Genomic DNA, 72,089 nt, shown 5'->3' on the forward strand with positions numbered 1-72,089 from the left:
AGCTTTCTCATTAGATAGAGTTTATTACTTAAATTTATTCTCTCATGTACTTTCTGCAACTGCTCCCACATTTCCTTTGCAGATTCACACTTACACACATGCAGAATCTGATCATCCTCTATACTGAGTGATATGGTGCTCTGTGCTTTCTGATCCATTTCTAGCCATTCCTGTGGTACTGGGTCAGGCTTAGGCTTCTTTCACACTAGCGTCGGAATCTCCCCGTCACAATGCGTCGGGAAGAGATTCCGACGCTAGCGTTTGCTGCATTGCACAATGGGTGCAGCGGATGCATTTTTCCGGCGCATCCGCTGCCCCATTGTAAGGTGCGGGGAGGTGGGGGCGGAGTTCCGGCCGCGCATGCGCGGTCGGAAAAAGCGGTCCGTCGGGAGAAAAAAACGTTACATGTAGGGTTTTTTTCTCCCGACGGTCCGCCAAAGCACGACGCATCCGTCGCAAGACGGATGCGAAGTGTGCCAATCCGTCGCAAATGCGTCGTCAATAGAAGTCTATGGGGAAAAATGCATCCTGCAAGCACTTTTGCAGGATGCGTTTTTTCTGCAAAACGACGCATTGTGACGGATATAAAAAAACGCTAGTGTGAAAGTACCCTTAGGGTCCTGAGTGTATTTCCACGTACCTTCTCTTATCAGCAGCATCTTCAACTTGAATTTCCAGGATTGGTAGTTCTGGTTATTCAGGCTTGGCACTGTAAACTTAGTTGAGTTGCTGCTGGTGGCCATTTTACTTCTTCTCAGTTTGCTGCTGGTGGCCATTTTACTTCTTCTCAGTTTGCTGCTGTCTTTCTATCTGTGTGCTCTGGAGGTTTGGGATTGCTTTGACTCCTGGGCCCATAACCTGTTAGCAGCGGGTTAATCAGCGTGATGTCCACAACGAGCAACAGAGAATGTTCATTTATTAAGAACTAAGAATATCCAGCTTAAAACATGAGAACAGGATCAATCTGGTTTCTGAGAGAGAGAGAGATCTGCTGTGAGTCCTTCTGCTTCAGCTCCACACAAGAAATGTGCTCACAGGGAAGGGGAGGAGGAACATCCTGTCTGTAAATGAGGACTTTTTTTTTTTTTAACTTTGTTGACATGTGAACAATATGCATGCAGATATATAAATCAGATCATATTAAACAAACAATAGTTGTTGCAATACATACAGATCAATATGCATTAGGCCAACACTGACGTACTAAATGTACAATCCAAGGATAGTTATGGAAACTCAAAAAGCGTAACTATAATAGGGGTCATCTGGTTTCAATTAAGGTGTCCAGCATTTAGCAGATACAGTAATGGAAAACAAACAGATCCCCATTATAGATAAAGGGGTGTGTTTGATTTTTTTTTTGTCTGTCATGGAGAAATACAGCTTGCACAAAACTGGTGGTAGTTCTGGTGACGTGTTCCGCTTCTGGTGACATATTCATGTAGCGATGGTGCTTGTAGTGCTAGTGAACATATAATCCCATTAAAAACAGCTTTTAACAATGATTTTTTTTTTTAAATACACCTACCGAGTGAAAGAATGGATAAATACCATCAATAAATATTGACCAAAATCCTACAAGAACCCTACAATCGACCTATCTTATGCCTGCCTTACTGTGGAGGTTGGCATCCTAAAAGACGATTTTTTGGCGCCCCCACTAACCGAGGACTATCCCTCACCCCCTGTTAATTCCCTATCAATATAGGTGGGAAAACAATATTATGATAGAACAGAGATGAAAGAAAAGCCCATCATAAAAAATAATAATGTAAACCCAATAGATGCTTTTCTGCAGGTTAATTGTAGACAGATAAATAACAAAAAGTTAATCAAAATAATTTTTTTTTCATATCCAATATCATGACAAGAACTCACAAAACTGCAGAGTAATGCACAATAAACCCGCCCCAATAATTAGAACAGGACAAAATGAAGTATTTATAATCATTCATAAGCGAAATATGGAAAATAAAGTAGGAGTGACTTATCATGAGCCAGAATAACCTCAACGCATTTCCCCGCTGTCGCGGTTCATCAGGAGGTCTAAGAGATAATGTAGATGTTCAAAATACCGGATGCCATGATGATGGATGACCATGCTGCATTCATGTGATAAGGATTTTGGTGATATATTCATCACCAGTGCCATCATCAGTACATGAGTACATCAGTAGACCCACCCTCAGTACTTGACTAAGTCACCAGAACCACCATAAGTACATGAATTCATCACCAGATCCACCATAAGTATATGAATAGATGACCAGAACCTAAAGTACTTGAATACAAGAATCAAGCTTAGTACAACAATCAATTGTAATATCAACAATTGTAACAATTGTATTGCATGAACCTTCAACACTACAACTCCCAGTATGTTAACAATGGTATGGAGATACTGGGAGTTATAAATAGCCATCATCAGACTGCAGGCCATACAGGAACCACAGTACTGATGAGAATTGTCAGTATCTATATATATAATTGTCTAAGGGTTTTTCCGTCTGTCTGTCTGTCTGTCTGTCTTTCTGTCTGTCTGTCTGTCTGTCCTGGAAATCCCGGCTCTCTGATTGGTCGAGGCCGCCAGGCCTCGACCAATCAGAGACCGGCACAGCATCGACGTAGAAATCCGGCGTCTCTGATTGGTCGAGGCCGCCAGGCCTCGACCAATCAGCAACGGGCACAGCGACGATGATGTCATAAAGGACGTAGACATCTCACGTTTCTGATTCAGCGACGGGCACAGTATCGACGTAGATGTCATAATGGTTGCCATGGCGACGATGGTGTCATAAAGGTTGCCTCGACCAATCAGCGACGGGCACAGTCTGCCGCGAATTCTGGAATCATCATTGTCCATATACTACGGGGACATGAATATTCTAGAATACCCAATGCGTTAGAATCGGGCCACAATCTAGTCACAAATAAACATTTACATCCAGGTATCTTATTGATTACATCTTCCCTGCAGCGTCTCTTTCTTTTTATCTCCATATTGCATAGATGCCATGATGACTTTTCACATCCACAACTAGTATCTGCAGACCTCTGCCTTCTCTGGTGTTTGGCTGTACATCCCCACATGTAGCCCTTAAAAATAAGAGTGTCATTAACCCCTTTCTGACATTAGATGTAATAATCCATCCATGTGCCCTGGGCCTATTTGACCTGGGATGGATTATTATGTCATTGCACACCCCTGGTGTGCGCGGGCGATCGCCACCAGGTGTCAGCTGATTCTAACAGCTGACACCCGGCAGTTCTCAGCACTTTAACCCCCAAAATGCTGTGATTGAACACGATCGCAGCATTCCGGAAGCTGGCATAGGGCTGACAACCCCTCTGCCTTTGGATTGGAGACCCCGCAGCGTGACGCGGGATCCCAATCGTTGCCATGGTGACCCGATATCATCACGACATCCGGGTTACCAGAGCTACAAAACTTGCTGATAAATAATGTCTAATGTAAATAATGTCTAACACAGCCCCAATGTATACTTTGATGGCCCCTACAGCACCACATACAGTATTATGGCCCCTCAAAAAGCACCTCAAACAGTATGATATTCACAACAGCTCCCCCAGTATGGTTATCTCAGTCCCCAGTATAATGTCCTCAACAGCCCTATGCACAGTATGGTCACCACAGCTCCTCATATATTTTGCTGTCTACCCGCAAAGCCCCTCAAGTCATGGCCCAAACACATAGCCCATCATTTTATGCCCCCCTGCACAGCCTCCCATTTTATTCCACCCCTTCACAGCTTCACATTTTATTCCACCCCTTCACAGACCCCCATTTTATGCCCCAAATGCCGCTTTGCAGCATTGGTCACTGATGTCAGTCCATCGTTCCACTGAACATCCTCTGCGTGCACCCTGTCCAACAAGGCGCAGGCTGGAAGTGACCGGTGTCTTGGCGGAGATCCCTGCAGAGCAGGGGAGGTTAAAGCTTCTCTGCTTCTGTCCCAGGCGGCGCTGACATCAATTGTATTCGAATCTGACAGGCTCAAATACAATTGAGTGTAGTCAGAGAGAGGGGTGAACGGTGTCAGTGACTAACGCTGCTCCCCGATGTGCTCAGGCCGTCACTGTGCTGAATGTGTGAGGCTGGAGGATGGCGCTGGGCAATTCAGCAATTTGTTTTTCAAAGTGTGCCCCCCTCAGGTAGTCAAGTGGTAACGCATTAGGCAGATACCTACCCTGCCGACCCTTTGTCCCGGCCCTGGGCAGTGCTCCCCTTCCCTTCTGTCTTACCGTGCGCCATCTTGCTTCTGACAGAAGTGTGACAGTAAAGTGACACTTGCAAAATTTTGTAATCATATTCAGACTTGTAATTATTTAGATACTAGATTGTGGCCCAATTCTAACGCATCGGGTATTCTAGAATATGCATGTCCCCGTAGTATATGGACAATGATGATTCCAGAATTCGCAGCAGACTGTGCCCGTCGCTGATTGGTCAAGGCAACCTTTATGACATCATCGTCGCCATGGCAACCATTATGACATCTACGTCAATACTGTGCCCGTCGCTGATTGGTCGAGGCAACCTTTATGACATTATCGTCGCCATGCTGTGCTCGTCGCTGATTGGCCGAGGCCTGGCGGCCTCGACCAATCAGAGACGCGGGATTTCCAGGACAGACAGACAGACAGAAAAACCCTTAGACAATTATATATAGACTAGATTGTGGCCCGATTCTAACGCATCGGGTATTCTAGAATATGCATGTCCCCGTAGTATATGGACAATGATGATTCCAGAATTCGCGGCAGACTATGCCCGTCGCTGATTGGTCGAGGCAACCTTTATGACATCATCATCGCTATGGCAACCATTATGACATCTACGTCGATACTGTGTCCGTCGCTGAATCAGAAACGTGGGATTTCTATGTCCTTTATGACATCATTGTCGCTGTGCCCGTTGCTGATTGGTCGAGGCAATCAGAGACGCGGGATGTCTACGTCCTTTATGACATCATCGTCGCTGTGCCCGTCGCTGATTGGGCGAGGCCTGGCGGCCTTGACCAATCAGAGACGCGGGATTTCTACGTCGATGCTGTGCCCGTCGCTGATTGGTCGAGGCCTGGCCTGATTGTGGCCCGATTCTAACGCATCGGGTATTCTAGAATATGCATGTCCCCATAGTATATGGACAATGATGATTCCAGAATTCGCGGCAGACTGTGCCCGTCGCTGATTGGTCGAGGCAACCTTTATGACATCATCGTCACCATGGCAACCATTATGACATCATCGTCGCTGTGCCCGTCGCTGATTGGTCGAGGCCTGGCGGCCTCGACCAATCAGAGACTCGGGATGTCTACGTCCTTTATGACATCATCGTCGCTGTGCCCGTCGCTGATTGGTCGAGGCCTGGCGGCCTCGACCAATCAGAGACGCGGGATTTCCAGGACAGACAGACAGACAGAAAAACCCTTAGGCAATTATATATATAGACTAGATTGTGGCCTGATTCTAACGCATCGGGTATTCTAGAATATGCATGTCCCAGTAGTATATGGACAATGATGATTCCAGAATTCGCGCCAGACTGTGCCCGTCGCTGATTGCTCGAGGCAACCTTTATGAAATCATCGTCGCCATGGCAACCATTATGACATCTATGTCGATACTGTGCCCGTTGCTGATTGGTCGAGGCCGGGCGGCCTCGACCAATCAGACGCGGGATGTCTACGTCCTTTATGACATCATCGTCGCTGTGCCTGTCTGTCTGTCTGTCCTGGAAATCCTGTGGCGGCCTCGACCAATCAGAGACGCGGGATTTCCAGGACAGACAGACAGACAGACGGAAAAACCCTTAGACAATTATATATATAGATAAAATGATGACTCTGCACATGTTAAATTTTATCTTAAACCTGTCACCCCCCCCCAGGCGTTTGCAACTAAAAGAGCCACTTCTTGCAGCACTAATGCTGAATTCTGACAAGGTGGCTCTTTTAGTTCTTGTTCCTGGCACTGCTGAAATAATCGCTTTTGAAATTTGTCCCTGATATCTTGAAATCGTCCCGGGGCAGGTCTTTCCTCCTAACACAGACGCACCACAGCTGTCACTCTTGGCCTCGCGCGCCGCCTCCTCTTCCTTCATTAGCATCCCCGGCACCTGCGCTGTAAGTTCGAAGGGCAACGCAACTGCGCATGCTCCCCCCAAAAATAACAGCGCAGGCATCGGGAACGCTAATGAAGAGGAGGCGGCGCCCAGAGGCCATGAGTGACTGCTGTGGTGCGTCTGTGTTAGGGGGGAAAGACCTGCCCCGGGACGATTTCAAGGTATGAGGGACAAATTTCAAAAGCGATTATTTCAGCAGTGCCAGGAACAAGAACTAAAAGAGCCACCTTGTCAGAATGCAGCATTAGTGCAGCACAAGGTGGCTCTTTTAGTTACAAACGCCTGGGGGGCGTGACAGGTTCCCTTTAAGGGGATATCTAAATGCAGCATCTAATTTGTTTCTGTCATAATTTTAGCCTGAAATATTATTTTTTCTGTATTTTATTATTTTTTTTATATACAAAAAAATGTACTTTAACCCCTTAACGACCGCCGATACGCCTTTTAATGGCGGCAGTTAAGGGTACTTAAACCACAACGCCGTTAATTAACCGTTTACCGGCAGTTGCAAAAAAAAAATGCAATTTCCCATTTAATTTCTCTGTCCTCCGATGTGATCGCACATCAGAGGACAGAGAAATCGGGTCCCCGATAGCCCCTTGATACTCACCTGTATCCCCCAATGCTCCTCGTGGCTTACGATGGACGCCGCCATCTTTTTCCGGCAAAAAAATGGCGGGCGCATGCGCAGTGCGCCCGCTGGCCACAAAAAAAAAAAAAGCGATCGGTCATTCTCTGTCCTCTGATGTGATCGCACATCAGAGGACAGAGAAATAGGGGGATTTGGGGACCCTGTTATACTTACCGGTGTCCCTGGATCCTCCTGCGTCCCCTCCTTCCCGCCGGCTTCTTCATCGGGAAAGAAAATGGCGGGCGCATGCGTGGTGCGCCCGCCATGATCTGCCGGCCGGCAGTTAGAGGAGTTGGGGCTAAAATTAGGGTTAGGGTTGGGGCTAAATTTAGGGTAAGGGTTAAAGCTAGGGTTAGGCTTCTTTCACACTTGCGTCGGTACGGGGCTGTCGCAATGCGTCGGCCCGATGTACCGACGCACGTTGTGAAAATTGTGCACAACGTGGGCAGCGGATGCAGTTTTTCAACGCATCCGCTGCCCAGTTTATGTCCTGGGGAGGGGGCAGAGTTACAGCCACGCATGCGCAGTCGGAAATGGCGGACGCGACGTACAATAGAAAGGTTACACAACGGATCCAGTGCACGACGGATGCGACATGTGGCCATCCGTCGGCAATACAAGTCTATGGGCAATAAAGGCATCCTGCGGGCACATTTGCAGGATCCGTCTTTTGTCCAAAACGATGGATTGCGACGGATGCCACACGACGCAAGTGTGAAAGTAGCCTTAGGGCTAGGGTTAGGGTTGGGGCTAAATTTAGGGTTAGGGTTGGGGCTAAATTTAGGGTTAGAGTTAGGGTTAAAGTTAGGGTTAGGGTTGGGGCTAAAGTTAGGGTTAGGGCTAGGGTTAGGGTTGGGGCTAAAAATAGGGTTAGGGCTAGGGTTGGGGCTAAAGTTAGGGCTAAGGTTGGGGCTAAAGTTAGGGTTAGAGCTGGGATTAGGGTTAGGGTTTTGATTAGGGTTAGTATTAGGGTTAGGGTTGGCATTAGGGTTACGTTTGGGGTTAGGGTTAGGTTTGGGATTAGGGTTAAGTTTAGGGTTGGGATTAGGGTTAGGTTTGAGGTTAGGGTTGAGATTAGGATTAGGGGTGTGTTGGATTTAGGATTTTGATTAGGGTTATGGTTAGGTTTAAGATTAGGATTGTTTTGGGGTTAAGGTTGTAAATATCATTAGGGTTGTGATTAGGATTATGGATCAGGTTGGGATTAGGGTTAGGGGTGTGTTGGGGTTAGGGTTGGAGTTAGAATTGGGGGGTTTACACTGTTTAGGTACATCAGGGGGTCTCCAAACATGACAGGCAATTTTGCGCTCAAAAAGTCAAATGGTGCTCCCTCCTTTCTGAGCTCTGCCGTGCGCCCAAACAGTGGTTTACCCCCACATATGGGGCATCAGTGTACTCAGGATAAATTGGACAACAACTTTTTGAGTCCGAATTCTCCTGTTACCCTTGTGAAATTAAAAACTTGGGGGCTAAAAAATGTTTTTTGTGGAAAAAAAAAATATTTTTTATTTTCAAGACTCTGCATTATAAACTTCTGTGAAGCACTTGGGCATTCAAAGTTCTCACCACACATCTAGATAAGTTCCTTGCGGGGTCTAGTTTCGAAAATGGGGTCACTTGTGGGGGTTTCTACTGTTTAGGTACATCAGGGGCTCTTCAAACGCAACATAACGCCCGCAGACCATTCTGCATTCCAAAACGGCGCTCCTTCCCTTCCGAGCTCTGCCGTGCGCCCAAACAGTGGTTTACCCCCACATATTGGGTATCAGCATACTCAGGACAAATTGTACAACAACTTTCGGGGTCCAATTTCTTGTGTTACCCTTGTGAAAATAAAAACTTGGGGGCTAAAAAATCTTTTTTTGCGAAAAATTTTTTATTTTTATTTTCACGACTCTGCATTATAAACTTCTGTAAAGCACTTGGGCATTCAAAGTTCTCAACACACATCTAGATAAGTTCCTTGGGTGGTCTAGTTTCCAAAATGGGGTCATTTGTGGAGGGTTTCTACTGTTTAGGCACATCAGGGGCTCTCCAAACACGACATGGTGTCCGATCTCAATTCCAGCCAATTCTACATTGAAAAAGTAAAACGGCACTCCTTCTCTTCCGAGCTCTGCGGTGCGCCCAAACAGTGGTTTACCCCCACATATGGGGTATCGACGTACTCAGGAGAAATTGCACAACAACTTTTGTGGTCTAATTTCTCCTGTTACCCTTGTGAAAATAAAAATTTGGGGGCAAAAATATCATTTTTGTGTAAACAAATGCGATTTTTTATTTTCACGGCTCTACGTTATAAACTTCTGTGAAGCACTTGGGGGTTCAAAGTGCTCACCACACATCTAGATAAGTTCCTTAAGGGGTCTAGTTTCCAAAATGCTGTCACTTGTGGGGGGTTTCCACTGTTTAGGCACATCAGGGGCTCTCTAAACGTGACATGGCATCCAATCTCAATTCCAGCCAATTTTGCATTGAAACAGTCAAATGGCACTCCTTCACTTCCAAGCTCTGCGGTGCGCCCAAACAGTGGTTTACCCCCACATATGGGATATCGGCATATTCAGGAGAAATTGCACAACAAAATTTATGGTTATATTTCTGTTTTTACCCTTGTGAAAATAAAAAAAAATGGCTCTGAAGTAAAATGTTTGCAAAAAATGTTAAATGTTCATTTTTTCCTTCCACATTGTTTCAGTTCCTGTGAAGCACGTAAAGGGTTAATAAACTTCTTGAATGTGGTTTTGAGCACCTTGAGGGGTGCAGTTTTTAGAATGGTGTCACACTTGGTTATTTTCTGTCACATAGACCCCTCAAAATGACTTCAAATGTGATGTGGTCCCTAAAAAAAAAATGGTGTTGTAAAAATGAAAAATTGCTGGTCAACTTTTAACCCTTATAACTCCCTAATAAAAACATTTTTGCTTCCAAAATTATGCTGATGTAAAGTAGACATATGGGAAATGTTATTTATTTATTAACACTTGTGTGACATTTCTCTCTGATTTAAGGGTATAAAAATACAAAGTTTGAAAATTGCAAAATTTTAAAAATTTTCACCATATTTCCATTTTTTTCATAAATAATTGCAAGTAATATCGAAGAAATGCTACCACTAACATGAAGTACAATATGTCCCGAAAAAACAATCTCTGAATCAGGGGGATCTGTTAAAGCATTCCAGAGTTATAACCTCATAAAGTGACAGTGGTTAGAATTGTAAAAATTGGCCCGGTCATTAAGTACCAAATTGGCTCTGTCACTAAGGGGTTAATACAAAATTTCATAATGTTGCCTGCATGTAGATATTGCCGTGTGGCATTTTGACAATGTCACAGGACTTGCAGAAAACATAGGTTTTGGGGTTACTATCAATTTATTGCTTTGTAATTTCGGATTTATTTTACAAGAATTGCATGAATTGTTCTGGATACCAGAGCTCTAAGAACAGAAAGACGTTGCGAGACGGATACAGAACATCCAGTTGTGGGTATCACGATACAACAAACTGTGGAGCAAACAAGTGCTGCCTCGTCCAGGAAGATTTCATTTGCACTAATAAAATGACAGCGAATGTTTCCTAGTTACTCTCTAAACACTGACAACTGCCCGGGCTTTCCACATGGTAAACACAGTCATGTGAAGCCGCTCTAAAAGTAGACTTCAGCAGTCCCATGACTATTACACCCATTCGGTGCTGTTACAAAACAAGACTTCCTTACTGCAAACAGAAATAGTACAATGCAGAACACAAAAATAAAAAATATTTACCGTATATATATATATGTATATTTGCATATATTGATATAAAAAAAATTACAGCCCTAAGGAATGTAGCATGTTTTTCATGAAGAAACAAATTGGTAACTAGCTGCCTTTAACCCCTTAGTGACAGAGCCAATTTGGTACTTAATGACCGGGCCAATTTTTGCAATTCTGACCACTGTCAATTTATGAGGTTATAACTCTGGAACGCTTCAACGGATCCCGCTGATTCTGAGATTGTTTTTTCGTGACATATTGTACTTCATGTTAGTGGTAACATTTCTTCGATATTACTTGCGATTATTTATGAAAAAAACGGAAATATGGCGAAAATTTTTAAAATTTTGCAATTTTCAAACTTTGTATTTTTATGCCCTTAAATCAGAGAGATATGTCACAAAAAATAGTTAATAAATAACATTTCCCACATGTCTACTTTACATCAGCACAATTTTGGAAACAATTTTTTTTTGTTAGGGAGTTATAAGGGTTAAAAGTTGACCAGCAATTTCTCATTTTTACAACACCTTTTTTTTAGGGACCACATCACATTTGAAGTCATTTTGAGGGGTCTATATGATAGAAAATAACCAAGTGTAACACCATTCTAAAAACTGCACCCCTCAAGGTTCTCAAAACCACATTCAAGAAGTTTATTAACCCTTTACGTGCTTCACAGGAACTGAAATAATGTGGAAGGAAAAAATGAACATTTAACTTTTTTTTTGCAAACATTTTAATTCAGAACCATTTTTTTTATTTTCACAAGTGTAAAAACAGAAATGTAACCATAAATTTTGTTATGCAATTTCTCCTGAATACGCCAATACCCCATATGTGAGGGTAAACCACTGTTTGGGCGCACCGCAGAGCTTGGAAGTGAAGGAGCGCCGTTTGACTTTTTCAATGCAGAATTGGCTGGAATTGAGATCGGACGCCATGTCACGTTTAGAGAGCCCCTGATGTGCCTAAACAGTGGAAACCCCCCACAAGTGACACCATTTTATAAACCGGACCCATTAAGGAACTTATCTAGATGTGTGGTGAGCACTTTGAACCCCCAAGAGCTTCACAGAAGTTAATAACGTAGAGCCGTGAAAATAAAAAATCGCATTTGTTTACACAAAAATGATCTTTTTGCCCCCAAATTTTTATTTTCACAAGGGTAACAGGAGAAATTAGACCACAAAAGTTGTAGTGCAATTTCTCCTGAGTACGTCGATACCCAATATGTGGGGGTAAACCACTGTTTGGGCGCACCGCAGAGCTTGGAAGAGAAGGAGTGCCGTTTTACTTTTTCAGTGTAGAATTGTCTGGAATTGAGATCGGACGCCATGTCACGTTTGGAGAGCCCCTGATGTGCCTAAACAGTGGAAACCCCCCACAAGTGACACCATTTTGGAAACTAGACCCCTTAAGGAACTTATCTAGATGTGTGGTGAGCACTTTGAACCCCCCATGTGCTTCACAGAAGTTTATAACGTTGAGCCATGAAAATAAAAAAATCGCATTTTTTCTACAAAAATGATATTTTGCCCCCAAATTTTTATTTTCACAAGGGTAACAGGAGAAATTAGACCACAAAAGTTGTAGTGCAATTTCTCCTGAGTACGTCGATACCCAATATGTGGGGGTAAACCACTGTTTGGGCGCACCGCAGAGCTTGGAAGAGAAGGAGTGCCGTTTTACTTTTTCAATGTAGAATTGTCTGGAATTGAGATTGGACGCCATGTCGCGTTTGGAGAGCCCCTGATGTGCCTAAACAGTGGAAACCCCCCACAAGTGACCCCATTTTGGAAACTAGACCCCCCATGGAACTTATCTAGATGTGTGGTGAGAACTTTGAATGCCCAAGTGCTTCACAAGTTTAGAATTCAGACTCGTGAAAATAAAAAATATTTCTTTTTCCACAAAAAAGATTTTTTAGCCCCCAAGTTTTTATTTTCACAAGGGTAACAAAAGAAATCGGACCCCAATAGTTGTTGTCCAATTTGTCCTGAGTATGCTGGTACCCCATATGTGGGGGTAAACCACTGTTTGGGCGCACGGCAGAGCTCGGAAGGGAAGGAGCGCCGTTTTGGAATGCAGACTTAGATAGAATGGTCTGTGGGCTTTATGTTGCGTTTGCAGAGCCCCTGATGTACCTAAACAGTAGAAACCCTCCACAAGTGACCCCATTTTGGAAACTAAGACCCCCCAAGGAACTTATCTAGATATGTGGTGAGAACTTTGAATGCCCAAGTGCTTCACAGAAGTTTAGAATGCAGAGTCGTGAAAATATATATTTTTTTTTTTCACAAAAAAGATTTTTTAGCCCTCAAGTTTTTATTTTCACAAGGGTAACAGGAGAAATTGGACTCAAAAAGTTGTTGTCCAATTTATCCCGAGTACACTGATGCCCCATATGTGGGGGTAACCCACTGTTTGAGCGCACGGCAGAACTCAGAAGGGAGGGAGCACCATTTGACTTTTTGAGCGCAAAATTGGCTGTCGTGTTTGGAGACCCCCTGATGCAACTAAACAGTGGAAACCCCCCAATTCTAGCTCCAACTCTAACCCCAACACACCCTTAATCCCAACCCGATCCATAATCCTAATCACTAACCCTAACGATAATCACAACCCTTACCCCAAAACAACCCTAATGTCAACCCTAACCATAACCCTAATCAAAACCCTAAATCCAACACACCCCTAATCCTAATCTCAACCCTAACCTCAAACCTAATCCCAAACCTAACCCTAATCCCAAGCGTAACCCTAATACCAACCCTAACCCTAATACCAACTCTAATCCAAACCCTAACCCTAATCCCAAATCTAACCCTAACTCTAGCCCCAACCCTAACCCTAGCCCTAAGGCTACTTTCACACTTGCGTCGTTTGGCATCCGTCGCAATCCGTCGTTTTGGACAAAAAACGGATCCTCCAAATGTGCCCGCAGGATGCGTTTTTTTGCCCATAGTCTTGTATTGCCGACGGATCGTGACGGATGGCCACACGTCGCGTCCGTCGTGCACTGGATCAGTTGTGTTTTGGCGGACCGCCGGCACAAAAAACGTTCAATGTAACGTTTTTTTGTACGTCGCGTCCGCCATTTCTGACAGCACATGCGTGGCCGTAACTCCGCCCCCTCCTCCCCAGGACATAGCTTGGGCAGCGGATGCGTTGAAAAACTAAATCCGCTGCCCACGTTGTGCACAATTTTCACAACGTGCGTCGGTATGTCGGGCCGACGCATTGCGACGGCCCCGTACCGACGTAAGTGTGTAGAACCCTAACCCTGAATTTAGCTCCAACCCTAACCTTAGCCCTAACCCTAATCCTAGCCCTAATTTTAGCCCCAACTGCTCTTCTCCTGCCGGCCGGCAGATGGCGACAGATGGCGGGCGCACTGCGCATGCGCCCGCCATTTTCTTTTGCCGGCGGCCAGGAGGAGCAGCAGGAGGACCCAGGGACACAGGTATGATAGGGTCCCCGAATCCCCCTATTTCTCTGTCCTCTGATGTGCGATCACATCAGAGGACAGAGAATTACACTTTGATTTTTTTTTTTTTTTGCGGTCGCCGGTAAAGTTAATTACCGGCGATCGCAAAACAGGGATCGGTAAAACTGACCCCGATCATGCTCTTTGGGGTCTCGGCTACCACTGGCAGCCGAGACCCCAAAGATTCACCCGGTGTTGGCCGGCGGGCGCACTGCGCATGCGCCCGCCATTTTGAAGATGGCGGCGCCCACCGGGAGCCACGAGGAGCACCGGGGGAGATAGGTGAGTATCGGGGGGGCTATCTGGGACCCCTTTTCTCTGTCCTCAGATGTGCGATCACATCAAAGGATAGAGAAATTAAAAAGAAATCGCGTTTTTTTTTTTTTGCGATCGCTGGTAAACGGTTAATTACCGGCGATCGCAAATGCGGGGTCGGTAAAAAAACCCCCGAATCATGTTCTCTGGTGTCTCGGCTACCCCCGGCAGCCGAGACCCCGGAGAAAATCCGACTCTGGGCGGCGCTATTTACTTTTTCCACAGCGCCGTTAACTAACGGCGCTGTGGTTTAAGTACCCTTAGCGGCCGCCGTTAAAAGGCGTATCAGCGGTCGCTAAGGGGTTAAAGGGGTTTGTTATTTTAAAGAGGTTGTCCTCTTCTTTATCAGTGCTGACCTATTAGGCTTTTTTTTTTCCTGTCCGATCAGAGCACGAAAAAGAAAATGCAATTGACAATGGAACCATAGGATTAAATTGGTACGAATGCAATCCAATTTTAAATCGGCTTGCATTCTTCGGATTTAATCGCAAGTGGGAGCGAGGCCTTATGGTGAGAATGCAGGTTTTCTTCTGATGACTCTTCCCGTGAAGGCCATATTTGTATTCACCTGGCCTTTCCTAATGATGATGGTGAATAAGCCATAACCCCAAGAGACTAAGTAAAGTCTGAAATGTGTCATCTTTAACTTTAGCCCTTTTAGAGATCATTTCATCTTCAACTTCCTTAACGTTAATTCTTTAAAAATAACTTTAATTATGACCAGGGTGCACAATCTTTTACATGCCACAGTATATACTGTAGTCTCTTTGTATACTATGTGATGTATATATAGCAGTCTCAGTATTTTCTATGTGATGTAAACAGCAGTCTGAGGGTCTCCAATGTGATGTATACAGCAGTCTCAGGGTCTCCAATGTGATGTACAGTCATGGACAAAAATTTTGAGAATGAGACAAATATTAATTTTTCCAAAGTCTACTGCTTCATTTTTTCTAATGGCAATTTGCATATACTCCTGAATGTCAGAGTGATCAGTTTAACAGCAATTACTGTACTTGCAAAGTCAATATTTGCCCAGAAAATGAACTTTAACCCCCAAAACACATTTCAACATCATTGCAGTCCTGCCTTAAAAGGAGCAGCTAACATCGTTTTAGTGATTGATCCATTAACACAGGTGTGGGTGTTGATGAGGACAGGGCTGGCGATCAATCAGTCATGATTAAGTAAGAATGACATCACTGGACACTTTAAAAGGAGGCTGGTTCTTGGTATCATTGTTTCTCTTCAGTTAACCATGGTTATCTCTAAAGAAACACGTGCAGCCATCATTGCACTGCACAAAAATGGCCTAACAGGGAAGACTATCGCAGCTACAAAGATTGCACCTCAGTCAACAGTCTATCGCATCATCAAGAACTTCAAGGAGAGAGCTTCCATTGTTGTCAAAAAGGCTCCAGGGCGCCCAAGAAAGACCAGCAAGCGCCAGGACCGTATCTTAAAACTGTTTCAGCTGCGGGATTGGACTACCAGCAGTGCTGAGCTTGCTCAGGAATGGCAGCAGGCTGGTGTGAGTGCTTCTGCACGCACTGCGAGGTGGAGACTCTTTGAGCAAGGCCTGGTTTCAAGGAGGGCAGCAAAGAAGCCACTTCTCTCCAGAAAAAACATCAGGGACCGACTGATATTCTGCAAAAGGTACAGGTAGTGGACTGCTGAGGACTGGGGCAAAGTCATTTTCTCTGATGAATCCCCTTTTCGATTGTTTGGGACATCTGGAAAACAGCTTATTCGGAGAAGAAGAGGTGAGCGCTACCACCAGTCTTGTCTCATGCCAACTGTAAAGCATCCTGAAACCATTCATGTGTGGGGTTGCTTCTCAGCCAAGGGAATCGGCTCACTCACAGTCTTGCCTAAAAACACAGCCATGAATAAAGAATGGTACCAGAATGTCCTCCAAGAGCCTTTTCCAGCATGATGGAGCACCTTGCCATAAAGCAAAGGTGATAACTAAATGGCTCATGGAACAAAACATAGAGATTTTGGGTCCATGGCCTGGAAACTCCCCAGATCTTAATCACATTGAGAACTTGTGGTCAATCATCAAGAGACGAGTGGACAAACAAAAACCAACAAATTCTGGCAAAATGCAAGCATTGATTATGCAAGAATGGACTGCTATCAGTCAGGATTTGGTCCAGAAGTTGATTGAGAGCATGCCAGGGAGAATTGCAGAGGTCTTGAAGAAGGGTCAACACTGCAAATATTGACTTGCTGCATTAACTCATTCTGTCAATATAACCTATTGGTACTCATAATATGATTGCAATTATATTTCTGTATGTGATATAAACATCAGACAAACACTAATAAAAACCAGAGAGCAGATCATGTGAAAATATAATTTTGGTGTCATTCTCAAAAATTTTGGCCATGACTGTATGCAGCAGTCTCAGGTCTCCTATGTTATTTATACAGAAGATGTCCCATTGCTTGGCTTTTATTAACGTTTTGTAATAAGTGATGTATTTCCCACTAGTGTGCGCAGTTCTTTATAAAATTTATCATCGCAAAGAGTTGATGGTGCTCCAGAACAAAGCAAACCAGGAAGAGCAGTTGCAAGAAGCAACATCGTGAGTACCACTTAACTTCACAGTCGTAACAAATGAAGCAGCTCCAACTGTCACACTAAAGAGAATCTGTCACCCCCTGGAACGTATATAACCTATTACTATGGGCATACAGGAGATAGAGTTGTTAAAATAGTCCTACCTGTATGCCTCATAGCTGCTGTCTTGCTGTGGAGAAATAGACTTTTAATCTTTAAGTTAATTAGTTCTTCCAGGCTCTGGGGCGTGCGGTGCCTGGAAGAAATCTCTGCCTCCGACACATACAACCCAACTCCCATGCACGCCACAGTGCCATGTGACGTGCAGTTGTGGCATCGTAACCCCAGGCCTGTGCCCTGCACTCGCCTGATTATGTGTACCTTTTCCGCCTTGCTATGGGCAGTGTCTTCATTGTTCTTCTTCACAGGCAAATCACTGATACTGAAGTAGCAGTGACTCGCCGGTGCCTGCGCAGAAGAACAGTGAGTACACTGCCCACAGAACTAATTAACAAAAGATTAAAAGTTTATTTCTTAGCAACAAGACAGCAGCTATGAGACATACAGGTAGGACAATACTATCACCTGTATGCCCATAGTAATAGGTTACATACCACCCAGGGGTGAGAGATTCCCTTTAAAAGTGTTAATTAAATGTTTAACCAGGTATAGCAGGGTAATTTTTAAGTTTATCATTTTGTCTGGCTTCATATCTTTCGGTAATACCTAGCCCTAGGTTTGCATCATCTGGCTGGATTATTTATTCAAATTATCTTGGGATATGCCATATGTCTATGCTCTGGATACCCTCCAACAACACACGATGCAGCAAAAATAAATGTCTCTTGCTAAATGGATTTATAAAGGAATAGAAAAATATACAAGGTAGCGAGTTGAAAAAGAATCCGCCAGAGCCTCTATTGGCAGATTTGATGGAAGCAATAGCCGTTACCGGCGATTTGTCAGCTTTGTGACCTACAGTATAATATAAAGCTGAAGTTTCACCCCCAAGGATGTTTGCTTTTTTTTGCAGTGGCTGGTTTTTATACCATTTATCCATCACAATATTTTAGTGTACGGCATATTTTTGCAAAGGCATATAGAGAACAACGCTATTAGCGACTCAAAAATGCCTGTGAAAGCTTACCATTCACCTAAATTTATAGCTCTTACACTGTAAACACCTGCCATCAAGTTCCATAAGGGTACGTGCACACAACGTCTGTTCCAAGTGGGCGAACCCACCAGTTTTGTCAAGAGGAAGTCGCTGGTGTTTTTTTTCCTTGGAGCGCCTTTTTTTAGTGGTTTCTTTTGGCAATTTCCTGGGCGTTTTTTCGACGTCTTTGGCTAGTAGATATTTCTTTTAGTGTTTTTGGGGCATCTGGAGTTTTTTCATTAACTACATTTAACAGTGTATCAACCACGTGTTGTTTTTCAAGCAAAAATGCTCAAAACATCACCCAGGTGTCTTTTGAGCATCCATATTGACTTGTATTGCCAAATATAGAGTGTCATCCAAGAGGAACCCTCCTGAATGATCATCTCACTTCTTTTAACTGCATGGAGTCTTCGTAAAGATTGAACATACGAATAATAATTTTTACATAGAAATGCAGATGTTCCTACCTTTGAGCATTTACCTAATGCTTTTTCAGGGGGTTTTCAGAGCAGATCCACTGAAAAAAGACATTGTGTGCCAATACCTTAAACTGATTGTCTAGCTTATCTACCTTTGTTTTGGCAAATCTGACTTCTCTTTCAAGCATTCAATATCCAAAATTATGAGCACATGACCTTTTCTCTGAAACGCTCCAATGACATGCATGGATCAAAGAAAGAGTTATTGGACTCTGAATTTGTTGAACATTGCTTCTTGGCTGGATATTCACGATTCAGTTTTTTCATCCTTTTAGTTCCAGCTCTGCCCAATGGTAACTCCTGTGTGACATTACTTGGAATCAACTTTATCCATTTATTTTCTCCTAAACGTGGCAAGGGTATGTGAACACAATGTCTATTTCAGGCGGATTACGCTTGGCGAGAGCTCGAAAAAAGCGCCACAGAAAGTGAATATAACGCACAGCAATGAAAAAAACACTTTGCTGTGAACATGTTCAGTTTTTGGTTACTTAACGGCTTCAGAGTTAGGAATCCATGAGGTGGTTAAAAAAGTGGATTGTTCATTCTTCAGGCAGCTTCTGCTAGGAAGACGTTTGCTAGTTGTAGCTTAGAGGAAAAAAAGATGTTGGTGGCAGAGTCGCATCAATAACAATGGCAAAATCGGCAGCAAAGTCACTTCAGAAAAAGACTACCGACTTTTTCCTGAACAGCTTCATCTAGGAAAATCTCAAGACGTTGTGTTCACATATCCTAAAAGTGACCACAGACACAATAGGCTGGAAGCTGATCCGTCTGTATATAGACCAAGCATAAAAACCAGTACATAATGTAACACAAAACTAAAATACTTAGGCCCTGACCCATCAAGGCAATTTTGCCAGAATTACGGTGTAAATTGCTTAAAAAAAAATTATTAAACTGCATGGAGTTGCCCAAACATTCAGTGACCTTTTTCATTTTTACACCAGTTTTTTCCAGCTCCGCCAAAATGAGCAAAGCTCACGGTGTGACGCCATAGCTCGTCTAGTTCATGAAGACCTACACCACAAGTCTAACTCCAGTCAGGGACTGGAGTAAAATTTCTGGAATGGGACATGGAAGCCTTCAAGAATAGTTCTTCTCGACTCCACCACGCTCTCTCGTCAAGACCAGCGAGAAAATCACCAGGCTTGATAAATCGGGGGGCACAAAGCAATTTATTATTGTATTTGAGCCTGGTTTTGTGGCTTTTTTACGTTTGATCAGTATTCAGCTTTCAGTTTTTACAGTCTATTTCATGTGTTTCCTTGTTTTTCTATGTTTGTCACTGAATGAAGAGTTTGGGATTTCCAGATATTTTCACCTAATTCTTTGCAAGCTTTAACACAAATGTACTCTAGCCCCGTCTGGAATGATTTTATACATGCCGGATATTTCAGCACAATCTTTGCATTAGTTAGTGAAATGTGCGAGTTAAAAACTGTGCTAAAAATAAAACTTCAAAACAAAAATAAACCATTATTGTCTTTGCACAAAATTCATAAACAGCAGGTGCCATTTTGAAGAATGTGGCACAAAAAAACAGCAATAAATACCAAAATACAGAAAAAAGAAAAATGGAAATGATGATCAGGGGCCAAAGTAAGCAGCAATATTAGAAGTATGGTCAATGAGGAAGAAATGTGGTTATGGACTGACAGTAAAAACAAACAATTCGTAGTATCTTTTATTTATAGCTAGACTTCTCTCTTTCTGCATATATTTAAATAAAACCTATATTCTTGTCATTGTCACCGTGCTCTAAGTCCAAGACGTACGCCGGAAGTCACTTTCTGGAGTTCACATAAACAAGCAACTTCTTCATCTTCTCCCACTCGTCAGTACAAAACATTCCCTTTCAAGGCAGTGGCCCAGTCTTACTGGTGCAAGCTTATATATATGTGTAGGATCTGGGACAGCCTTCTTGCATCACTTCGGAAGGTCCAGCCAAACATTTAGATGACCGTCTTACAATCTGGAAGAGATCACTGTCATTTCTCTGGTGAGCTCCATTCTTCATTTTTACCAGAATGTAGAGACTCCTTGCTCACCGAAAGAACCGCTCGAAGCTCCTTGTTCTCCAGCTGACAATATTAAAAAAAAAAAAAAAAAAAGAAAAAAAAAAAATCAACAGTATTATACAAACCATATCATAACCCCTAGTGCATATAATACATGTACACAAAATTACATTATATTTATATGTAAAGGTTTAAAGATACTGTCATTTTTACACAGCCGAGAAGGGTCCTGTGTGGAGCAGATCCGGAGCCTGTCCCACATACCCCGACCCACTGCATGACATATAGAAGTGTCAAACAACATGAATGGACTATCAACATCACCCATAAATTGTGTAGGCTCCCAGAGTGTCGCCAAAACATTTCTCACCACTCAAGGCATGGATAAAATCTCTGAAAAGGTCCTTGGCATCTGACACCACAATGTTAAAGGCAGATCTTTTACAGGGACGGTCAGCAAAGAATGACTGCTCAAAGTATAAGCGCTCAATACACCTTTGAAGTGGCCAAACATTTATTTTTATTTGAAATAAGCTCTGAAGGCAGATTCTTAGGAGGGTGGATGGTACTGACAGATTCCCTTTTAAAGGGAATCTGTCACCCCATTTTAGGCCTATAAGCTAAGGCCACCGCCATCAGGGGCTTATCTAGAGCATTCTATAATGCTGTAGATAAGCCTCCGATGTAACCTGAAAGATAAGATAAACCAGTTAGATTATACTCCTCCAGGGAGGTCCCGGTTCTGGTCCGATGGGCGTTGCGGTCCGGGGCCTCCCATCTTCTTTCGATGGCATCCTCTTCTTTGCTTCCTGTCGCGGCTCCGGCGCAGGCGTACTTTGTCCTGTTGAGGGCAGAGCAAAATACTGCAGTGTGCAGGCAAAGGTCAGAGAGGCCCGGCGCCTGAGCACTGCAGTACTTTACGCTGCCCTCAACAGGGCAGACAAAGTACGCCTGCGCCGGAGCCGCGACAGGAAGCAAGGAAGAGGACGTCATGGCATGAAGTTGGGAGTCGCTGGACTCGGACCGTGACGCCCATCGGACCGGACCGGGACCACCCCTGGGTGAGTAAAATCTAACTTGTTTTTCTTATCTTTCAGGATACATCGGGGGCTTATCTACAGAATTATAGAATGCTGTAGATAAGCCCCTAATGGCGGTGGGCTTAGCTTATAGGCCTAAAATGGGGTGACAGATTCCCTTTAAAAGGGAATCTGTCAGTACCATCAACCCTCCTAAGAATCTGCCTTCAGAGATTATTATAAATAAAAGGGAGCTTTACCAGTGTGATGTGTAATGGCCACTCTCTGCTTTCCTGATCTCACTGCAAAGCTGTGTGTGGTTATAACTAACATATCTGCAGGTTCCTCTTATCTTCAGCTCCCATCTCACAGATAGTCAAGATTGTAATATTACTGCAATACAACAGAGCTACGAGAGATGGATCTGCTAACGTGTATGTTATGAGACAAAGTTCAGTTCTACTGTTCTGTGTTAGTTACATGCCTCACACTGGTAACTCCCCCTTTCATTTTAAAATAAGGTATGGAGACAGACTGTCATGTAGATCTGTGTCCAGCCCATAGTCCTGAACAGCTCACTTGCATATAAGAAAAACATCTTGATAGATACTAACCACTGGTGTACTAGATATACTATGACCCAGTCTCGCCATTAATTAGATCCTTACACTTGCCCATTTTTCCTGCTAAGAACACATCAATATCAAGATTTGACTATTCACATGCTGCCTTACAGTCATAGCTGAAAGTGTTGGCACCCTTGAAATTGTTTCAGAAAATTAAGTATTTCTCCCATAAAATTATTGCAATTACACATGTTTTGTTATACACATTTTTTTTTCTTTGTGTGTATTGGAACAACACAAAAAAAGAGAAAAAAAATAGGCAAGTTGGACATGATTTCATGTAAAACTCCCAAAATGGACCAGGCAATTGTGGACACCTTTCCAAAATTGTGGGTAAACAACTTTGTTTCAAGCATGTGATGCTTGTAAAAGCTCGCCTGTGGCAAGTAACATGTATGGGCAATATGAAAATCACACCTGAAACCAGATAAAAAAGGGGAGAAGTTGAGTCAATCTTTGCGTTGTGTGTGCCACACTAAGCATGTTTGTTGATATTCTTCAACAATTTTGCTCAATCTCAACGTTACAAGTTCACCTCTAGAGATCTTGATGTTCCTTTGTCGACAGTGCACCACATAATCAAAAAGTTGACAACAACTCAAGGCACTGTAGCTAGTTTCCCTGGACGTGGACAGCGGAGAAATATTCATAAAAGGTTACAACACAGGATAGTTTGGATGGTGGATAAGCAGCCCCAATCAAGTTCCAAAGAAATTCAAGCTGTCCTCCAGGCTCAGGGTGCATCAGTTTCAGTGCGAACTATCTGTCGACATTTGAATGAAATGAAACGGTATGGCAGGAGTTCCAGAAGGACCGCACTGCTGACACAGACATAAAAACGCTAGACCGCAGTTTGCCAAAATGTAAGTAAGCCAAAATCCTTCTGGGAAAGTCTTCTGGACAGAAAAGAGACCAAGAAAGAAGAGCTTTTTGGTAAAGCACATCATTCTATTGTTTACTGAAAACGGAATGAAGCCTACAAAGAAAAGAAAAAAGCACGTAAAGTCAAATATAGTGGAGGTTCAAAGATGTTTTGGGGTTGTTTTGCTGCCTGTGGAACTGAATGCCTTGACTGTGTGCAAGACATCATGAAATCTGAAGATTACCAAAAGGATTTGGGGTCACAATGTAGTGCTCAGTGTCAGAAAGCTGGGTTTGCATTCTAGATCATGGGTCTTCCAGCAGTACAATGACCCCAAACATACTTCAAGATGCACCCAGAAATTGATGGAAACAAAGCACTGTAGAGTTTTGAAGTGGCAGCAAAGAGTACGGATCTAAATACCACTGATCCCCTGTGGAGAGATCTTAAAATTGCTGTTGGGAGTAGGCGCCCTCCGAATATGAGAGACACAGAAGAGACGAGTGGTCCAAAATTCCAGTAGAGAGATGTAAGAATTGATGATTACAGAAAGTGAATAATTGCAGTTATTTATTCGAAAGCTTGTGCAACCAAATGTTGAGGGTGCCAACAATTTTGTCTAGCCCATTTTCGGGGTTTTGCGTGAAATGATGTCTAATTTGCTTTTTTCCTGTGTTGTTCCAATACACACAAAGCAAATAAACATATGTAATTGCAATAATTTTCTGGGAGAAATATTTAATTTTCTGGAACAATTTCAAGGGTGACTGTATATAACTCACCCCTAAACAATCAATGACGTTACTCACTTTACCTGTAAATTGTGAATACAACACAAACTGGTTATTTCATTACACATAACAGTACACGTGCTCTAATATGGCTGTGTCCCATGAATACAGACTTCAGTGGTCTGCATTTCTTTGCACGTCATTTAGTTGGGTCCTCAGCGCCGATCAGGTCTTACCTCTAATTGGGCGAGTCTCTCCTGAATATTATAGGCATGCTCCTCATCTACTTGAATGGCTTTTTTCATCACTTCCCCCATGGAACAGATTCTGTCAATATAACTTTCTATTTCCTTTAACAAAAGTAGAAGATAGTTCACAATTAAACACAACCTCACATATCTGTATTAGCAGCATTTTGCATTTATTCATTTAGATTAAAAAAAATAAAATAATAATTTGTGCAAAAGTTCAATAAAATACTGCGAAACATGCAGCTGATTCCAGGTACGGCACAATTATTTAGGGCTGCAGAATGCCGCATGTTGCGGATTTTTGCTGCAGATTTCACCCACAACAGCGGAAATCTCCAACGGACATTATATCGCCACATGCTGATGTCATGGCTGATCTTAAGGCTTGATCAACAGCTACATTTTACACTACATGAGCCTGAAATTTAGAGAAAACATCCCGTAATGACATAGCACACGCCGAGCAACTACTTTCTTCATACAAAAATATGGTGCTTGTTGTTTATAGGTTTAGTGTACATTAGGAATAAAATAGACCGGATTCAGGATTAAATCACGTAAAAACAGTGGACACAAAGTATAAAACAGATATGTGCCTGTGCAATCCATTTTGGACTGTATATGCCATAGAACTCCGGGACATTTTTTAATCAATTTTATAAAACACTTAAAGGAAATCTGTCACTAGGTTTTTTTTACCCCTAATCTAAAAATCAGCATAATTTAGAAACAGAAACTCTGATTCCAGCAATGTGTTACTTGTCAGGCTGCTTGCTGTACTTTTGATAAAATCACGGCTTTATCAGCAGAAGATTATCACTAAAGGACGAGTAAACCTGCTGCCAGGTAGTCATCCATAGTCATGAGCTCTGTATAACCCCGCCCCTAGCACCGATTGGCAGCTTTCTGCCTATGCACAGTGTCCACAGAAAGCTGCCAATCCGTGGTGAGAGCAGGGTTATACAGAGACGCAGCGTTCAGAGAACTCGTACATCTGCAGGGATACAAAATGACAGCCAGTAAGTGACACATTGTTGGATTAAGGGTATCTGCCCCTACATTGTGCTGCTCTCAGATGGGTAGCAGAAACTTGATTAGAGATTCCCTTTAACACAAAATAAATAATAAAAAAAAATTACTATGTTACAAAGATAATAAAATTACCAAAAGGTACCCAAACATCCTAGGGAAAACATGGCTAATCCCGGTAATTTTGGCGAGATCAGATGGCAATTTAATGTGTATGGGGCAGATATACTCTCCTACAATGGCAGATGTCAGGGAAAGAAAGATCGAGCATGCTTGATGCTTTGTGCAAGAAACTTATCCATCAGCAGTTTATTCCCTTTTCCTTAGTGAGATGAACATGAAGCTGGACGAGCGTGCCTAATAATGATGGGTGTAAGAAATAACGGTCAACTGTGAAACTGCAGCTATATATGTTCACTGTAACACAGAACCATTACATTAACCGTGCGATAGACACATAAAAACTTATTTACATGGGGTTAAACCTTTAATGCAATTTATGGCACAAAAAAACATAAAAAGCTTAAAAAAAGTTCACAAATATATGTATAATGTTATGTAAAAATTGTACGTTAAAGAAAGTACAAAATTAGCATTGTTCATTGCTTTGCAATCTCACTCCCTCTCTCGTACCCTCAAAAAAAAATGGAATAGTAAGTGATCATGGAGCCCTATGTACCTCAAGGTGGCACCAACAAAAACTGCCACTCACCCCGCGAACAGCAAGCGCTCATATAAGCTATGCCAGCAGAAAAGTAAAAAAAGGCGTGACTCTTCAAATGGAGGTTTAAATTACAAAAAGAGTATTAGAAAAGTCATTAACAAAACTTATAAATATACTCTTCATGAGCCGTGAGAGAAGGGATATGGCTTAGGTTACATCACTGAGCCGGTCTCCCGGCCCCCCATCCAGCGCGTAACCAGTGATGTGCCAAAACTGGGATGTGCTCCTTTCCTGTAATAAAGTCTACATGTAAAGGGGTATTACATAGAATGCGCACGAGAAAAAAACCCAAGAAAAAATATTAATAAAATATAACCTTTAAAAACTGGACATACAACAAATACAAACACCACACAAAGAAAAACCCTATAAATAAACCCTGGTCTGTATGCCTGTCTGTCTGCGGAGGTTGGCACCCTATTTACACCACCACGAGAATGGCGCCCTCGCTCAACAGTGGCTGATCCTGTTCTCCTATTGTGCCCTATTGGTAAGTGCCCACTGATACACTTTCAAAAACATGGAAAAATAGTGCCCATAGTATAGATCAGAAAAACAGGCAGTGCATCTATATATGTCTGTCTATATTACAGACCAGGAAAAGGGAATATAGTGCCTTACATGATAAAGATATTAATAAAAATAACAAGATTGAATTACCCCTCTCTCTAGACTGAACCTCCGCTGTTCCCTGCCTAGCAGCAGAGGTTGGCACCCAATTTGTCAGTGGATATGGCACCCCCCCTCCACGGTGGCTAACCCTAGAAAACCCTGCGGATGCCCAGGTTTACAAACTTCCAGGGAACTTAACCACCACACTTGGAGCAACAAACATTTGGTTTAGTTAAACATACAAGTAATAAATATACATAGTTAATACTGCGAATAAATGTGAGAGGGGTACTTATCAACTATAGATGTCTAGGAGGTTCCTAGACCGTGGCCGTGTCCAGGCTCTGCCCGGAAGATAATGTTACCCCCTCACTTCATTAGGGTACGTTTCCACATTCAGGATGGCCGGCGCTTTGGACGGAGCGGAAAACTCGCTCCGCCCAAAGCTCCGCCCCCTTTCTGGGACGCGATGATGGCGGATGTGTTCAGTGCACACATCCGGAATCATCGCAGACCACACATAGGGCCCTGTGTTTTACCTTGCGGCGGTGCAGCGTCGCCGCAAGGTAAACGGACCAGCTGCGATCTTAAAAGACGCGCCACATGTCTGGAATCGCAGGGCCGCCGGGTGCGTGTTACCATGCATAGTGGAGATGGGATTTCATGAAATCCCCTCCACTATGCTGTAACATCTGGACGCTGCGTGTTTGACGCTGTGTCTCTATGCAGCGTCAAACACGCAGCGTTTCCTGAACGTGGAATACTATCTTTCTCCTCCCACATCGTCACTGTGTCCCTGGATGTCATGTGCGCAGCCGGAAATCCCGCACCTGTCGACTGCCCTCACTCCTCCTCACTGTTCCGCCCTTCTATAGGCACTTTTGTTCTGCGCAGGCACCATAGAATCACAAGAGCTTCCACTTCCGGGGTTCTCAGGTGAGCAGGAATGGTGGGAACGACATGCTTACTATGCAGGGCGGGAGGAAGAAAGCCAGGGGTGCACCTTTTCTGCACGCCGGTGAAAACTGGGAGCGGAAGTTTGACTCTCCGGGACCTGTGCAGAACAAAAGTGAAGCCACAGAAGGGCGGATCTGTGAGGAAGGGTGACGGCAGTCAGAAGGTGCAGGTGTGGGATTTCCAGATGTGTACCTGACGTCACAGGGGCACAGTGACGATGTGGGAGGAGAAAGATGGTAGAGTACACCCCATTGCCTGGAAAAGGTCATTTATATAAAGTGATAAAAGATGATTTATGCCAAGTCTCATACTTTGCACTGACAAAAGACAATAAGCCAAAACACTGTCTGCAAATTGAGATTCTGATTTGGCTTTTATCCCAAGTCATATTGTAAGACTAGTACGAGAGTCGATAGTGAGTTGTAGAATCGCTGCTTCCAACAGGTGGCGCTATAGAGTTCAAGTCCTCTTCCTCTCTGAAGAGTTCACAACAAGGCATCTGGAATGAGACATACAGGGATCACTGTCCTCAGCAGTCTATAACCTGTATGCCCATATTAATAGGTTGGATCGCTCACATGTGCTGACAGATTCCCTTCAAGCATATTTCTAAAGTTTTTATCTGGACAGGCAGCCGTTTAGCACTTTCAATTTTACAGTTTAAAGGGAATTTGTTGACAGGTTTTTTCCATGAAATCTTTGGAGAGGAGTATAATTTAGGGTCTGAGACCCTGTTTCCAGCGATGTGTCCCTTATTAGGCGGTATATTGCTGTTTCAATATCAATGCTTTTATCAGCAGGAGATTATCACTACAGGACTAGGTGTCTTATGCCTCCTAGTCAACTGCTGGGTGTAACCCCACCCCCACTTAGCAGCTGTCTATCAATGTACAGTGTGTGAGCTGCTTTATACAGGGTACTACTAAATAGGAGGAGCAGAGAATACAGTGATTATATGAAAATGACAGCATACAGACCATCAAGTGACACATCACTGGAATCAGAGTCTCTGCCACTACACCATGCTGCTCTCAGGTCTCTTAACGAAAACGAAAACCTGCTGACAGATTCAGTTTAAATAATAATACAACATGAGGATATGTAGGACTTACAGAGGAGTAGGTCTCATGAGCTCCCAGCACTGGCTCTGTCGGGACAGGCTTTTTATTTGCTATTAGCTGTAGCATCTGCCTCCTGTATTTGCTCATTATCAGTTCTAGTGCATACTGATGTTCCTCCAAAGACAACCAGAGCTCTGAAAAAGATGAAAATACATTATGTATAGAATGTAACATATAGCTGGTGATGTGACTAGGTCCCACAGACTCCCCAGTCATCTCCCATCCCAGTCCTGCTAGTGGCCAAATGTAACAGTGAGAACGGGAGACCCCTATTCTAGAGTGTGGGTGGCAGATCAAGAAGATCAGACCAACACTTGACTAACATACCACCAATTCCATGGGAAAACAGATTTCCTAAAAATAAAATGCTAACACTGAAACAATCATTCTTGCTATGAAGTATCCAGAAAAGGACAAACGCCGGCTCTAGTGGCCCCAGTGACTGATCAGAAGATGGATTCTAGTGGCAGCATGAAGAGAATTGGTCTAACCAGATATCCTAGTAAAATCGGTCACTGTAACAGGTCGATTTACCTGTAGTGAAGCTTTCTATAACAGTCTGTGTGTGCACCCCAAAGATTTTATTATCTTAGCAGGTAATAAAAAGCACATTGTCCCTTTTTCTGAGGTTTTTGGTATAGAGGCCTCAGCCGTCTCCAGGCCTCAGCTCATATCTAGGCCTCAGCCGTCTCCAGGCCGCCTCTACGCCTCAGGCCGCCTCTACGCCTCAGCTCATATTCACCTTTATTTTCTTGCTGTAGGTCTCTAATCTGAGTGTTTTCCTGACATAATAGCACATGAGGTTTGCATTTTGATGTGTCTTTTATTTCTGCCAAGTCTTCTTGGTACTGAAAAACAAGTAGGGGAATAGTTAGGAAAAGAAATAGCCAAAATGTACTTTATATTCAATACATTAGAGGGACTAGGATCCCCCACACTAGTGATCTCCATCAGACCCAACAGTGAGACCCGCTGATAATCCCGCTGATAAACGCTACCAACTGGAATATTCTTTGGAAACACAGTACCTACCTTTTCTGGCAGAGTCGTTCCAACCTCCTTCATGGCCTCAACATGCTTATGTAGCGAGCTGGACTGTTCAATTAGGGATTCTGCAGCGTTGTCATGATCCTTAAGTCTCTCCAACAGAGTCTTGGCATCCTGTAAGATCTTGTCGATGGTGCACGCCATGGCTGCAACTGAAAAGTATTAGAAATAAATCTCTGTGGAATATAATATTTACACATATATACATATCTCACACACCTCCATTTCCAACAGAACACACAGGCATGTCCATAGCCAGCAGTCCGATTCCCATGGCTTTATTTGGTGTAACTATTTGCATGTATGGTTAAAAACATTGTTAGATAACTTTGACCAAGGTTTCAGACCTTAAAGGGAACCTGTCACCCCGTTTTTTGAGATTGAGATATAAATACTGTTAAATAGGGCCTGCGCTGTGCGTTACTATGGTGTATGTAGTGTACCCTGATTCCCCATGTATGCCGAGAAATACATTACCAAAGTCGGCGTTTTCGCCTGTCAATCAGGCTGGTCTGGTCAGGTGGGCGTGTTCACAGCGTTCTTTTCTTCCCCAGGTTTCCGTTGGTGGCGTAGTGGTGTGCGCATGTCCAAGGTCCGGATTCCCTGTGCCCACGTGAAGACACAGCGCGCGATCTGCGCTGTCATTCCTTTCATCGGTGCGGGCGGCCATCTTCCTGGGGCCGCGCGTGCGCAGATGTAGTGCTCTGCTGCACGGGGCTTCAGGAAAATGGCCGCGGGATGCCGCGCGTGCGCAGAAGAGATCGCGGCGGCCATTTTCCCAAAGCCGAGATGCAAACTTGGCTTTGGGAAAATGGCCGCCGCGATCTCTTCTGCGCACGCGCGGCATCCCGCGGCCATTTTCCTGAAGCCCCGTGCAGCAGAGCACTACATCTGCGCACGCGCGGCCCCAGGAAGATGGCCGCCCGCACCGATGAAAGGAATGACAGCGCAGATCGCGCGCTGTGTCTTCACGTGGGCACAGGGAATCCGGACCTTGGACATGCGCACACCACTACGCCACCAACGGAAACCTGGGGAAGAAAAGAACGCTGTGAACACGCCCACCTGACCAGACCAGCCTGATTGACAGGCGAAAACGCCGACTTTGGTAATGTATTTCTCGGCATACATGGGGAATCAGGGTACACTACATACACTATAGTAACGCACAGCGCAGGCCCTATTTAACAGTATTTATATCTCAATCTCAAAAAACGGGGGTGACAGGTTCCCTTTAATCAGCCTGCAATGGCTTGTTCACCATCTTCGTTAGGAAAGGCCAGGTGATGAAAATTTCCCAGATTTATAAAACTCGGCCTCCTCTAAACTTGTGCCAATAAACAGCAGCCATGGGTTCTTCTAAGCAGAGTTCTTCCAAACCTCAAAGAAACGTATATATTGTGCATACATCCAGTGGCTTACGGTATTTTCGTGTTTTGCTACCTCACAACCTAGAATTTTCACTTTTTTGTTGAGGGTTTGCACCAGTTCATGTAAAGAACATGCCTACAACTGTGGACATTTGGTTTTCTTTTTATTGTGAAGCAAACAACAAAAAGGACAAAATAACTGAAAACTTCAGTGTGCAGAACTATTCACCCCCTTAAAGTCAGTACTGTGTAGAGCCTCATTTTGCAGCAATTACAGCCCCTTTGTATAAGTCTCTATGAGCTTTCCACATTTTGCCACTGGGATTTTTGCCCATTCCTACAGGCAAAACTGCTCCTTCAAGTTAGATGGTTCCTCTAGTCAACAGCAATCTTCAAGTCTGACCACAGGTTCTCAATCGGATTAAGGTCTGAGTTTTGACTGGGCCCCTCCAAAGCATGTGCATGTGACTTATGAAGGTAATTGCTTGCACCAGAAATTTTTAGGGACTTTATAACAAAAGGGGTGAATACATATGCACATGCCAATTTTTAGTTAATGTATGCCTATATTTTTCTCACTTCACCAACTTAAAACTATTAAGTGCTGACGCATCACACACAAAGTCAGATTACAAAAACATTTAATCACAGGATGTAATGTAACAAAATAGGTAATACGCCAAGGGGGGGTGCATACTTTTGCAAGCCACTGATTATGTATATATTTTACACAGTATATAAGCAGCGGATGCTTTGCTATGTACGTCAGGGATTAGCTCTGGAAAGCCTCAGACTTATACTCGATGGAGAAAATACTATTCCAGTTACTTTGCTGACTGTGGACATAGCTGCATGTTCTGTGGAAACACTGCACAGACCTGTCAATCACTGCATTCTCCAGGGTCCACAAGCAGCCAAAGCCTGTGACATGAAAGTCCACTGAAGACTATAACACCATCCATTACAGGGGATACAGGCAGATTACGTCATAAGGGAACAAATGCCTTAATCCCCAGTGGGTGCAGGCCGCTCCGGGTGGTCTTTGCCAGGACTGGAAGCCATGTGGTCCTGGTCTGTAGTCACCTGACTGCTGAGGCAAGTGACTGGCTGGGAATCCGGTGACTGGAGCACCACGGAGCGGCCTGTGATGGAGCGTCTAATTATATACAGGAATACGCCTATTGGCCACCAGGAGACAACATGTGCATGAGAAAACCACCTACAGACGCTGGAGGACACTAACCACAGACCCCCGGGTACAGGACAGACCAGGCCCAGCTGGGGGGCCAAGGAGCAGCGGCTAATCCTGCATATGACTGGGCCCCATCTCCATTACCAAGCCCACTGATCCCAATGAAGACCACCAAAAGGCTGATGGAGGAGCCACATCCAATAAATGCTGCTGGATACTCTCCCACTGGACTGCCAGAATGAGCTCGCTGACAGATTCACAGTTGACCCATTCTGCAGCCAGCAATAGACAATGCAGGGGCCATAGAAGGCAAAAGGTGCAGCTCTTTAATGAAACCCAATTGTAAAAAAAAAAAATAATATTAGCCCCTTAAACATTAATTCAAGTACAATAATGGTCTTTAAAAGGTGGACAACCCCTTTAAGGAAGTAGAGCCAGCTACTGTGCAGGCGGCAGCCTCCCACCAGTGCCTCACCTGTAGGCAGAGCTCTGATGGCAGCACAGGACGATCAATAGCCACGAGCAGTCCGGCATCACTGCCCCCGAGCCCGGAGGACGGCACACCGTCACACAGAGCGCTGCTGCCGCTCACCAACACTCACCTGTCAGACCTGCCCGGCCGGCGCTCCACTGTCCCAGCAACTTCCGCCTCCAGTCACCGGAAGTCACAAACACGCGCTCTGATTGGCGGCATCTCCCCGATGTCATTTACATGGCTACGATTACGTTGTGTATTCCGGCGGCCATGTTTTGTCCTGGCAACTTCCAGTTGATTCACTATGAGGTTATACTCTGGGGGTTTATACCACGGTGGAGCCGACGCTTATGTGAGAACCATGTCTGCTGCGCTTTATCAATTTCGTTGTATCATCATGATAATATTGTTTGATACTGTGCCCTCTAGTGGCCTGTTAGGGGTATGCAGCGCCTCCTGTGCTGATTGTGTCACGTGCACACACATACAGGGAAGACAAGCCCCTTCTGTCAGGCCGATAGTGGGGTCTACTTCATGTAGCACAATAACACCCACCAGGGTGATGATCGGGGAGAGCAAATACAGTTTATACATTTGTACAAAACGTTAAGTTTTGATGCCAAACTGCTTGAAGGGCCCCATGAGCGCAGTCGGCTGGGTGAGCTTTCCACTATGTGCCCAATGTGACAGATGTATCATATTCTCGATTTTTTAATTATTTAACCAATTTTTATTTTACAATGTGTAAAAATTTCCGGTATAAATGTCACATAAATAACAATAGATACAGTATCTACTAACCTGAACCGGCCCATCTGTTATATCACATGTGGCCACAGCGACTAGTCAGTTTCCACATATATTATATCTACATATATGAGAATATATAATTCTAGATGGTGGCCCGATTCTAACGCATCAGGTATTCTAGAATATGCATGTCCACGTAGTATATAGCCAGGCCACGTAGTACATTGCCCAGCCACGTAGTATATTGCACAGCGACGGAGTATACAGCACAGAGCCACATAGTATATTGCACAGCGACGGAGTATACAGCACAGAGCCACATAGTATATTGCCCAGCCACGTAGTATATTGCCCAGCGACGTAGTATATTGCCCAGTCACGTAGTATATTGCCCAGCCACATAGTATATTGCCCAGCCACGTAGTATATTGCCCAGTCACGTAGTATATTGCCCAGCCACATAGTATATTGCCCAGCCACGTAGTATATTGCCCAGTCACGTAGTATATTTCCCAGCCACATAGTATATTGCCCAGCCACGTAATATATTGCCCAGTCACGTAGTATATTGCCCAGTCACGTAGTATATTGCCCAGTCACGTAGTATATTGCCCAGCCACGTAGTATATTGCCCAGCGACGTAGTATATTGCCCAGTCACGTAGTATATTGCCCAGCCACGTAGTATATTGCCCAGCCACGTAGTATATTGCCCAGCCACGTAGTATATTGCCCAGCGACGTAGTATATTGCCCAGCCACGTAGTATATTGCCCAGCCACGTAGTATATTGCCCAGCCACGTAGTATATTGCCCAGCCACGTAGTATATTGCCCAGCCACGTAGTATATTGCCCAGCCACGTAGTATATTGCCCAGCCACGTAGTATATTGCCCAGCCACGTAGTATATTGCCCAGCCACGTAGTATATTGCCCAGTCACGTAGTATATTGCCCAGCCACATAGTATATTGCCCAGCCACGTAATATATTGCCCAGTCACGTAGTATATTGCCCAGTCACGTAGTATATTGCCCAGTCACGTAGTATATTGCCCAGCCACGTAGTATATTGCCCAGCCACGTAGTATATTGGCCAGTCACGCAGTATATTGCCCAGTCACGTAGTATATTGCCCAGCCACGTAGTATATTGCCCAGCCACGTAGTATATTGGCCAGTCACGCAGTATATTGCCCAGCCACATAGTATATTGCACAGCGACAGAGTATACAGCACAAAGCCACGTAGTATATTGCCCAGTCGCGTAGTATATTGCCCAGTCGCGTAGTATATTGCCCAGTCGCGTAGTATATTGCCCAGTCACGTAGTATATTGCCCAGTCACGTAGTATATTGCCCAGCCACGTAGTATATTGCCCAGCCACGTAGTATATTGGCCAGTCACGTAGTATATTGCCCAGCCACGTAGTATATTGCCCAGCCGCGTAGTATATTGTCCAGTCACGTAGTACATTGCCCAGCCACGTAGTATATTGCACAGCGACGGAGTATACAGCACAGAGCCACGTAGTATATTGCCCAGCCACGTAGTATATTGCCCAGTCACGTAGTATATTGCCCAGCCACGTAGTATATTGCCCAGCCACGTAGTATATTGCCCAGCCACATAGTATATTGCCCAGCCACGTAGTATATTGCACAGCGACGGAGTATACAGCACAGAGCCACATAGTATATTGCCCAGCCACGTAGTATATTGCCCAGCCACGTAGTATATTGCCCAGTCACGTAGTATATTGCCCAGCCACGTAGTATATTGCCCAGCCACGTAGTATATTGCCCAGCCACATAGTATATTGCCCAGCGACGGAGTATACAGCACAGAGCCACGTAGTATATTGCCCAGCCACGTAGTATATTGCCCAGTCACGTAGTATATTGCCCAGCCACGTAGTATATTGCCCAGCCACGTAGTACATTGCCCAGTCACGTAGTATATTGCCCAGTCACGTAGTATATTGCCCAGCCACGTAGTATATTGCCCAGCCACGTAGTATATTGCCCAGTCACGTAGTATATTGCCCAGTCACGTAGTATATTGCCCAGTCACGTAGTATACGTAGTATAAACTCATGTTCAGTGGCCAGTGTCAGGCAGCTGCTACAAAGGCAAATAAAATAATGGGATGCATTAAAAGAGGTATAGATGCACATGAGGAGAACATAATTTTACCTCTATACAAGTCACTAGTTCGACCACACTTCGAATACAGTTCTGGTCTCCGGTGTATAAGAAAGACATAGCTGAACTGGAGCGGGTGCAGAGAAGAGCGACCAAGGTTATTAGAGGACTGGGGGGTCTGCAATACCAAGATAGGTTATTACACTTGGGGCTATTTAGTTTGGAAAAGCGAAGACTAAGGGGTGATCTTATGTTAATGTATAAATATATGAGGGGACAGTACAAAGAACTTTCTGATGATCTTTTTAATCATAGACCTGAAACAGGGACAAGTGGGCATCCTCTACGTCTGGAGGAAAGAAGGTTTAAGTATAATAACAGACGCAGATTCTTTACTGTAAGAGCAGTGAGACTATGGAACTCTCTGCTGCATGATGTTGTAATGAGTGATTCATTACTTAAATTTAAGAGGGGATTGGATACCTTTCTTGAAAAGTATAATATTGCAGGGTATATATACTAGATTCCTTGAGAGGGTGTTGATCCAGGGAACTAGTCTGATTGCCGTATGTGGAGTCGGGAAGGAGTTTTTTTCCCCAAAGTGGAGCTTACTATTTGCCACATGGGTTTTTTTTTGCCTTCCTTGGATCAACATGTTAAGGCATGGGTTGAACTAGATGGACTTAAATTCTTCCTTCAACCTTAATAACTATGTTACTATGCAATTAAAGGGTAGCCTGTACAACTTAATTAAAGGGGTTGAACAGAAATATCCTGTGAAACATTTAGAAATGGCAACCATTTTTCTACAAAGCCTTCTCATTTGAGGGCCTCAAAAGTAACTGGACAAATTAACTTTCTCATAAATAAAGGGGACCCCTAATGCACATCCCCCCTCCCCTTTGATGGGTTAGGTAGCATAATCTGATTATCACTTCCACTAGAATTGTTAATTTTTTCACCCAAAAATTTTATCAAAAGTAAAAAAAGTGGTGAACATTAGGGATGTGACTTATTAGGGAGTGCAATTTCAAAGTTACAGTAAATAGAGAATCAATCATTTACACAATATTGGGGAATAATAGCAATATTCATCCCTGACGTCCTATATTTTAAATGTAGAACCCAAGGATAGTTATGGAAACTAATAAAGCGTAACTATAATTGGGTTACACCCTGCTTGCCTCATTCACTGATCCCCGGCTCCTGCTCCACATGGGTCCTCCTTGAGATGAAAGAGATCCTATGATTTACGTTATTGCACTCCTACATTTTGCTTACCCGAACCGCAACAGATGTCCTTAACAAGGACTGCCCCCGGTCGACACGTTGGACCACATCTGTTTTTGACTCCTTGCTGGATCAAAATAATTTTACGCTGCAGCAAGACCTACAGTGTATTTTTTTGTGGTGCTGAGGTTCCTACCTCTATAATCGGGGCCATTTATTTTCAGTTAGGGTGTCCACCATTTGGCAAATACCGTAATGAAAACTAAACAGACCCCCATTATAAATAAAGGGATATGTCTGATGGTTTTTCCATCCATCATGCGACAAATACAGCTTGCACGAAACTGATGGTTGTTCTGGTGCTGTATTCATGTAGTCATGATGATTCTGGTGATATATTCACAGTTATGTGCATACCACCGGTACAGATGCCAAGCAGACTGCCAAGTATCTCAGTCTGACTCATTATGGTGTGTGGTTCCATCACTGGTTTCGTCTGAATCACATTTTTGTGGGATTTACATGGAAATCGCGATGTAATTGCTCAGTATAGAACATGAGAATGTGATCCCAGCCTTGTACTGGAAACGATCAAAAAATATGATGTATCCCAAAATGTTACTTATAAAACCCCTAACTTATCACACACAAATCCAGTCCCCACTCAGGTCCGTCACCTGGCTCTGGAAATATAGGTGGTTTCCTATGTTACTGGTAGAACAAACACTCTGGAAAGTGACACAGCTCCCACCCCTGAAATAAACGCCAGTGAATTCTGCGTTCTCAAATCCAATTGCCCCCTCCTTCTGAGCCCTACTGTGCCTAAACTGCAGTAAGCGTCCACGTTTGGCATTATTGTAGAGGGGAGAGCCCAATTTATATTTTACGGGGTGTGTGTCTCAAGAAGCACAAGCTTGGCACTATGTATGGGGACGCTACAATATATGGGGGATCTACACTTTATGGGAGCACAATGTATGGGTACTAGACTGGCAGATTTGCAATGCTCCAGAATAAAACATGTTGTGGATGTTATAAAATGGTCGCTGCAGTCATAGATGGATTCATTGAAAGGTGCAGTTTCTATAATAGGGTCACTTTTGTTTTTGTTCTACTGTCCTGGCACCTAAGGGGTTCCGGAAAGGTCGCTCACAAACTATTCTAGGGCTCCAAAAGCCAAATTGTGCTCCTTCCTTCTCAGCACTGATGTGTGGCCAAACGATACAGTAGTTTCTTATTATATATAGGGCATCACCATATTTGGGAGAAATTGCACCATAAATTATGGGGCTGAGTTTCACCTATTAACCATTTGTAAGTGACAAATTTGCAGCCAAAAAAATTACATTTTTACCACTAAAATGTTATATTTCCATGTCCCAATGTTATAACATTCTGTGATGTACCTGTGGATTTAAAATAATCACTACACCCCAAGATGAATTCCTTAAGCACTGAAGTTTCCAATTTGGGGCCACTTGTGGGGATTTCTACTGATCTGACACCTCAGGGGCTCGGCTAATAGGGCTCACAATCTATTCAAAATGAATCTGCGTTCTAAAAGCCAAGTATTACTCCTTCCCATTTGATCCCATGTGTGTGATCAAACAGTAGTGTACAACCATATATGGGGTACTGTCACGTTCAGTAAAAATTGCATAACAAATTATGGGGTCCGTTTTCTCCTATTACCCTCAGTGTAAATTATAAAAAAAACGTAATTTTTTGTTTTTACATCTGTGAGGCAGTGTCTGGTGTTATATGCGAGGGTCGCTCTGTGTCCCCCAGGATGTTCCAAGAAGTATACGGAGGCAGCGGGAGTGCATTGCAGTCACAGGCCTAGCTGTGATTGCAATGCAGAACAAAAGTGAGTGTTAGGCTTGGGCAAGCTATTTGTCTAAGGCAGATTTAGGAAAACCTGCCATGGGCTTTTATTTTTGAAACAGACTATATGTAGGTAGTGGGGCTGTCCGTTTCCTCCCCCGGCCCAGGTTTTCCATGTGGCCTGTAGCCACAAGTTCTTTGGTAAAAACCCCTGCAGGAGAGTGTTGGGTGTGTCAGTGTGGAGTTTGCAAGGTGCAGATCAGATGGCTCTGCAGAAGCTCAGCCTGTGTGAGGGAACACAGAATCAAGCAGAGCGAACTCCTGGCACCCCGCGGCATAGTAAGCTGGTGCAGTCGCCCTCGGCAACAGGATGCATTTACTGTTTTGTTTCCTGGCTGCAATCCGTAGGATACTATTTTGTTTTGGTGGTAAGTTTGGACATTAAAACTACGTGCACTTTGAACTTTCCTGGGTCACTGCCTCATCACTGCACAGTGAGGACATCACTGCACTACACATCCAAATGTTGTAAAGATTTGTAATTCACCTGTAGGTTAAAAATGCTCAGTACGCCACTAGATGAATTCCTTGAGGGGTTCAGTTTCCAAAATGGGGGTCACTTTTGGGGGGTTTATGCTGTTTTGGCATGTCAGGGGCTCGGCAAATGAGTCATGGAATCCACAATGTAGTTCAGACAAATTTAAGCTCCAAAAATCAAAAAGCTCTCTTTCCTTTCCTTTCCTAGGCCTGCCATGTGCCCAGCTGCAGTTTTTGACTACATATGGGGTGTAGTGGGAGAAATTGCAAAACAAATTATGGGATCCATTTTCTCCTATTAACCATTGTGAAAATTACGTATTTGGGCCTAAAGCATTATTTTAGAAGGAAAAAACGAATTTTTCTTTTTGACGTCAACATTTTAAAATGTTTTGTGAAGCACCTATGGGTTCAACAAGCTAAACACACTCCTAGATGAATTTCCCCATGGGTCTATTTTCCAAAAGAGGTCACGTGTGTGGGTTTCTGCTGTTTTGATACCTCAGGGGCTCTGCAAATGGTGTCTTCAATCTATTCCAGCCAAATTTACAATGGAGATACGAAATTAAGCTTCTTCCTTTCTGAGCCTTGCTGTGTGTCCAAACAAAACTTTTTCACTGCATGTGCTGTATTAGCGCTCAGAAGAAAATGGATAACAAACTGTGGTGTCCGCGTTTCTGTGTTACCGCTGGCAAAAGTGAAAAATTTGGGGATAAAGCAACATTTTCATTAACAATTACAATATGATGACATAATTTTAGCAAATTTTGTGTAATTCTTGAGGAGTGTAGTTTCCAAAATAAGGTCCCTTGTTGGGATTTTATGGTATTTGTTCTGCCCATCTTAATGTGCAGAGAGTTAATTATCATGTTATTCAAGTTGTGGCCACTGGAGGTCATCAGTTGCCTACTTTTCATGTTGTTTACCAACCTTTCCCTCCTAAGAGCAATGTCTTATGGGTTAGTTCCGCCCACATTCTTCTTGTGAAGACAAGCTTCAGTAGCCATTTTTCCTCAGATCTGCAGAGAGGCACACGTGCTCTTGTCTCGCTTACTTTCTTACCCCTGTCCTAACGGATCTCGGTACGTTTATAAAGGTTTAATGCATCTTATGTTTGTGTTAGTATTTAACCCCTCTGTGACCTTAGACGTACTATCCCGTCGAGGTGCCCTGGGCTTATCTGACCCTGGACGGGATAGTACGTCATAGCCGATCGGCCGCGCTCACGGGGGGAGCGCGGCCGATCGCGGCCGGGTGTCAGCTGCTTATCGCAGCTGACATCCGGCACTATGTGCCAGGAGCGGTCACGGACCGCCCCCGGCACATTAACCCCTGGCACACCGCGATCAAAGATGATCGAGATGTGCCGGCGGTGCAGGGAAGCACCGCGCAGGGAGGGGGCTCCCTGCGGGCTTCCCTGAGACCCCCGGAGCAACGCGATGTGATCGCGTTGCTGCGAGGGTCTCACCTCCCTCCCTGCTTCCTCCAGCCCCGGATCCAAGATGGCCGCGGATCCGGGTCCTGCAGGGAGGGAGGTGGCTTCACAGAGCCTGCTCAGAGCAGGCACTGTGAAGGCTGCAGCGCTGCATGTCAGATCAGTGATCTGACAGAGTGCTGTGCAAACTGTCAGATCACTGATCTGTGATGTCCCCCCCTGGGACAAAGTATAAAAGTTAAAAAAAAATTTTCCAAATGTGTAAAAAAAAATAAAAAAAAATATTCCAAAATAATGAAAAAAAATATATATATTATTCCCATAAATACATTTCTTCATCTAAATAAAAAAATAACCAATAAAAGTACACATATTTAGTATCTCCGCGTCCGTAACGACCCGACCTATAAAACTGTCCCACTAGTTAACCCCTTCAGTAAACACCGTAAGAAAAAAAAAAAAAAAAACGAGGCAAAAAACAACGCTTTATTATCATACCGCCGAACAAAAAGTGGAATAACACGCGATCAAAAGGACAGATATAAATAACCATGGTACCGCTGAAAGCGTCATATTGTCCCGCAAAAAACGAGCCGCCTTACAGCATCATCAGCAAAAAAATAAAAAAGTTATAGTCCTGAGAATAAAGCGATGCAAAAATAATTATTTTTTCTGTAAAATAGTTTTTATCGTATAAAAGCGTCAAACCATAAAAAAATGATATAAATGAGGTATCGCTGTAATCGTACTGACCCGAAGAATAAAACTGATTTATCAATTTTACCAAACGCGGAACGGTATAAACGCCTCCCCCAATAGAAATTCATGAATAGCTGGTTTTTGGTCATTCTTCCTCACAAAAATCGGAATAAAAAGCGATCAAAAAATGTCACGTGCCCGAAAATGTTTTCAATAAAAACGTCAACTCGTCCCACAAAAAACAAGACCTCACATGACTCTGTGGACAAATATATGGAAAAATTATAGCTCTCAAAATGTGGTATTGCAAAAAATATTTTTTGCAATAAAAAGGGTCTTTCAGTGTGTGACGGCTGCCAATCATAAAAATCCGCTAAAAAACTCGCTATAAAAGTAAATCAAACCCCCCTTCATCACCCCCTTAGTTAGGGAAAAATAAAAAAAAATGTATTTATTTCCATTTTCCCATTAGGGCTAGGGTTAGGGCTAGGGTTAGGGCTAGGGTTAGGGCTAGGGCTAGGGTTAGGGCTAGGGTTAGGGTTAGGGCTAGGGTTAGGGTTAGGGCTAGGGTTAGGGCTAGGGTTAGGGTTAGGGCTAGGATTAGGTCTAGGGTTAGGGCTAGGGTTAGGGTTAGGGCTAGGGTTAGGGTTGGGGCTAAAGTTAGGGTTAGGGTTTAGATTACATTTACAGTTGGGAATAGGGTTGGGATTAGGGTTAGGGGTGTGTCAGGGTTAGAGGTGTGGTTAGGGTTACCGTTGGAATTAGGGTTAGGGGTGTGTTTAGATTAGGGTTTCAGTTATAATTGGGGGGTTTCCACTGTTTTGGCACATCAGGGTCTCTCCAAACACGACATGGCTTCCGATCTCAATTCCAGCCAATTCTGCGTTGAAAAAGTAAAACAGTGCTCCTTCCCTTCCGAGCTCTCCTGTGTGCCCAAACAGGGGTTTACCCTCACATATGGGGTATCAGCGTACTCAGGACAAATTGGACAACAACATTTAGGGTCCAATTTCTCCTGCTAACCTTGGAAAAATACAAAACTGGGGGCTAAAATATAATTTTTGTGGAAAAAAAAATATTTTTTATTTGCACGGCTCTGCGTTATAAACTGTAGTGAAATACTTGGGGGTTCAAAGCTCTCACAACACATCAAGATGAGTTCCTTACGGGGTCTACTTTCCAAAATGGTGTCACTTGTGGGGGGTTTCTACTGTTTAGGTACATTAGGGGCTCTGCAAACGCAATGTGACGCCTGCAGACCATTCCATCTAAGTCTGCATTCCAAATGGCGCTCCTTCCCTTCCGAGCCCTCCCATGCGCCCAAACGGTGGTTCCCCCCCACATATGGGGTATCAGCGTACTCAGGACAAATTGGACAACAACTTTTGGGGTCCAATTTCTCCTGTTACCCTAGGGAAAATACAAAACTGGGGGCTAAAAAATAATTTTTGTGGGAAAAAAATTTTGTTTTATTTTTATGGCTCTGCATTATAAACTTCTGTGAAGCCCTTGGTGGGTCAAAGTGCTCACCACACATCCAGATAAGTTCCTTAGGGGGTCTACTTTCCAAAATGGTGTCACTTGTGGGGGGTTTCAATGTTTAGGCACATCAGTGGCTCTCCAAACGCTACATGGCGTCCCATCTCAATTCCTGTCAATTTTGCATTGAAAAGTCAAACGGCGCTCCTTCCCTTCCGAGCTCTCCCATGCGCCCAAACAGTGGTTTACTGCCACATATGGGGTATCAGCGTACTCAGGACAAATTGGACAACAACTTTTGAGGTCCAATTTCTTCTCTTACCCTTGGAAAAATAAAAAATTGGGGGCAAAAATATAATTTTTGTGAAAAAATATGATTTTTTATTTTTACGGTTCTGCATTATAAACTTCTGTGAAGCACTTGGTGGGTCAAAGTGCTCACCACACATCCAGATAAGTTCCTTAGGGGGTCTACTTTCCAAAATGGTGTCACTTGTGGGGGGTTTCAATGTTTAGGCACATCAGGGGCTCTCCAAACGCAACATGGCGTCCCATCTCAATTCCTGTCAATTTTGCATTGAAAAGTCAAACGGCGCTCCTTCCCTTCCGAGCTCTCCCATGCGCCCAAACAGTGGTTTACTGCCACATATGGGGTATCAGCGTACTCAGGACAAATTGGACAACAACTTTTGCGGTCCATTTTCTCCTGTTACCCTTGGTAAAATAAAACAAATTGGAGCTGAAGTAAATTTTTTGTGTAAAAAAGTTAAATGTTCATTTTTATTTAAACATTCCAAAAATTCCTATTAAACACCTGAAGGGTTAATAAACTTCTTGAATGTGGTTTTGAGCACCTTGAGGGGTGCAGTTTTTAGAATGGTGTCACACTTGGGAATTTTCTATCATATAGACCCCTCAAAATGACTTCAAATGAGACGTGGTCCCTAAAAAAAAATGGTGTTGTAAAAATGAGAAATTGCTGGTCAACTTTTAACCCTTATAACTCCCTAACAAAAAAAAAATTTGGTTCCAAAATTATGCTGATGTAAAGGAGACATGTGGGAAATGTTACTTATTAAGTATTTTGTGTGACATATCTCTGTGATTTAATTGCATAAAAATTCAAAGTTTGAAAATTGCGAAATTTTCAAAATTTTCGCCAAATTTCCATTTTTTTCACAAATAAACGCAGGTACTATCAAAGAAATTTTACCACTATCATGAAGTACAATATGTCACGAGAAAACAATGTCAGAATCACCAGGATCCGTTGAAGCGTTTCGGAGTTATAACCTCATAAAGGGACAGTGGTCAGAATTGTAAAAATTGGCCTGGTCATTGACGTGCAAACCACCCTTGGGGGTAAAGGGGTTAAGCCTTATGCAGCTCCTATAGTCAGATATAGTTAGGCAGATGTGCTTTGCAGCTTGCAGTTAGGTTAATGTGTACTCTGCATTTAGATAGATGCATTCTTGTATAGAATAGGGCAGTGCTGTTAGAATTACTGTGTAATGCACTCTGTATAATTCTTGCTGTTATGTCCCAGTTATTTATGTGATTGCACCCTGTATGTGCATATACTGAAATGCTGTTATTCTTTACAGTTTTTCACCAGTCATCCACTATGATCAGTCATCCACTATGATTATTCACTAAACATCCACTTTGTACATCAACATCATTCACTATTCGATCATCTACTATGAATACTGTCCACCATTGTTGTTCAACGTTATAGTTTTGGTTATCATCACCCTAATAAATAAGACTTAAGCATCAACACAGTCTGTTTACTGGGATGGGGATGAAGGTTTAGCTGTATGTTGGAATCCACACAGCATCCTAAGTGGAGGAAGACAGAACAGTGAAAAACGAGACCGCCAGTCGCAGGCGGTGATTGTAAAGTAAGAACAGATTAGCTGCCTTCAGTGAAACTGATAGCCGGTCGCAGGCTGTAGTTGTTCAGACTGTACGGAACCGCTAACACCCACACTGCTCCGCATTCGGGTATCACAGCAGCCGCCATACAGCCGTGGGACTATACTGCAGCCCGCCAAGAGGAGCTACATCATTCCCGCCACGCGGAAGCTCACCGCACCTAGACTCAGTTTCCCGCCAAAACACTCAGCAGTACGCAGCTAAGCGCACAATGTCTCGAAACAGCACATCCTCACTCAAGACGAGGTCACGAGCAAGCTCTAACAGGTCATCATTAGCAGAGCTGGCTGCTGTCGCTCGTGCTGAAGCTGAAGCAGCCAAAGCGAGGTCCTCCTTTGCCGAGAAAGAAATGCATCTAAAGCTGAGACAAGCAGAGCATGAGGCAGAAAAGGTACGTTTGCAGGCAGAACAAACTGCACGCCTGCAAGCAGAAAACGCACGTTTGCAGGCTGAAACCGCACGTTTGCGGGCAGAGCAAGAAGCAGAAGGTGCGCGCCTGCAAGTGTCTCTAGAAAGACTTATGGTAGACAAAGAGGCAGCAGCTGCAATAGCTAAGGCAGAGTACTTGGAAGCCATGAAGGATCCTGATCATGAGAGACGCAGCAACGTTCTTGGAACAGATCTAGAGCAGCAAGATCCAGCTCAGCGCGTCGCAGAGTACGTTCATCGACACTCCAGCATGGACAACACCCTCGACAGACTACAACGATCAGCCTACGCCGATTATCATCGATCCAACCCCGAACTTCACTACTACAAACAAGAAGACGTCCAACACAGAGGAGTTGACCACAGCTACCGTTCCACTGAGAAGAAGGTACAGCTCCCACCTCACCTTAAAGAGACATCTTCTTCACCAGAAAGGTACTATGCAGACTGTCCGAAGCCAAGAGCGTCTCACAGGTATGGTGACGCACCACACACTAGACATGGCTATAACATACCGGCTCGTACCAACACTGATCAAGCCACCATAGACTTGGCAAAGTTCTTTGCCCGCCGAGAACTAGTAACAAAAGGACTTGTAAAGTTCACTGACAAAGCCGAAAACTACAGGTCGTGGCGAGCTTCGTTCCAGAACGCCATTCAGGGACTGGACCTTTCTAGTAGTGAGGAGTTAGATCTCCTGGTAAAGTGGCTTGGAACTGAATCGGTCGAGCATGCTAAAAGACTAAGAGACATTAACATAGAATACCCACACATAGGTTTACGTAAAGTGTGGGAAAGACTTGACGAATGCTATGGGTCCGTAGAAGTAATAGAGAATGCTTTATTCAAAAGAATTGATGATTTCCCTAAGATAGGGCCCAAGGGTTATCAAAGACTTAGAGAATTGAATGATTTATTGATAGAGTTACAGGTCGCCCAGAAGGAAGGTCACTTGGCTGGATTGGCATTCTTAGACACTGCTAGGGGTGTCAATCCAATAGTACAAAAACTTCCTTACAATCTTCAAGAAAGGTGGATTATACGTGGTTCACGGTATAAACAAATTCATAACGTACCATTCCCTCCTTTTGCTGTATTTGTTGAGTTTGTCACCCAGCAAGCCAAGATCAGAAATGACCCCAGTTTTGATTTCACTCTGTCATGTTCCACTACCCCTGGTGTCAAACCCAGTAAGACACCCGTGGCAGTCCATAAAGCTGATATTGATTCCACAGGTCCTCCACACAAGACAACTAAGCCCCCTACGGAAGAGAGCAAACCTCAGGATGTCAGTAAGCAGTGTCCTCTACACAGGAAACCACATCCTCTACTAAAGTGCAGTGCCTTCAGGGAGAAGACTTTAGAGGATCGCAAAGGTTTCCTCAAGGAAAACAACAGCTGCTTCAAATGCTGTGCTACGACCTCTCACTTCGCCAGGAACTGTGGAGCTAGCGTGAAATGTGCAGAATGCAGCAGCACGGATCACAATACAGCCTTGCATCCTGGACCACCTCCAGGAGTGTTGTCACAAGCAGAGGAGCATGATGAGAAACAGAAGAACACCGACGAAGACACCCCTGCGGTCACCTCTCAATGTACGGAGATCTGTAAGGAACTCAAGGGAGGAAGATCCTGCTCAAAAATCTGCCTTGTCCGAGTCTATCCAACAGGCCACAGAGACAAAGCGCTCAAGATATATGCAATCCTAGATGACCAAAGTAATAGGTCTTTAGCCAGGTCCATCTTCTTTGACAACTTCAGCATTGTAGGCCCCAGTTCTCCCTACTCCCTTAGGACATGTTCAGGTACCGTCGAGACGGCGGGGAGGAAAGCAACCGGATACAAAGTGGAGTCCATGGATGGCCAGACCTGTCTGTCACTACCGACCATCCTGGAGTGCAACCAGATTCCTGACAACAGGTCTGAGATACCTTCACCAGAGGTGGCAACGTATCACCCCCACCTGAAGCGTATAGCCCACCTGATACCTAAGTTGGAACCAGAAGCGCCAATAGCTTTACTTCTGGGAAGAGATATACTACGAGTCCACAAGACTAGAGAATATATCAATAAACATATTAGAAATAGGAGGAAACCAATATGGCTAAATAGAGCTGTAAGGGGCGCAATAAGGGACAAAAAGAAAGCATTTAGAGAATTAAAGGAAGTAGGTAGTGAGGAGGCATTAAATAAATACAGAAAATTAAATAAATTCTGTAAAAAGCAAATCAAGGCAGCAAAGATTGAGACAGAGAGACTCATTGCCAGAGAGAGTAAAAATAATCCTAAAATATTCTTTAACTACATAAATAGTAAGAAACTAAAAAATGATAGTGTTGGCCCCCTTAAAAATAGTCTGGGTGAGATGGTGGATGAGGATGAGGAAAAAGCCAATATGCTAAATGACTTTTTTTCATCAGTATTTACACAAGAAAATCCCATGGCAGACAAAATGTCTAGTGATAAAAATTCCCAATTAAATGTCACCTGCTTAACCCAGCAGGAAGTGCGGCGGCGTCTAAAAATCACTAAAATTGACAAATCTCCGGGCCCGGATGGGATACACCCTCGAGTACTGCAGGAATTAAGTACAGTCATTGATAGACCATTATTTTTAATCTTTAAAGACTCCATAATAACAGGGTTTGTGCCACAGGACTGGCGTATAGCAAATGTGGTGCCAATATTCAAAAAGGGAACAAAAACTGAACTCGGAAACTATAGGCCAGTAAGCTTAACCTCTACTGTGGGTAAAATCCTGGAGGGCATTCTAAGGGACGCTATACTGGAGTATCTGAAGAGGAATAACCTCATGACCCAGTATCAGCACGGGTTTACTAGGGACCGTTCATGTCAGACTAATTTGATCAGTTTCTATGAAGAGGTAAGTTCCGGATTGGACCAAGGGAACCCAGTGGATGTAGTGTATATGGACTTTTCAAAAGCTTTTGATACGGTGCCACACAAAAGGTTGATACATAAAATGAGAATAATGGGGATAGGGGAAAATATGTGCAAGTGGGTTGAGAGCTGGCTCAGGGATAGGAAACAAAGGGTGGTTATTAATGGAGCACACTCGGACTGGGTAGCGGTTAGCAGTGGGGTACCACAGGGGTCAGTATTGGGCCCTCTTCTTTTTAACATATTTATTAATGACCTTGTAGAGGGCATTCAGAGTAGAATTTCAATATTTGCAGATGACACTAAACTCTGCAGGGTAATCAATACAGAGGAGGACAATTTTATATTACAGGATGATTTATGTAAACTAGAAGCTTGGGCTGATAAATGGCAAATGAGCTTTAATGGGGATAAATGTAAGGTCATGCACTTGGGTAGAAGTAATAAGATGTATAATTATGTGCTTAATTCTAAAACTCTGGGCAAAACCGTCAATGAAAAAGACCTGGGTGTATGGGTGGATGACAAACTTAAATTCAGTGGCCAGTGTCAGGCAGCTGCTACAAAGGCAAATAAAATAATGGGATGCATTAAAAGAGGCATAGATGCTCATGAGGAGAATATAATTTTACCTCTATACAAGTCACTAGTTCGACCACACTTAGAATACTGTGCACAGTTCTGGTCTCCGGTGTATAAGAAAGACATAGCTGAACTGGAGCGGGTGCAGAGAAGAGCGACCAAGGTTATTAGAGGACTGGGGGGTCTGCAATACCAAGATAGGTTATTACACTTGGGGCTATTTAGTTTGGAAAAACGAAGACTAAGGGGTGATCTCATTTTAATGTATAAATATATGAGGGGACAGTACAAAGACCTTTCTGATGATCTTTTTAATCATAGACCTGAAACAGGGACAAGGGGGCATCCTCTGCGGTTGGAGGAAAAAAGGTTTAAGCATAATAACAGACACGGATTCTTTACTGTAAGAGCAGTGAGACTATGGAACTCTCTGCCATGTGATGTTGTAATGAGTGATTCGTTACTTAAATTTAAGAGGGGACTGGATACCTTTCTGGAAAAGTATAATGTTACAGGGTATATACACTAGATTCCTTGATAGGGCGTTGATCCAGGGAACTAGTCTGATTGCCGTATGTGGAGTCGGGAAGGAATTTTTTTCCCCAATGTGGAGTTTACTCTTTGCACATGGGGTTTTTTTGCCTTCCTCTGGATCAACATGTTAGGGCATGTTAGGTTAGGCTATGGGTTGAACTAGATGGACATATAGTCTTCCTTCAACCTTAATAACTATGTAACTATGTAACGGCTCACTGAATGCTCCATACGCGCAGAGGCAAGACCTTGGATGGGTCATTGTAGGAGATGTCTGTCTAGGAGGAGCACACAAGCCGGTCTCAGTCAACAGTATGCTTACCAGCACACTAGAAAATGGACGTCCATCTCTCTTCCAGCCGTGTCACAATAGTCTGCTGGTAAAGGAACTACCGAGCAGCACTCCCCTACCTTGCCCTTTCTCAGTTCCTATCAACGAAGACCACGCCTGTGAAGGTGAACAAGACCACATAGGATGTACAGTCTTCCACAGGACGAAGGAAGACAACAAGGTAGCGATGTCTTTAGAAGACAAGATATTCCTGGACATCATGGATGAACAAATAGTCAAGGATACGGCGAATAGTTGGGTCGCACCTCTACCATTTCGACCTCAGAGGAGACGCCTACCCAACAACAAGGAATTGGTCTACAGCAGATTCATCTCCCTAAGACACAAGCTTCAGAAGTCACCTGAGACGAAGGAACATTTCTTTACCTTCATGGGAAAGATATTCCAGAACAACCACGCAGAGATTGCACCTGCACTTCGACACGGAGAGGAGTGTTTATTTTATTTTATTTTTTTTTTTTTATATAGCGCTAACATATTCCGCAGCGCTTTACAGTTTGCACACATTATCATCGCTGTCCCCGTTGAGGCTCACAATCTAAATTCCCTATCAGTATGTCTTTGGAATGTGGGAGGAAACCGGAGTACCCGGAGGAAACCCACGCAAACACGGAGAGAACATACAAACTCTAAGTGTTGGTACCTGCCCATCTTCGGAGTGTACCATCCTAAGAAGCCAGGTCAAATTAGAGTGGTATTCGACTCAAGTGCCAAATGCGAAGACGTGTCATTGAATGATGTCTTACTGTCGGGCCCAGACCTCAACAACAGACTTCTGGAAGTATTACTCTGTTTCCGTAGAGATTTAGTGGCATTTATGGCCGACATACAACAGATGTTCCACTGTTTTCTCGTCAAAGAGGAACACAGAAACTACCTGAGGTTCTTCTGGTACCGTGACAACGACCCGGACAAAGACATCGCAGAGTACCGGATGCGGGTACACATCTTTGGGAACAGTCCTTCCCCAGCAGTCGCAATCTACGGCCTCCGACATTCTGCTAAAAAGGGTGAAGAAGAGTATGGCTCGGACGTCAGGTCCTTTGTGGAAAAGGATTTTTACGTGGATGACTGTTTGAAGTCCACACCGACAAGTGAGGCTGCAATCAGTCTACTAAAGAGGACTCGTGACATGCCCACTCAGTCTAACCTAAGGTTACACAAGATTTCTTCCAACAGCCGAGAGTTGATGGAAGCCTTTCCCTCTGAAGACTATTCCAGCGATCTAAAGGATTTAGACCTCAGCATCGACCCCCTTCCTATGCAGCGGAGCCTTGGATTGCTGTGGGACCTGAAGACAGATACCTTCACCTTTCAGATCAGCAAGGATGAGAAACCCTTCACGCGCAGAGGAGTTCTTTCCTTCGTGAATAGTTTATACGACCCCTTGGGGTTCGTAGCTCCAGTAACCATCCAAGGAAAGCTGATGCTCAGGGACTTCACCCAAGACACTACTGATTGGGATGATCCACTTCCAGCAGGAAAGGCTGACCTGTGGGCAGAGTGGAGGAAGTCTCTTGAAGCCCTGACCAACCTTCGTGTGAAACGACCGTATGCTCCTATGCCATCCACAGAGGTCAAAACGCAAACACTTTGTATTTTCTGTGATGCATCAGTCAAAGCGATTGCAGCAGTAGTGTACCTCAAATCCACAGACGTAAGCGGACAATGCCATATCGGGTTCGTTATGAGCCGGACGAAATTGGCGCCACTTCGTGAACACACGATACCCAGACTGGAACTCTGTGCTGCTGTCCTCGCAGTTGAGTTGGCCGAGCTGGTCTCGGATGCGATGGGCCTGAAGATCGGGGATGCAGAGTTCTACACCGATAGCAAGGTGGTACTGGGGTACATCTGTAACGAGACACGACGCTTCTACGTCTACGTCAGCAACCGGGTACTTCAGGTAAGAAGATCCACCGACCCTAATCAGTGGCACTACGTACCTACTCATCACAATCCTGCGGACCACGCGACTAGATCCGTTGCACCCAGTCATCTGAAGGACACTTCATGGTTCACAGGTCCTACCTCTTTGTACCGTTCGATGTCCCACATCAGCAGGCCTGAAACTTTTGAACTAGTGGGTCCAGACACAGACAAAGAGATCCGACCTCAAGTGTCTGCTCTACATACAGAGATTTCAAGCTGCCACCTCGAATCTCACCGGTTCAGCAGGTTCTCCACATGGAAGTCACTTGTTCGAGCTATAGCTTGTCTATTTCATGTAACCCAGTCCTACAAGTCAGCACTACCTGATAGCCAGAAACGTTGTAAAGGTTGGCATCACTGCAGGCTTGCGTTTACTGCTCCCGACCTGGAAAGAGCCAAGGTTATAATACTTTGTGCCGTACAAAGAGAAACCTATGGCAGAGAAATAGACAACCTCAACAAGGGACAACCCATTCCTGAGGTCAGTGGGCTGAGGAAGCTCGATCCGATTGTCGATCAAGAAGGGCTGCTGAGAGTCGGTGGTCGTCTTCAAGAAGCTGAGGTAGAAGTTTCAGAGAAGCACCCGGTGATAATTCCTGGACGTCATCACGTAACAACCCTGCTGATTCAACACCATCATGTCTTGGTGAGACACCAAGGCTGTTTGTTCACTGAAGGAAACCTAAGGGCAGCTGGACTATGGATAGTTGGAGCTAAGAGAAGAGTGAGCAAATTCATCTTTGACTGTGTTACGTGTCGCAAACTCCGGGGCACATTCCAAAATCCGAAGATGGCCAATCTTCCACCCGACAGACTCAGTTCTGAACCTCCCTTCACCAACGTTGGACTAGATGTATTCGGTCCTTGGTTTGTGGCTACACGACGGACTAGAAAAATACTTACGGAAGCAAAGTGTTGGGCGGTTCTATTCACGTGTCTGTCCATCAGAGCCGTTCATATCGAAGTAATCGAATCGATGGACACATCAAGTTTTATAAACGCACTTCGACGCTTCATCGCAATCAGAGGACTTGTGAAGCATATTCGTTCTGACCGAGGTACGAATTTCGTCGGAGTGGCAAGAGAACTCCAAATCCCTTCCAATCTGGACATCGATAATGTGGAGAGGTATCTAGGTGAGCAAGGATGTACCTGGACCTTCAATCCACCACACTCTTCGCACATGGGAGGTGCGTGGGAAAGGATGATAGGGATAGCACGCAGAATATTAGACTCTATCTTCTTGCAAGCTAACACCAGACTTACACAAGAGAGTTTATCCACGTTCTTGGCAGAGGTCTCAGCCATCATGAATGCCAGGCCACTGACAGCACTTTCTAGTGATTCTGGAGATCCATCCATCCTTACTCCTGCAATGTTACTCACACAGAAAACCTGTGTCCCAAAAGCTCCACTCGGAGAATTCAATGACAAAGACCTCTACAGACGACAATGGAGGCAGGTACAAAGCGTGTCCAACGTCTTCTGGAATAGATGGAGGAAACAGTATCTTTCCACTCTGCAAAGCAGGACAAAGTGGCAGAAAGACCGCCCAAACATTCAATCTGGCGATGTTGTACTCGTCAAAGACAGTCAGTCACATCGGAACGAGTGGCCACTCGGCCTAGTCATTAAGACCCTGCCCAGTAAAGATGGGAAAGTGCGGAAAGTAGAGGTCAGAGTGTGCAAGCTTGGAGAAAACAAACTGTTCCTCAGACCCGTTACCGAGTTTGTATTATTATTTTCCCCAAAAGAACCTAATTGTGGCATCTGTTGACGCCAAGCGGGGAGTGTTCTGCCCATCTTAATGTGCAGAGAGTTAATTATCATGTTATTCAAGTTGCGGCCACTGGAGGTCATCAGTTGCCTACTTTTCATGTTGTTTACCAACCTTTCCCTCCTAAGAGCAATGTCTTATGGGTTAGTTCCGCCCACATTCTTCTTGTGAAGACAAGCTTCAGTAGCCATTTTTCCTCAGATCTGCAGAGAGGCACACGTGCTCCTGTCTCGCTTACTTTCTTACCCCTGTCCTAACGGATCTCGGTACGTTTATAAAGGTTTAATGCATCTTATGTTTGTGTTAGTATTTAAGCCTTATGCAGCTCCTATAGTCAGATATAGTTAGGCGATGTGCTTTGCAGCTTGCAGTTAGGTTAATGTGTACTCTGCATTTAGATAGATGCATTCTTGTATAGAATAGGGCAGTGCTGTTAGAATTACTGTATAATGCACTCTGTATAATTCTTGCTGTTATGTCCCAGTTATTTATGTGATTGCACCCTGTATGTGCATATACTGAAATGCTGTTATTCTTTACAGTTTTTCACCAGTCATCCACTATGATCAGTCATCCACTATGATTATTCACTGAACATCCACTTTGTACATCAACATCATTCACTATTCGATCATCTACTATGAATACTGTCCACCATTGTTGTTCAACGTTATAGTTTTGGTTATCATCACCCTAATAAATAAGACTTAAGCATCAACACAGTCTGTTTACTGGGATGTGGATGAAGGTTTAGCCGTATGTTGGAATCCACACAGCATCCTACGTGGAGGAAGACAGAACAGTATTTATGCATCTATTTCAGCCAAATTTATCTTCCAAAATCCAAAGGGTGATCTTTCCCTTCCAAGGCCTGCTGATTATCCAAGCAGAGGTCTCCGACTACATGTGTGGCATACAGGTGTTTCTCACAAAATTATAATATCATCAAAAAGTTTATTTATTTCAGTTCTTCAATACAAAAAGTGAAACTCATATATTATATAGAGTCATTACAGCGTTATCTATTTCAAGTGTTTATTTCTGTTTACATCGATGATTATGACTTACAGCCAATGAAAACCCAAAAGTCATTATCTCAGTAAATTAGAATACTTTATAACATCAGCATGAAAAATGATCTTAAAAGCCGAAATGTTGGCTTAATCAAATGTATAGTGGGTACGGAAAGTATTCAGACCCTTTTAAATTTTTCACGCTTTGTTCCATTGCAGCCATTTGGTAAATTCAAAACAGTTCATTTTTTTCACATTAATGTACACTCTGCACCCCATCTTGAATGAAAAAAAACAGAAATGTAGACATTTTTGCAAATTGAATAAAAAAAAAAAACTGAAGTATCACGTGGTCATAAGTATTCAGACCCTTTGCTTAGTTATTCATATTTAAGTCACATGCTGTCCGTTTCCTTGCGATTCTCCTTGAGATGATTCAACTCCTTCAGTGGAGTCCAGCTGCGTTTAATTAAACTAATAGGACTTGATTTGGAAAGGCACACACCTGTCCATATAAGACCTCACAGCTCACAGTGCATGTCAGACCAAATGAGAATCATGAGGTCAAAGGAACTGGCCAATGAGCTCGGGGACAGAATTGTGGCAAGGCACAGATCTGGCCAAGGTTACAAAAGAATTTCTGCAGTACTCAAAGTTCCTAAGAGCACAGTGGCCTCCATAATCCTTAAATGGAAGAAGTTTGGGACCACCAGACGTCTTCCTAGACCTGGCCATCCAGCCAAACTGAGCAATCGTGGGAGAAGAGCCTTGGTGAGAGAGGTAAAGAAGAACCCCAAGATCACTGTGGCTGAGCTCCAGAGATGCAGTAAGGAGATGGGAGAAAGTTCCACAAAGTCAACTATCACTGCAGCCCTCCACCAGTTGGGTCTTAATGGCAGAGTGGCCCGATGGAAGCCTCTCCTCAGTGCAAGACATATGAAAGCCCGCATAGAGTTTGCTTAAAAATACATGAAGGATTCCCAGACTATGAGAGATAAGGTTCTCTGGTCTGATGAGACGTAGATAGACCTTTTTGGTGATAATCCTAAGCAGTATGTATGGATAAAACCAGGCACTGCTCATCACCTGCCCAATACAATCCCAACAGTGAAACATGGTGGTGGCAGCATCATGCTATGGGGTGATTTTCAGCTGCAGGGACAGGACGATTGGTTCTCATTGAAAGAAACATGAATACGGCCAAGTACAGAAGAAATATCATGGATGAAAACCTCTTCCAGAGTGCTCTGGACCTCAGACTTGGCTGAAGGTTCACCTTCCAACAAGACAATAACCCTTAGCACACAGCTAAAATAACAAAGGCGTGGCTTCAGAACAACTCTGTGACCATTCTTGACTGGCCCAGCCAGAGCCCTGACCTAAACCCAATTGAACATCTCTGGAGAGATCTGAAAATGGCTGTCCGCCATCGTTCACATCCAACCTGACAGAACTGGAGAGGATCTGCAAGGAAGAATGGCAGAGGAGCCCAAAATCCAGGTGTGAGAAACTTGTTGCATCATTCCTAAGAAGCCTCATGGCTGTATTAGCTCAAAAGGATGCTTCTACTCAATACTGAGCAAAGGGTCTGAATACTTATGGCCATGTGATATTTCAGTTTTTCTTTTTTAATACATTTGCAAAAATGTGTATATTTCTGTTTTTTTTCAGTCAAGATGTGGTGCAGAGTGTACACTAATGAGAAAAAAATAACTTTTTTGAATTTACCAAATGGCTGCAATGAAACAAAGAGTGAAAAATGTAAAGGGGTCTGAATACTTTCTGTACCCAGTTATTTGGTATCCATCTTTAACCCCTTTACCCCACAAGGTGGTTTGAACGTTAATGACCAGGCCAATTTTTACAATTCTGACCACTGTCACTTTATGAGGTCAAAACTCTGGAATGCTTCAAAGAATCCCGGTGATTCTGAGACTGCTTCTCATGACATATTGTACTTTATCATAGTGGTAACATTTCTTTGATATCATCTGCGTTTATTTGTGAAAAAGCAGAAATTTGGTGAAAATGTTGAAAATTTTGCAATTTTCAAACTTTTAATTTTTATGTCCTTAAATCAGAGAGTCGTATCGCACAAAATAGTTAATAAATAACATTTCCCATCAGCAAAATTTTGGGAATTTTTTTGAAAGTAAGTTATAAGGGTTAAAAGTTGACAAGCGATTTCTCATTTTTCTAACAAAATTGACAAAACCATTTTTTAGGGACAACCACGCATTTGAAGTGACTTTGAGGGGTCTATATGATAGAAAGTACCTAAATGTGACTCCATTCCAAAAACTGCACCCCTCAAGATGCTCAAAACCACATTCAGGAAGTTTAACCCTTCAGGTGATTAACAGGATTATTTGGAATTTTGAAAAAAAAAAAGAACATTTAACTTTTTTTTCACAATTTTTTTTACTTTAGACCCATTTTTTCGTTTTACAAGGGTAACAGGAAAAGTAGACCACAAAACTTATTGTGCAATTTCTCCTGAGCATGCCAATACCCCACATGTGGGGGAAAACCACTTTGGGTGCACGGCAGGGCTTGGAAGAGAAGGAGCGCCATTTGACTTTTTGAATGCAAAATTTGCTAGAGCAATTAGCGAACACCATGTTGCATTTCGAGAGCCCCTGATGTGCCTAAACAGTGAAAATTCCTCACAAGTGACATCATTTTGGAAACTAGACTCCTCAAGGAATGTATTTAGATGTGTGGTGAGCACCTTGAACCCCCAGGTGTTTCACAGAAGTTTATAACATTGAGTCTTGAAAATAAAAAAATCACATTTTCCCCATAAAATGTTATTTTAGCCCCAAATAAATTTTTCATTTTCATAAGAGTAACAGGAGAAATTGCACCATACAATTTGTTGCCCAATTTCTCCTGAGTACGCAGATACCACATACGTGAAGAAATACTACTTTGAGAGGTACAGTGCAAAGCTCAGAAAGGAAGACGAGTTGCGGAACGAGTTGACATTTATTTTTGTACCATTTTCAGACATGTGACATTTTTTTATCGCTTTCTATTCCAATTTTTGTGAGTCAGAGTGAACAAAGACCAGCAATTCAGGAATTTGTGGGCATTTTTTTTTAATGTTGTTCCACTTGTGGTAACATTGATAAGGCAGCTTTATTCTTTTGGTCAAATCGATTGCAGCAATACCGGAGTTATATCTTTTTTATGTTTGTGGTACTTTTACTCAATAAAAACTATTTTCAGGCCGTTAAAAGAGCATGATCGACAATATTGAAGTCATTCAACTCTTGTTTTCCAGCCTGTTTACACCTGCTGAGGAAGAATGACGGGCACAGAACGATGACTAGTAGATCAATCTGCCAGTGTCATATTATCAGCAGCATAGCTGCAGTTTTCACTGGGCGATATGCTGCTGAGAAAATTGATTTTTGTTCCGGCATAATCAGTCCAATCACTCGATGAATAGGCAGCATTTTGCTCTTTTAGTATAATGCAACCCATGGTCCTTCGCATAGTATAATGCACAGCTCATAGTCCTCCATATAGTATAATGTGCTCCATATTCCTCCATATAGTACAACGTACACCATAGTCCTCCACATAGTACAATGTGCCTTATAATCCTCCCCCTAGAACAATACACTCCCCATAGTCTTCCAAATAGTATAATGCACCTCATAGTCCTCCATATAGTATAATGCACACCCCATAGTTCTCCACATAGTATAACATTCCTCATAGTCATTGATATAGTATAATGTGGCCCATAGTCCTCCACATAGTATAATGTGCCCCATAGTTCTCCACATAGTATAAGCCACTCCCCATAGTCCTCTATATAGTTTAAGACACTCCCCATAGTCCTCAATATCGTATAATGCATTCTCCATATTGTATAATGTATCTTCAATAGTCCTCCATACAGTACAATGCATGCCCCATAGTATAATATATTTTGTATAGTTCTTCATACAGTATAATGCACTCCCCATAGACTTCAATACAATATAATGCACTCCATAGTCCTCGTTCGAATATAATGCAGCCCCCATTTACCGTAGTATGTATATACAGTATAATACACAGCCTATAGTCCTTGACAGAGTATAATGCAGCCCCCATATAGTATAATGCAGCCCCATATAGTCTAAAGCAGCCCCCATATAGTACACATAGTACAATGCAGCCCCCATATAGTATAAAGCAGCTCCCATATTGTATAATGCAGTCCCCATATAGTACATATAGTATAATGCAAGCCCCATATAGTATAATGCAGCCCCAATATAGGATATATAGTATAATCCACTCCCCATAGCACGCGACAGAGTAAAATGCAGCCTTAATATAGTACATATAGTATAATGCACTCCCCATAGTCCTCGATATTGTATAATGCAGTCCCCATACAGTATACTGTATATAGTATAATGCACTCACCATAGTTCTTGATAGAGTATAATGAAGCCTCAATATAGTATATACTGTATATAGTATAATGCAGCTTCATTGAGTATAATGCAGCCCTATAGAGTGTAATGTAGCCCAATAGAGTGTAATGCAGGCTCATAGAATATAATGCAGACCCATAGAGTAGATATAGTATGGTGCACACAAGCATAGTCCTCCAGAGTCCAGTATGGTCACCTCGTACTCACTGATTTAAAAAATAAAAATTACATACCTCTGCTCGTTCTCTGCTGCTCCGGTCTCTGCAGCGCGTCTACTTGGCAGCTCCATTGCCTGGCACAGTATGGCGTGTAATGAAGAGACGTCATTGCACCTGCTGAGTCAGACATCAGACGCAGAAGGGGAAGGATGGAAGAGGGAGGGAGCATTACCTGATGCTCTCTCGTCCATCATTGCTTTCAACTGTATTGGCATCTTTGATTTGAATGCTGTGCCCCCTTGACTCACGGGTGCCATAGTGACCCTGTAGTGTGCCGCTATTAGCGGCACGCCACTTGCTGGGGACCGCTGGGGGAGTGGAGGCCCTAGGCAAATGCCTGGTTTGTCTCAGCTATCCAATAGGCTAAGCACACAGAGGCCACAATTGTCTTTCACTCTGCAGGACTGGGCAGATCCCTGCATGATGCAGACAGGTGAACACAATGCTTAATTTGCACTATGGAGCATTGGAAGGAAATAAAACACTTGCATTCAGTTTTCCATGCAGATTATAACTGATCTATGCAGATCTTTGCAGTATAAACCGTATGTTCAACATATTTTTGTGAATGTTACTACTGGTTAATAACAGTAACCTGTGGTGTCAGCACTCGTCTCCTGTGAATCTAAAAATCGCTTTAATACAGGAAAACTTTAGTCAAGTATTTTTGAATTTTTTTGGCGTAAACTAAGTCCCAAAATTTGCAGATTGTGCAAAAAAAACTTACAAAAAGTCAGAATTGCAACATTATCCTATTTCTGCTTTATGCTCACTAAAAGTTGAAAAAGTAACCGTGGAGTGCCTGGCAAGGAAGTGGCCAACATCTTTATATTTAAGCTTTATATCGAAACTCTTTTGTGCCAAGGTTTTTTTACAACAAATTTTAGAGCAAATATACACTACTTATTGAAAATGTAGATTTCATTTTCTGGCCTTAAGACAGTCTAAAACTGTGTCAAAATAAAAAAACACTCACCAGCACCTACAAACAAAATAAGGCAAGTGTGAACAGGTGCAAGCCGTCACGACTATTCAAAACAAGATTGAATATATTCTTTGTTTGCATATTATAGCATTTCAGAATGCAGCTGTATTTTCTTGGTCACATAAAACTGAGTTAAGTTAATAGTCATGTACTTTTTAAAATATTTGGTGCAATTTACGCCAATTTTATTTTTTTTGACCAGCATGAAAAACACGTCTTTTATTAAATTTAGTCCAATTTTTGTTTTCATTTATAACAGGGGCTATGGGGTGGCTACAATGTGCACACGTTCCACTGTTATAAATGACTCGCTAATTGGAGAGACAAGACTCCGGTGAGTGTTCTGGCTGTCTCCCGGTATGTTGAGCAGTAGTCCATCACTGGCAGATTGTCCAGTATTTGCTCTTGGCTCATCCTTGACCTAAGGTGATCTTGTCTTATCTAAGCAAATGCCCCTCTCGATAAGTTTTGGAAGGGATTTGTAGATCTGTTGCCTTATCTGCAGTTTGTCTGTTTTACAGTAAACATCCTCCACTTTAGCTGATGTGAACCTGACTCCTTTTTCTGTGTTAGTAATTTGTTCAGCAAACTTTAAGTAAATCAAACTCATCCACCTATCCAAGATTGTACTTGAAGCTCCACATACCAATGTTATGTCAGGTATTTACCAGCAATGGGAAATGACTGCCCAAAATAAATTGCAGTTTGTCTTTCTTGCATCCTAGAAAATGAAAGAAAATTCATCCTTTATTTTTAAAGGGATCTTGTCACGTCGGAAAACGCTATTATCCTGCAGATATAGGGTTAATCTGCAGGCTAATAGCATTATGAAGGTGCCATAACCTGACAAACAAGCATTTTCATTGTTCGTCAGATGATTGGCGGTCTGTTAAAACTGCCTAGGAATGCTCGTGGTTTATAATCTGTGAGTGTAAATCCAGCTTTACATTGAAATCAGTGAAATTTCAGAGCACCTATTCATTTGCTTGGAGAGATTCCAAGCAAATGCATCTACTATCCTCATCAAAGGTGAGGCGGGAATCCCATTGTTGCCCATCTCGAAGAGCGTCCCAACACCAATCTTGCACTTATCACATGAGCAGGAAAGCCTTAAATGGAACGCTTACATTCGGGATGGGAAAAAGGTGAAGAAAAGAGATGTGAATTAGTTAAAACACAAAATGTATTATTGTCCTTTCACGTGTTTTGCCCGAGAACTTCGGTTTCTTCCTAGGGACGAAAATTACATACAGGAGGTGTCTTGAAGCCGTTATCACTAATCAAGGCTTTTGTACGAAGTATTAAATACATTTCACTGTTTTCAATATAATAAACACATAACTTAATGTATGGACATCTATGGTTTAATTTCATTGCCTGTGTGGATTGGTTGGGTTGTTACGGACATCTTGTGAGAATTTCATGTCAGTAGCACCTTTAGAATTATATTTACTTAGACAACTGTTGACGCATTCAATACTTATTTCACTCACTATATCTGATGCAAGGGCCACATGACTGGAGTCGTGCCTGCACATACACTGCTCTCTGTAGTCACCTCTATGGAAGTTCTGAAAACTTTCTTGTGTGTGTTCTGAAGCTGAAGTTATCAGCTTCCTGCTCCAGCCAATTGGAGAGCACCATACCCTACTAAGGCTTCCAGCTTGCTGCTGAAAGCTGCCAGATATAGCTTTGTGCTTCCCTGGTTAGGTGTTTGTCTTCTGCTCCTGTTTGGTTTTAGTGTTGTCCTGTTTTGATCTCGGCTTATGTTTCTGACTATTCTTGCGAATCCTAGTTTTGTGTTTGAGGTGACCTCTTAGCTCTGACACTGGTTGGCAACCATTCCTGCCTTTGGTCTTAAGCCCTTCCGTGGTAGCATTCCACTTATTCCTGTTGTAAAACCAGATTCCTGTACCTGGGTTTAAGGGTATTGGGATTTCTCTGGAATATGCCAGAGAGTGGCGTGTGCACACATCTGTCTGAGGCAGCCTTCTGAGCTAGTAGCCTCAGACAGACAAGGACTAGGTGTCTCGTGCCTCCTAGTCAACTGCATTGTTCAGCCCCACCCTCACCACTGATTATCAGCTTTCTGCCAATGTACAGTCTACACAAAAAACAGCCAATCAGAGGTGTAGGTGGGGTACACAGGATGCTGAGCCCTGCTAGATCTGCTGCAGAGAAAACTGTGATTGTATCAAAATAACAGCACATGGGCTAGCAAGTGACACATCTGTAGAATCAGGGTCTCTGCCCCTGCATCATGCTGCTCTCAGGTTACAAAGGAAAAAACCCGATGACAGATGCCCTTTAAAAAAGCATTAAATTATACTTTTTATGGCCTTATCCTGTTTAATTATGTAGTGTAGTGCAAGTGCGGTAATATACTCACCGATTGCTGACTTGCCAGACTCCATAGTCGGAGTAGTCCCAAACAGGTAGCGCTTTGGCTCAGGACATGATGGTAGCTATAGTTTTTCATCAATTCGAGAGTCACGAGTTGGGAAATACTGATTTCCAGTATGTGCTCAGGAGCTACGAGAACCTCGGGTCACGGCAAATACCACATCCTAAACATTGGGCGTTATCTCTCATCCATGTGCTTCACTCAATCCTTATGACAATTGCTTTACCAACCTTTGCCACTAAGCACAGCCATTGTGTATCTCCCAGATTAAATCCACTTACAGACGTCTAATGTACAGAGTAAAAAATGAGGTCACTAAGGGTTAATGTTCTAATGCTTTTAATACCAAACTACTGTTGTCAGTGGGAGGATAGCCTGTTTGCCATAAGAAGTGACTGATGTTTCTAGAACATCTCAGCGAAATATTTGAGTGCTGTCTCTCGAGTAGAACAATTCATATTAATGGATGCGCTATACTTATAAGTGTAGCCTAACTACCCGAATTAGTATTTGTTTACTGTCAAAAAAAGTTTCCTGTTATTTTTTATATAAAGCGGTCTTGCTATTTTTTCTTTAAAAAAATATATACCGTATATATTTTTTTTAATATGCTGTATAAGACAATTCTAAGTAATAGAAGTCATCCGGGAAAGTTCTAATAATGTATGCTATACATGGGCTCATGTGACGTACAGACTAATATATACAGAGGCATGAAATGATGACATACCTGCATGATGCCTTACCGAAAATACTTAGCCCTCTTCTCTCGTGGCATAGTACAGCTGGCATTTTTACTTGATTGAGCTTGTTTTAGGGTCACAACTCTGCAGCACTCAGTCTTTGAAGCTAAACTTCTACACTTAAAGAAGACTTTTTCCTCTTATTTTATTCCCATTGCTCCCTTGATTCTGCTATTTTTTAAAAAAATCCGCCATGTGTTTCCAGTGATATGGGTTTTATATTTAGTACAAATGTTTATGGTCTTTACCAAGAGAGACATGTTCTGTGTAATTACAAAAAAGGCAAATATCTCCAGAACAATATAGCAAAATAAATGGAAAAAAAACAAACAAAAACAAAACAAAACAGGACACTCAGGAAAACAGTGGGAATAAAAGAAGAGCAAAAAATGGCAACTTAACCTGTGACGGTTATTTTTTCTGGTTTGCAGATTTATAGGACCTGGCTGCAGTATGAGGCACAGCCACAACGATATCTAGCAATATTTGTCATTCTTTTTGGAGACAAGGAGACCAACCCCCGCACCACCACCACCCCACAACTTGATGGTCTGATTCTTGAACTATTTACAGTTTGGGTTAAATAATTTTATATTTAATTTTTTTTTCATCATCCTTTATTAAAGTTTAGATGTACAAGTCCCTCCTCATACCCACTCTTTACCCAGGATGCAGGAGAGAAAATAAAAGAAAAAACGGTCAAAATCCAAAAATAAAAATTTACATCTCCATTGGCCCGGTGTGTTCAAATTAGGCTACGTTCACACTAGCGTTGTGCGCCGCTGCGTCGGCGACGCGACGCACAACGCACCGAAAAATGCGTGCAAACGCATGCAAAAACGCTGCGTTTTTCGACGCGTGCGTCGTTTTTTGACGAAAATCGGACGCAAGAAAAATGCAACTTGTTGCGTTTTCTTGGTCCGACGCTAGCGTGAAAAAAGACGCACGTGTCGGAAAACGCAACAAGCAAAAACGCATGCGTCCCCCATGTTAAACATAGGGGCGCATGACGCGTGCGTCGCCGCTGCGTCGCCCGACGCTAGCGCGACGCACACTAGCCGAACGCTAGTATGAACGTAGCCTAACATTAATTTCTTTTGTTACCCTTTGAAATAGTTCCCATTTTTCCTCTTTTGTGTCACCCATTACTCTTTTCCCATTGCAGTACAGTGGGCAAAAGTATTTAGTCAGCCACCAGTTGTGCAAGTTCTCCCAGTTGAAATGATGAGAGACGCCTGTAATTGACATCATAGGTAGATCACAGCTACGAGAGTCAAAATGAGAAAACAAATCCAGAAAATGACCTTGTCTGATTTGGCAACATTTATTTTGCAAAATATGGTGGGAAATAAGTATTTGGTCACCTAAAAACATGCAAGATTTCTGGCTCTGACAGACCTGTAACTTCTTCTTTAAGAGGCTCCTCTGTCCTCCACTCATTACCTGTAGTAATAGCACCTGTTTGAACATGTTATCAGCATAAAACACACCTGTCCACAACCTAAAACAGTCACACTCGAAACTCCACTTTGGTGAAGACCAAAGAGCTGTCGAAGGACACCAGAAACAAAATTGTAGCCCTGCACCAGGCTGGGAAGACTGAATCTGCAATAGGCAAGCAGCTTGGTGTGATGTAATCAACTGTGGGAGCAATAATAAGAAAATGAAAGACATAGAACACCACTGATAATCTCCCTCGATCTGGTGCTCCATGCAAGATCTCACCCCGTGGGGTCAAAATGATCACAAGAACAGTGAGCAAAAATCCCAGAACCACACAGGGAGACCCAGTGAATGACCTGCATAGAGCTGGGACCACCGTAACAAAGGCTACCATCAGTAACACACTACGCCGCCAGGGACTCATATACTGCAGTGCCAGACGTATCTGCCTGCTTAAGCCAGTACATGTCCGGGCCCGTCTGAAGTTTGCTAGAGAGCATTTGGATTATCCAGAAGAGTATTGGGAGAATGTCATATGGCCTGATGAAACCAAAGTAGAACTGTTTGGTAGAAACAAAATTCGTCATGTTTGGAGGAGACAGAATGCTGAGTTGCAGCCAAAGAACACCATACCTACTGTGAAGCATGGGGGTGGCAACATCATGCTTTGGAGCTGTTTCTCTGCAAAGGGACCAGGACGACTGATCCGTGTACATGAAAGAATGAATGAGGCCATGTATGGTGAGATTTTGAGTGCAAACCTCCTTCTATCAGCCAGGGCATGGAAGATGAAACGTGGATTAGTCTTTCAGCATGATAAAGATCCCAACGACACTGCCAGGGCAACGAAGGAGTTGCTTCATAAGAAGCATATAAAAGGTCCTGGAGTGGCCTAGCCAGTCTCCAGATCTCAACCCCATAGAAAACCTTTGGAGGGAGTTGTAAGTCCGTGTTGCCCAGCGACAAGCCCAAAACATCACTGCTCTAGAGGAGATCTGCATGGAGGAATGGGCTAACATACCACGAACAGTGTGTGCCAACCTTGTGAAGACTTACAGAAAACGTTTGACCATTGTCATTGCCAACAAAGGATATATAACAAAATATTAAGATGAACTTTTGTTACGTAACAAATACCGTATATACTCGAGTATAAGCAGACCCGAGTATAAGCCGACCCCCCTAATTTTGCCACAAAAAACTGGGAAAACTTATTGACTCGAGTATAAGCCTAGGGTGGAAAATGCAGCAGCTACCGGTGAATTTCAAAAATAAAAATAGATGCTCCATACCGTTCATTATGGCCCCATAGATGCTCCATATAAAGCTGTGCCACATATAATGCTCCATACATTTCATTATGGCCCCATATATGCTCCATATAAAACTGTGCCATATATAATGCTCCATACATTTCATTATTGCCCCATAGATGCTCCATATAAAACTGTGCCACATATAATGCTCCATACATTTCATTATTGCCCCATAGATGCTCCATATAAAACTGTGCCATATAGAATGCTCTGCACCGTTCATTATGGCTCCATAGATGCTCCACATAAAGCTGTGCCATATATAATGCTCTGCACCGTTCATTATGGCCCCATAGATGCTCCATATAAAGCTGTGCCATATATAATGCTCTGCACCGTTCATTATGGCCCCATAGATGCTCCATATAAAGCTGTGCCATATATAATGCTCTGCACCGTTCATTATGGCCCCATAGATGCTCCACATGAAGCTGTGCCATATATAATGCTCTGCACCGTTCATTATGGCCCCATAAATGCCCCATATAAAGCTGTGACATATATAAAGCTCTGCACCGTTGATTATGGCCCCATAGATGCTCCATAGAAAGCTGTGCCATATATAATGCTCTGCACCATTGATTATTGCCCCATAGACACTCCATATAAAGCTATGCAATATATAATGCTGCTCCTGCAATAAAAAAAATGACATACTCACCTCTCTTGCTGCCCGCAGCTCCTCAGCGTCCCGTCTCGGCATCTCTCCGCACTGACTGTTCAGGCAGAGGGCGGCGCACACACTAGTACGTCATCGTGCCCTCTGACCTGAACAGTCACTACAAGAGGACGGGAAGATGGAGCGGCACCCGGCGGGTGGAACCTGGACAGGTAAATATGAGATACTCACCTGCTCCGGCGTCCCTTGCTCCTTATCCCGGACAGATGGTCTCCGGGTGCTGCAGCCTCTTCCTCTGTCAGCGGTCACCGTTACCGCTCATTAGAGGAATGAATATGCGGCTCCACCCCTATGGGAGTGGAGTCCATATTCATAACTTTAATGAGCAGTACCATGTGACCGCTGAACAGAGGAAGTGCTGCGGCACCCGAAGACCATGGAACAGGCAGGGACAGCGACAGGAGCCCCGGAAGCAGGTGAGTATGCGACAGACCTCTTTCCCCCTCACCCGCCGACCCCACCGCCGATCATGACTCGAGTATAAGCCGAGAAGGGGACTTTCAGCCCAAAAATTTGGGCTTAAAATCTCGGCTTATGCTCGAGTATATACGGTACTTATTTTACACCATAATATGCAAAATAAATCTTGCCAAATCAGACAAGGTGATTTTCTGGAATTGTTTTCTCATTTTGACTCTCATAGTTGTGGTCTATCTATGATGTCAATTACAGGCCTCTCTCATCTTTTTAACCCATTACTTGCCAAATTAGCAATTTTCATTTTTTTTTTTTTTAAATTACAGATTTTTATCGATTTTGGGTCCTAAAGAACTTGCACAATTGGTGGCTGACAAAATACTTTTTTCCCCAGTGTATATAGAGTAATTACAAACAGAGTGATCTGTTTAAAGTGTTTATTTCTGTTAATGTTGATGAATATGACTTACAGCCAATGAAACCCTAAAGTCATTATCTTAGTAATCAGTCTCATGTTAGCCTACTGAAGTGTATGTTCAGTAAATGCACTCAGTACTTGGTCGGGGCTGTATCAATGTGATGTGGCATGTTGGCGATCAGCCTGTGGCACTACTGAGGTGTTATGGAAGCCTAGGTTGCTTTGATAGCAGCCTTCAGCTCGTCTGCATTGTTGCGTCTGGTGTCTCTCATCTTCTTCTTGACAATACCCCATAGATTCTCTGTGGGGTTAAGATCAGGTGAGTTTGCTGGCCAATCAAGCACAGTGATACTGTTGTTTTTAAACCAGGTATTGGTACTTTTGGCATTGTAGACAGGTGCTGTCACGGGGCTACCACGACAGAGAGGTTCCAGAGAACCGCAGCGCTCTGGGCCTCGTTCACACACAGTGAACAGAAGCTCTTCACCTGTATACTGACCTGGCTGCTTTGTGCCAGCAGTGCAGGAGTTAACCTAATTGCTGAGTTGCTGAGAGCTGGGTCTCTCTCAGCTGAAGTGGATTTTGTAATCTGTTCCTCTATATAGACCCAGTCCTGACTTCAGCTATTGTCAGTGATCAGTTCTACTGCCTGGCTTGGAGGTTGAAGGAGCGTAGTGTTGGTGTTGGAGGTTTATTTACAGAGATTGGTGTCTGCTGTTTTGGTTGCATGTTAAACCTGTTTTCCTTCCATCTCTTCCCTTCTCTGTGTTTCCTCTGTGGTTGTGTGAGCATTTTGTGAGTTTGAGACTTTTAGTTACCTTGTCTGTATACCCTGTTATTTGTTGTAGTATTACACTGGTGCTGTCCACCTCCTTTGGGGGGAGAGGGGGCCAATCATAGGGCCTGCACAGGAGACAGGGATACGCTAGCGGCTCGGGCCTCCTAACCATCATAGGTACCCCCGAGATAAGGGAAAGCCAGGGCCGCATTAAAGTGGTAGGGACAGGTGCGGGTCCCAGTACGCCATCCTGCCACTTTATCACCGCTTACGGTGTGACAGGTGCCATGTCCTGCTGGAGAATGAAATTTCCATCTCCAAAAAGCTTGTCAGCACAGGGAAGCATGAAGTGCTCTCAAATTTTCTGGTAGATGGCTGCGCTTACGTTAGTCTTGATAAAACACAGTGGACCTACACCAGCAGATGACATGGCTCCCAAAACCATCACTGATTGTGGAAACTTCACACTAGACCTCAAGCAGCTGGATTGTGTGTCTCTCCACTCTTCTTCCAGACTCTGAGACCTTGATTTCCAAATGAAATGCAAAATTTACTTTCATCTGAAAACAATACCTTGAACCACTGAGCAACAGTCCAGTTCTTTTTCTCCATGGCCCAGGTAAGATGCTTCTGGCATTGTCTTCTGGTCATGAGTGGCTTGACACAAGGAAAGCGACACTTGTTGCCCACGTCCTGGATATGTCTGTGTGTGTTGGCTCTTGAAGCAATGACTCTAGCAGCAGTCCACTCCTTGAGAATTTCCCCAAATATTTAAATGGCCTTTTCTTAACAATCCTTTCAAAGCTGCAGTTATCCTGGTTGGTTGTGCACCTTTTTCTACCACTTTCTTTTCTTCCACTCAACTTTCCATTAATATGATTGGATACAGCACTTTGGGAACAGCCAGCTTCTTTAGCAATGACCTTTTGTGGCTTACCCTCCTTGGAGTGTCAATGACTGCCTTCTGGACATCTGTCAAGTCAGCAGTCTTCCCCATGATTGTGAAGCCTATTGAAACAGACTAAGGGACCTTTTAAAATGCTTAGGAAGCCTTTGCAGGTTTTTTTCTGTTAATTATTATAATTTACTGAGATAATGACTTGCGGGTTTTCATTGGCTGTAAGCCATAATCATCAACATTAACAGAAACACTTGAAATAGATCACTCTGTTTGTAATGACTCTTTATAATATATAACTTTCACTTTTTGTATTGAAGAATTGAAATAAATGAACTTCAGTCTGTCCATGATTTGAGACTGGGATGGATGTTCACCTTCCAAAATGAGTGACCCAAAGCATACTGCTAAAGCAACACTCGATTGGTCTAAGGTGAAAAGTACAAATATTTTACAGTGGTCTACTCAATGTCCAATGTCCAATGACCTTAATCCAATTGAAAATCTGTAGTCAGACTTAAAAATTGGTGTTCACCAGAAGAAAACATCTAACTTGAAGGAGCTGGAACAGTTTTGTCTTGAGGGGAGAACAAAAATCCCACTGATGTAGAAAGCTCATAAAGACTTATCCAAAATGACTTGCAGCTGTAATTGCCGCAAAAGGAGGCTCTACACAGTACTGACTTTAGGGATGTGAATAGTTATGCACGCTGAAGTTTTCAAATATTTTGTCTGATTTGTTGTTTGCTTCAAAATAAAAACAAAACCAAATGCTCACAGTTGTAGGCATGTTCTTTACATGAACTGTAGCAAACAATAAAAAAAACAGTTAAATTCCAGGTTCTGAAGTAGCAAAACACGTAAAATGCCAAAGGATTGAATACTTTTGCAAGCCACTGTATGCTCTAGGCCATTTCTCATCATGCTTCCCTGTTTTCCCTGGCTTTCTTCAATTGCTTGATATTCATTCCTGTGCTACTATTTACTGTGTCCAGCCAAAGTGCATACAAACATAAGTATCATACAAGTGTGTCTATGTAATCATATGTTCTTGAATTACAAATTCCTGCAAATGTTCTGATCAAAACCATGCCAAAGTTAAACTGACCTAAATACCCATAGTAACTGATTAAGATTTTTTTTTCTGTTCAGGGTAGTTTAGGAATTGTGAGATTAGCTCTCACTAGTTGCAACACAGTCAGTTTTCTTTTTACACATAAGGCCAGCTGCTTTTTAGAGGTCATGGAAAACAAAAGATTTCCTAAATATAACTTTATAAATCTTCCAAAAGATTCCATTTTATTTTGCAAATTGGAACACTATATGTAGTTTCGTTACTCCTTTGGACACAAATTTTCCACAATTATAGGAAATGGTCCATAATGAGTAAAAGAGAGGAAGAGTAATGAGTAGCTTAATGCTTTAATTCATCTATCATCCTAATTAACAACATTTGACAAACTATGAAGATACGCCAATGACACCACACAATTTCTGTTTATGCATCTGGGCAATATATTCTGGTCTTTACATAAACTTCCACTGGACAAAGGCCAGAGAGTGTGAGAGAAAGGATTGTGTATCTGACAGTTTAATTTGTTACATCTTGGATATGCCTTTGTGATTATGGCTAAATTCTACTAATCACTATTTGTAGTTGATAAATATGTGGATGGTAGACCTCCACGTTGTCTTTAGTCCTCAAATTAAGGTTTATTTTTACTAATTAGTAATTAGCCTAATTAGTTTGTATAACAATATAATACTCATGCATAACCATACAAAAGTTGAAGTAGTTACCAAACAATAGATGTTATTAGCAGGGGTTTGCTGTTGGATCCCAGAACTAGACCATGGCTTTTAAAGAGGTCCTGTCACCTCCAGTGAAGCTTGGTGATGCAAAATGAGACCAAACTAAAACCTTTTGTTAAAGAAAGATAATTAGGAAAACTAAACAATGCCCTTACTAATTTATTATACTAGCTGTGGCCTTTTAAGAGAGGGAGGTTGAAGCCAGGCACTGCCTCCCTATTTTGACAGCTATATGAGAGCTCCTGCTTCTGAGCTGCAGGGTGCCATTGTATTGAGGGACACTGCATTGCATATACACACAGGAGATCCTGGTTGCTGTTAATGCTTGGTATATTGATATGCAAAGCAATGAGAGATGTATTATTGTGTAATATGGAGCAAGAGACGGAAGAGACTAAAAGAAACAACTATAGAGGTGAAGGCTGACACAGCTACTACTCTGTGTGTCTGCTGTGGGCTACTTGTGTGTGTGGTGAGAAACTCAGAAAAAAACCTTCAGAAGCAGCTACGTCGTCCTCCAATAGAAGAATCGGCGCCCTCTTCAGAGTTGGTATCTCTCAGAGAAAATAATCTCACCACATCTTGCACTCTCTGGTAAAATGAAAGTAAAACCTGTGTCCCTGTGGTACTGATGTTATTACGGTATTCTGATTTGCTAATGACATGTATTTTTCAAAAACCATAGCAAAAAAAAGAAATGTGATTTTACCACAATCGCAATTTAAAAATGGACCCTAGCTGCATTATGTGAACGCAGCCTAAAGGTACCGTCACACTAGACGATATCGCTAGCGATCCGTGACGTTGCAGCGTCCTGGCTAGCGATATCATCCAGTGTGACAGGCAGCAGCGATCAGGCCCCTGCTGTGATATCACTAGTCGGGGAAGAAAGTCCAGAACTTTGTTTCGTCGCTGGATCTCCCGCTGACATCGCTGAATCGGCGTCACACATGTCTTCGCTGGTAACCAGGGTAAACATCGGGTTACTAAGCGCAGGCCGCGCTTAGTAACCCGATGTTTACCCTGGTTACCATCGTTAAAGTAAAAAAAAAAACACTACATACTTACCTACCGCTGTCTGTCCCCGGCGCTGTGCTTCTCTGCACTCCTCCTGTACTGGCTGTGAGCACAGCGGCCGGAAAGCAGAGCGGTGACGTCACCGCTCTGCTTTCCGGCTGCCCGGCGCTCACAGCCAGAGCAGAGAAGCACAGCGCCAGGGACAGACAACGGTAGGTAAGTATGTAGTGGTTGTTTTTTTTACTTTAACGATGGTAACCAGGGTAAACATCGGGTTACTAAGCGCGGCCCTGCGCTTAGTAACCCAATGTTTACCCTGGTTACCGGCATCGTTGGTCGCTGGAGAGCTGTCTGTGTGACAGCTCTCCAGCGACCAAACCGATGCTG

General features: G+C 43.3%; 1 protein-coding gene across 2 annotated transcripts; it reads right to left on the reverse strand.

The window, feature by feature from the left end:
- Positions 1-20,221: 20,221 nt before the first annotated feature.
- Positions 20,222-32,770, reverse strand: SIKE1 (suppressor of IKBKE 1). 2 transcript variants are annotated; one of them, XM_069756131.1, is made up of 6 exons: positions 32,712-32,770; positions 29,533-29,699; positions 29,243-29,348; positions 28,492-28,634; positions 24,043-24,156; positions 20,222-20,631 (listed from the first exon to the last, which is right to left on the reverse strand). In XM_069756131.1, exons 2-6 carry the CDS (start codon positions 29,689-29,691, stop codon positions 20,539-20,541), a joined length of 615 nt encoding a protein of 204 aa, XP_069612232.1. In that variant the 5' UTR covers positions 29,692-29,699; positions 32,712-32,770; the 3' UTR covers positions 20,222-20,538. The 2 variants fall into 2 exon arrangements, with proteins under 2 accessions (XP_069612232.1, XP_069612231.1); XM_069756130.1 differs by having other exon boundaries at positions 32,585-32,749.
- Between the last annotated feature and the right edge of the window lie 39,319 nt (positions 32,771-72,089).

The sequence above is a fragment of the Ranitomeya imitator genome, chromosome 3 (genome assembly GCF_032444005.1).
Source record: "Ranitomeya imitator isolate aRanImi1 chromosome 3, aRanImi1.pri, whole genome shotgun sequence".
Classification (NCBI taxonomy): domain Eukaryota; kingdom Metazoa; phylum Chordata; class Amphibia; order Anura; family Dendrobatidae; genus Ranitomeya; species Ranitomeya imitator.

Coding starts and splice junctions, on each gene's coding strand:
- SIKE1 (XM_069756131.1), bottom strand. CDS start 29,691: ATGGCGTGCACCATCGACAAGATCTTACAGGATGCCAAGACTCTGTTG. Junction 28,635..29,242: donor CCTACAGCAAGAAAATAAAG/GTGAATATGAGC, acceptor CATCTTTTTCAG/AGCTCTGGTTGTCTTTGGAG. Junction 24,157..28,491: donor CTCATGAGACCTACTCCTCT/GTAAGTCCTACA, acceptor CTTTTGTTAAAG/GAAATAGAAAGTTATATTGA.